This window comes from Dendrobates tinctorius, unplaced genomic scaffold, assembly GCF_039654945.1.
Source record: "Dendrobates tinctorius isolate UK_male_01 unplaced genomic scaffold, ASM3965494v1 ptg000046l, whole genome shotgun sequence".
NCBI lineage: Eukaryota > Metazoa > Chordata > Amphibia > Anura > Dendrobatidae > Dendrobates > Dendrobates tinctorius.
In genome coordinates, this window is record NW_027361714.1 from 1,843,919 (window position 1) to 1,916,007 (window position 72,089).

Below are 72,089 nucleotides of genomic sequence, written 5' to 3' on the forward strand. Positions count from 1 at the left end.
TTGTAAAAAACTATTGGTTGGCCCCTTCACACTAGATTTTGCTTCAGTTTTTTATTATGAAATCAGAAAATCTGGAGCAAAATGTGAGTATTTAATGTGAGATATGAACAGAGTCTTCTGATTAGGATTTTTTTTTGTGAATTTATCCCAAAACTCTGTCTGCTGCTTGTTACACTTTTTCTGTTATTTCCTCTACTAATACTTTCATTTTAAATTAGGAAATGGACACAGCCGTATGTTGATATTTGGAACAAGAGACAATCTCCATCTACTGGCACAAAGTAAACAGTGGTTTGCTGATGGCATGTTTTTCACTACACCAGCCTTGTTTAAGCAACTTTACACAATCCATGTAGTCCACAGCGGCCTTGTTGTTCCTGTAGTGTACACCTTGCTGACAGACAAGAGCCGTTCTACATACCAGAGGTTGCTGCAAGAGCTGAAGAACTTGCAGCCTGGACTGCAGCCAGACAACCTGATGTTGGATTTTGAACTAGCTGCAATACAGGCATTTGAAAGTGAATTCCCCAACCTTGTGAAGACTGGTTGCTTTTTCCACCTTTCACAGTCGGTTTGGCGTAAAGTTCAAAATGAAGGACTCAAGATGCAATACCAAGGTGACCATGAATTTGCCCGTTGGATACGCATGATACCTGCCCTGGCCTTTCTACCACCACAGAATGTTGTGCAATCATTTGAAGAATTGGTGGAAGATCCTGACTTTCCACAAGAAGCAATACCTATTGCCAACTATTTTGAAGACAGCTATATCGGTCGAATGAATCGCAGAGGACGTCAAGCACCTTTGTTTCCAGTTCAATTCTGGAATGTGTATGAACGAACATTGAATGATCAACAGCGAACAAATAATGATGTCGAAGGATGGCACCGTAGCTTTCGAGAAACATGTGGTACTCTTCTCCAAAATATATACCGGTTCATTAACTGTCTGAAACATCAGCAAGAGCTCCATAGTTTTGAAATTATTCAGATAATAGCAGGAAATCCCATCGCTGCAAGAAACAAAAAGTATGCTGCAATTTCAGCAAGGGTTAAACGTATCGTGCAAGATTTCGATAATAGAAGCTTGATGGATTATCTGAGAGGCATTGCCTACAGCTTTGATTTTTAGTTCATGGTCACATATTGTATGTTTTGAGAGCAGTGTTTTTAGCTGTAAAATAATTCAAGCATTATAACCTGCAATTTGTATTTTCTCTTTTTCTCTAATCCTTCCCCTCTATACCTTTTTATGTTTCTTGTTAAAACAGTTTTGATATATACAGTTAAAGCATAACTCTGCAAAAAACATGTTATGTTATAGTACCTGTGCCCATGATATTCATTTCCAAAGGAGACCTTCCAGCAGCTTCACTTCTGTGTGAAAAGTCTCATCCAAGTTAAAGTTCCATGTGCTGCAGGATTTCAGTGGTTGCTAAGGAGGTTGTTTCTCCTTAGTAGCAGTACTTGTGGATGGATTCTAGAGGGCGTGGCTGCACAGGAGCATGCAGCTAACAATATATTCCCTATGATGTATAAAGGGCTGCTGGTTTACAGCCCTCTGCAAAGCCCCCCTATGTGTTCCGTCCTGTAACGGCTTTACACAGGCAGGGGGGAGCCCTCCTCTTGTCCAGGACAGAGCACATGAGCGGAGGGTGAAGGGGAGCTTTGCAGAGGGCTGTGAACAAGCAGCCCTGAATGTATCATAGGGAGCCAGGAACCGTTCTGCTCCCAAGGGGGAACAACCTCCTTAGTAACCAATGAAATCCTACTATTTTCCTGTCTGTTTGTAAAATTACTCATCTAGAAAACAAAGTTTGAGAATAAAAAAACTAATTTGATCAGAATTGTATATCTTAGACTCATATGGTGCATTATTAGTGATAAGCAAACCTGCCAACGTTCAGTTCAGGCAGGTTTTTCCCGGATGCGAAAGATCCAGGAGCAAATTGCTAGAGGCAAAACATTCAGGGATGAACTGCTGGGGGCGAACTGACAGGGGGCGAAACATCCGGGGGTGAAACATCCGAGGGCGAACTGCTGGGGGCAAAACATCCGGGGGCGAACTGCTGGGGGCGAAACATCTGGGTACGAACTGCTGGGGGCGAACTGCTGGGGGCAAAACATCCGGGGGTGAACTGCTGGAGGCGAACTGCTGGGGGCGAAACATCCGGGGGCGAACTGCTGGGGGCGAAACATCCGGGGGCGAAACATCCGGGGGCGAAACATCCGGGGGCGAACTGCTGGGGGCGAAACATCCGGGGGCGAACTGCTGGGGGCGAAACATCCGGGTACGAACTGCTGGGGGCGAAACATCCGGGGGTGAACTGCTGGAGGCGAACTGCTGGGGGCGAAACATCCGGGGGCGAACTGCTGGGGGCGAAACATCCGGGGGTGAACTGCTGGGGGCGAACTGCTGGGGGCGAAACATCCGGGGGCGAACTGCTGGGGGCGAAACATCCGGGGGCGAACTGCTGGGGGTGAAACATCCGGGGGCGAAACTGCTGGGGGCGAAACATCCGGGGGCGAAACTGCTGGGGGCGAAACATCCGGGGGCGAACTGCTGGGGGCGAAACATCCGGGGGCGAACTGCTGGGGGCGAAACATCCGGGGGCGAAACATCCGGGGGCGAAACATCCGGGGGCGAACTGCTGGGTGCGAAACATCCGGGGGCGAACTGCTGGGGGCGAAACATCCGGGGGCGAAACATCCAGGGGCGAACTGCTGGGGGCGAAATGTGCGGGGGCGAACTGCTGGGGGCGAAATGTGCGGGGGCGAAATGTGCGGGGGCGAAACAACCTGGGGGCGAAATGCTGGGGGCGAAATGTTCGGGGGCGTAGTGTACCTGGGGGCGAACTGCTGGGGGCGAACTGCTGGGGGCGAAATGCTGGGGGCGAACTGCTGGGGGCGAAACTTCCAACTCCCCCGGAATCCGAGGCTGTGTGGATGCTAAAGGTCCCACAGCAGAAACTGGAGGAATAGAGGCTGCAGACCCTCTGTTCAAAACTGAGACTCGACATCAATGCAGCAACGTGTGAGCCAGAGAAAGAGGCTACAGCTGCCTGTCATGCGAGTGGCGTTCTAAGTAAGACAGAAAAAGGAACTTGAGTGGAGTTCACAACCGCAATTACTTCAGAATAGTGCTAGAAAAGGAGACCTCACAACCCACCTGTATAGAGAGATTCCCAAATTGCATCCAGGCTGACCAACTCCTGTACCATCTGTAATCTGAATCCTGGACTGTACCTACAAAGCACAGTAAAAGGTAAAGGAAACTGCACTCTGTTGTGCCCTTTGAATTCTTCCTGCATCACCTTCTCAGTACTGCTACATCTCTTGCTACCTACTACATCCCCATCTATTGCTCAACATCTTTCACCTGCCCTGGGACTCAGCTCTGCCTGTGGAGAGCTTTATGAACTCTGCTGCATTACCATCAGTCCCAGCGGATCTGCACTGCAGCGCTGGTCACTATTGACCAGATACCACGGGTGGCATCATGAACTCATTACAAAAACGCTTTATTTTCCATTCCCTTGTAAATAAACCCCTTTTATTGGACGCCCAGGGCTACGGACCGGGTCACAGCCACTGTGACACTGTCCCTTTAAGAAAGCGGTCCCCACTGCCCTGGTGGGCACTCCACAAGCATCCGGTTTTGGTCACACCAGACTTTGCAAGGCATTCGTGGTCCAGACCAATGCTTCAGAGGTTTGGTTGTGAGCCGTGCTGTCACAGGAAATCAATGGAGAAGAGTATCCCATCCTATACCTGAGCCGGAAATTCTCATCTTGCGAAAAGAACTGTGCTCTATCTCCACATGCAGAGTCCTGACAGGACCTGTGTGATGCTATAGTCATATGACCATCACATGGGTGTTGAATACCTGGCCATGAGAGTCAGTGTGGTGTTGTGTCATGGGAGAGGAGGTAGTCCCACGTAGCTCCAAGCAGGAGCTGAGGACAGTGTGTGGTGTCTTCAGGTTGAAAGCTGCAGAGAAAGGGCTCTGTTGAACTTTGTTTGTTTTGTTTTTCCATTAAGAAATGGAAGGCTCTGTTTTGTTTTCTGAATCTGACCTTGGTCTATGTGGACTTTAATAAACCAGCAGGTGTTTTACCACTAAAGTGTTCCTGTGTCTATCTGAGGAAGCAGCTAAGCGTGTCAACCCCTCACAATATATAGAATCATACGAAGCAGTAAAACTCTACTTTGAGCATGTCTTGTTGGCAGATAAGCTTACACAATTTGATCAAAATGTGTACTTGAACCACAAAAATATATGTAGAATAAATATAGTTATAATACAATTCATAATTGACATAATTGACATATTCTATGTTTGCTTGTCTTGGTGCTTGGAGTGTGTGCTTTGTTTGAATTTCAGCCAAAGCAACCAGCACCCTCACATTTACGTATTGTACAGTAGTTTGGACATATTGGCCTAATTTGTTTTATTTTCCAGTTACTGTTTCATAATCTGCATCTTAAAATTGTTGCCCCAACTGTAGAATAGGGCTCTGAAATGCCCCATCAAAATGCGGCAGTGGCCGCAAATGTATGACACTGCTCTATTTATTGTCTATGGGGCTGTCAGAGATAGTCAATCTTACAGTCATATAAACAAGGAATACAACAGTGACACGAATCTACAGCCACCACTGCATTCGAATAGGGCATTTCACAGCCCTATTTTCAGGATTGCTGTGGTTCTCAGCGATCAGATCCAAATCATTCAGCAAATTATTAGTTATCTGGTTGATTGGTGGTAACTCGCAGAGGTCGGTCAATCCCTTTAAATAATGATGGAATTCTACTGAGAGATCATTGGTTTTAGGTATTCTGATTGAAGCAAAAGTAAATTAAAAAATCACCAAGCTGTTTTACATTGAATTTGCATGCCCCATGGAGGTCTTAATGTTTTAAACATTATGGTGCTGTAGACTAATTATTTACCCTTCTGGATATTGTTACAGTAACATTATATCTGCATCTAACGTCTTTAGTACAGAGACATATACTGAATGGCCAAGTTTTCTTTGGAAATTAGACATGTGACCCCGGAGAGCAGCAAAAAAATCAAGTGTCAAGGGGATACGTTTTCTGTAGATCAGCTTCAGTGTGACTTCATATGACAATGGGAAAATCAAGCAATCTTTTTACCAAGAATTGTCAATGGTGCTAGACTTTCTCTTAAACATTCATAGAATTTAAATTACTGCCAACTTTGAGGGTTTTTCTCATGCCTCGATGTTGGGAATATTCGGAAAACGGTGAGAGGAAAAACATCCAAAGACAGTGAATCTTATTGAAGTAGACAGAATAGAATGCCAAGAATGATTCTGACAAAATGACAGCCAAGTAAATTGAAGCTGAATGTAATCCCGGTACTCTAACTAATTTGTCCAATAGCAGCAGGCAACCAGTTCATGCACTAAAGAGAAAGGCAAAACTTCAGTGGACAATCATTGAGTCATGTTAAAAAAAACATACCTGGTCAGATGAATCCAGATTTATTTTGCATCATGCTGGTAGGTGCATCAGAATTTGACCCAAGCAGTAAGATTTAATGAAAGTTATCCAACAGGTTTCAACAGTTCTTCATGGTGTAGATGATTTTTCTTAGTACACTCTGGATTCTCTTATATAGTACATATGGATGGATGTTTAAACTTTAGGGATTACCTAAGCATTGTGTGTGACCAAGTTCATTCCTTCATGGTAGTTATTTACTTTATGACAGAAGGACAGTGCACCATGCATATAGTCATAGATTGGTTCCAGAAACAAGATAGTGAGTTTTCCTTGCCTCCTATGCCTGCAGAGTCCCCAGATCTTAATCCTATAGATAAACCATCACTGTAATGAGGTAGACCCAGCTGTCCATAACATGTCAATACCTTAATCTAATTTTCAGCAATTGCAAGAAGCTATCCTGTCTACATGGGCCAATATTCCTGTTGAACAATTTTAATACATTGTGAAGTCTCTGCTACAATAAACTGCTTAGGTTCTGAAGGTCACAGAATGTGTGTTTGTAATAAAGTCACTAATCCATGTACTGTGTGATAGCGTGTTTAATATTAAGAGTACCATTATATCCTAGCTCAGAAACACTCAGTTTAACTCTTTGGCACATATGGATGTAACTGTACGCCTGCACTGGGATGTGAACCATACAATGTTAAGGGCATGTCACACTAAGAGATATCGCTAGCAATATCGCTATAACTAGTGACGTTATAGCGATATTGCTAGCGATATCGCTGTGTCTGATACTTACCTACGACCGGCTCCCCCGCTGGTTATCGCTGATCGCGCGAAAACGTTCAGGACTGTTTCTCGTCGTCAGCTTCCTGCGGCGCTTCCTGCTGTGAGGACGAGCGACGCGTGGAGCCGGGCGGGAGGACGCAGGATCGCCTGGTGTGACAGGTAAGTAGCGACCCCCGTCCCCAGCGATGTCGCTAGTGAGATCTGCCTATGTGGCAGCTCACTAGCGACCACTTAGCGATGTACCAGCGATCCTGACCGCGTCATATCGCTGGTCGGGATCGCTGGTACATTGCTAAGTGTGACAGTACCTTTAGAGTTGGAAGGGACCGCACACATAATCGTGGCCAACCTCCTTCTCAATGGAGCACAGTATTCACTAAACCATCTCAGACAGATGCTTGTCCAGCCTCTGTTTAAAGATTTCCATTGAAGGAGAAGTCACCACATCTCATGGCAGCCTGTTACACTCACTGATCACCCTAATTGTCAAAAAGAGTTTTTCTAATATCTAATTTGTATCTTCTCCCTTTCAGTTTAATTCCATTGCTTCTCATGTTTCCATGCGCAAATTAGAATAAGTATGATCCCTCTACAGTGTGACAGCCCTTCAGATAATTGTAGGCAGCTATTAAGTCTCCTCTTAGCCTTCTTTTTTTAAGCTAAACATTCCCAGATCCGTTAATTGTTCTTCGTAGGACATACTTTCTAGTCCACTCACCATCCTGGTAGCTCTGCTCTGACCTTGCTCCAGTTTTTCAATGTCTTTTTTAAAACGTGGTGCCCAGAACTGAACCCAGTATTCCAGATGAGGCCTGACCAAGGAGGAGTAGAGGGGCATAATTTCTTCACATGATCTAAATTCTATGCTTCTCTTAATACATCCTAGAACTGTGTTTACCTTTTTTGCTGCATCACACAGTTGACTCCTGTGCAGTCTGTAATCTATTAGTATACACAAGTTTTTTCACATGTGCTGTTGCTTAGTTCTATTCTGCCAATTCTGTAGATGTAATTTGATGTATGGAGTTATCTCGGGAACTGAGACCACTCTAATGCATCAGATGCCAGTAATGTTATACACCCAACATCTGTCGGTAGTAGCAGTTACCAGAACTAGCACCTCCTTTAAATGCAAGCTTGGTACTCCAGTAAGAGACCATAATTTAAAGTGTATTTTGCAATACTGACAAATTGAATTATATAGTACAAGTGATCAAAGGATTGCAGATTCAAGTTCCTTAGGGGGGGCTAAAATATAAAGTAGAAAATAAAAATGTTAATCACCTCCACTTTTGCCAGTTTAAAAATATAGAATAAAGGCAACAAAATATGAACATATCTGGTATGGCGAAGTCTGTAGAAGTCTGATATATCAAAATATAAAAGCAGCTACCATGGCATAAAGTGATAAAAATCAAAACACCAGAAGTGTCATTTTTCAGTCACAAGACCTTTTTGGAAAAATTTAATAAAAAGCTATCAAAAGGACCAGCTTGCCATGCAAAAAAATATGCCATCATACTATATTTTTTAACAAAGTTCAGAATTTTTTTTAATTATTAAAACAATTTAGTAGTTTAATAAGTGTGCCAGTTTGGTTTTCATAGTGGCTTAAAGAATATTGCCAGGTTACGTTTACTGCACAATGAATGTGGTAAAAGCAAAACTCAAAAAAAGTCAAAATTGCATTATTTTCACAGTTTCATCTCATTTGAAATGTTCTCCCGTTTATCATTACATAGTATGATAAAGTGAATAGTCTCAATCAAAACTACAACTCATCCCACAAAAAATAAGCCTTCATATAGCTATGCCGATTGAAAATAAAAAATAACATTTTTAACACTTGTAAGAAGAGGAGGAAAGAATTTACATGCAAGAGACCTTTCAAAGGCAAGTCCAGTTACCCCTTTACCTAGACAGCATGTTCCTATATTCCTGAGAGCAATGAAGTAATATGGAAATGAGGCTGTATATTTGAAACCTCTATTACTTCAGCTCTATTCCTAGCTCAGTGCCATCGTAAGTGGTAAGAGTGCGGAGGGCTGCGTACTTCCTCATACTGCATTCCCGTGCAGTCGGCAGGCACGTCAAAACGCTGCAGTGGACGCATCCGCATGCAACGCATATCCTTGCGTACACAATGTTAAAGATAGGTACACAGGACGCATGCAGAAGAAGTAGGCAGAGCTTAAGGGAAGATGTGCGGAAGTAGGCAGGGCTTAAGGGAGGAAGTGCGCAGTCCTCCGCACTCTTATCAAACGCAAGTGTGAACCCGGCCTTACTGTTGTGCGACTTCAGTTAAAGAAATCATCTGTCAAGCAGGAGATGGTGGTGCTGGACGGGGAATAGAGCTGGAGTGATAGAGGTTTTAGAACTACAGCCTAATTTGCATATCAGTTCAAAAGAGGATTTTTCAGTAATGAAGGAACGAACTGTCTAAGTAAAGGTATTGCTGGGTTTGTCTTTGTAAGAGCTACATGTGCATATAATTAGTTTGGGATGTGAAATACTGCTGTCAGGTTCCCTTTAAGTGCAGTACTGTAATAAGGTGCTACCATCGCAATTAGTCAGTTTGTGAAATTTCTTCCCTTGTAAATATTATGCAATAAAGTGTAAGTGTCATTTCTTAAAGAAATGTTTATGAACCACAACTCAGCTAAGAAGTGGTAGACTGTAAAGTTACAAAGGCTCTCCAAATGCTGTGGTGCATAGTGCATAAAATCACCCACACTCTGATGACTCAATATCTGTTGAGTTCCAAACCTCCTCTGGCATTAACATCAGCACAAAAACTGTGTGTTACAGCATCATGGCATGGATTTCCATAGCCAAGCAGGTGCCTTACATCACCAAGCATAATGCTAAAGGCCCCTTCTCACATAGCGAGATCGCTAGCGATATCGCTCAAGCGTCACTGATTTTGAGACGCAACATCGATCTCGTGAGTGATCTCGCTACATGTGACATGTAGCGGCGACCGGCCCCCCCGCTGGATATCACTGATTGTGCTCGAATGATCTGGTCCATTTTTTCATCGTTGGCGTCCCGCTGGCCAGCACTCATCTCTGTGTTTGAAGGTGTTAAAACTACGAGCGACCTCGTTAGCAATGCAGAACTCAGCGACGCAGGCATGACTTAGCTATGGTACCGGCCACGCCTCCTCTGCTCCGATTGGTGGTCACTACTGTGCTCCCAAAGTGAGTGATTGGGCGACCTAGTTATAAAAGGCAACGCTGTAGCGCCTCCTTCCATTCTTTGTTCCTGTGGATGGTATTAACCGGTTTATGTTGCTTCAGCATCCCTATGTGAATCGCTAGTGCGCTGTTATTTGTGGATTCATTTAATACATCAAAGGACTACTCTGTCTGCCAGGTATGTTTTTTTAAGGGTCTCATATTAAGATGTTAGACTGCACTCGGACCGAAAGTAGTGTTCCCTTTTTTAGTTGTGCATACCATTATATTAAATTATCATCTACATTGGGGCTGGTCATTCTTTTTCACTTTAAAGCTAAAGTTAACTTTAATGCTAAACAGAGATGCTCAGCTTGTATGTGCGTACATATGTTTTCGCATTAGCAGCCATTTTAGTGTTACTGCCACGCGCGACCCCACCATTGTACGTCATCAACCGTTTTCTTTTCATAATTTACATTTACAATGTACAGTTCTAATAATCATATAATAATTTTTTTGCAAATTGTCTAATCTTATGTTATTTTGCAGTTTTCATATCATGAATGACGCGGAGCGTGCTGTAGTGGCTGCTTGCTTTGCTGTTGGAGGGTGCTCGGCAACATGAAGAGGCACTGATGCAAGAGAGGTGTTCCAAAAGAAAGCGGCGCATGTGGACCAGGGAATGGCTGGCAATGAGGTCCGAATTCTCAACAATGCAACTAGTGAGAGAACTTCAGGAGAAGAATCCTCAGGATTTCAGGAACTATCTGCGGATGGCTGAGGAATCCTTCAAAGTTTTACTGGCCAGTGTTACGCCATTAATTGAATGGAAGAATACAGCAATGCGAGCTGCTGTCCCGGTAGATGAAAGATTAGCAGTCACGCTGAGATTCCTGGCCACTGGACGCTCACTCCAAGACTTGCAATTTTCTTCTGCCGTTTCAAGGTCACTGCTCAGCGCATTAATTCCTGAGTCATGCAATACCATTGTCCAAAGTCTACGGAGCTACATTCAGTTTCCAAAAAACCGAGGTGGAATGGAAACTATTGCCTCAGATTTTGAGCGGCTTTGGCAGTTCCCTAACTGTGGTGGGGCTTTGGATGGGAAACATGTGCGGATCACTCAACCGCTGAACAGCGGATACTATTATTTCAATTATAAGGGCTATTTCAGCGTCATCCTGATGGCCCTCGTTAACGCCAATTATGAGTTCATAAATGTTGATGTTAGCATGAATGGCAGGGTTTCTGATGGGGGAGTTTTAGAACACACACGTTTTGGAGAGCGAATAAACATCTGTGACCTGCACTTGCCTCCCAACTCAGAGACAACCGGCAACCTTAATTTTATTTTTGTCGGTGATGAAACCATCTCGCTTCATGCCAACCTTCTCAAACCGTTCCCCCAAAAAGGTGTTACAGAACAAACACGGATATTTAATTACCGTTTGTCAAGGGCACGACGGGTTGTTGAAAATGCCTTTGGCATAATGGCCAACCGCTTGAGAATTTTCCACACACCTATAAACCTGAAGCTGGAATCCATAGACTCTGTCATTATAGCCTGTTGCGTCCTGCACAATTTCCTGCGGCGGCGCGATGCTATTGCACATAGGAGGAAGTATGGCAGCAAGGCAGCGATCAACACCATGGGGGAGGTCGAAATGCGGTATCTGGTTCAGGAGATGGAGAGGCGGGATTATGGCTGTGAGCAAGTTCATCCGCATGCTATGCGCCACAAGCGGGCTGTGTTGCGGAGGATCCGTCGAGGCTTGTCCCGCCGCTTTGTAGTGGAGCGAACAACAATGCAAATCAGAAAACTGGCCGACCTGCGCTTCCACTCCAGAGACCGCCTCGCCAGCCTCCAAGAACAAGTCAGAAGGGATTGTGGTGAGTGTTGTTGATTGTCTTTAATGAAGAGTTATTTTCATATTAGATATGCATCATGAGAACGTACATTTTTATGCCATTTTTTGGGGGGCTGTAATCAGGTCAGGCTATACTGGTGGCGAAAAAAACCAAAAAAATGTAAAAAAAAAAATTTTTCTTGGGAACATGAACACACAGGACCACAATAAAACCTGCTCACCATTCTGTAACAATTTTTTTTAATTTTTTTTGTTATCGGGCACCTTTTTTTTTTTTCAACTTTTCCATGTGGACTCCAGCTGATAAAGTTCATTGTGACATTCAGCAACCCACATAACACAAAACAGTTGTGCACGCTTAATAAAAATTTGCCAAAGCCCAAGCGAAAAAGCCCAACTCAAGATGAAGTAGTATTGCGCTCAATAATATTTATGTTTTCACCAGGACCAACGGCTCCTGCAGCACCACCAGCCCCAGCAGAACAGCCAAGTCCTCCCTCAGGACCATCTCCTGAACCAGACCTCTCAAGGACCCCCTCGCCAGCTGCAACACCGCCACCTCAAATAGGCTTCTCAACATTTTCCCCAAGGGATGCCTTCTCTCCTGCGTCACTCCATGACGTTGGTGCAGACTCAACCTCCGGTAATTGAAGAACGTTATCTAAGTTTCCTACATGTTGGAAAAGATACTTAGTTGGGTGGAGGGCTGTCGTGTAATATTAAATTTTTTTTTTCCCAAGTCGGTGGTGCCATAGGATCCGGCCGGGCTGTAATCGCCTCATCTGAGGAGCCTGAGGTGCCACAAAACGGTAAGTGTTTGACCAATAACAAGTACCTTTTGTTCAATGTTACAACAGAATTTGGCTATGTGCACACGCTGCGGATTCACCTGCAGATTTTCCTGTGCGGATCTGCAGGTAAAGTGACCTGCTGTTTTCCTGCAGATTGGCCAGCGGTTTTCCCCTGCGGTTTGGCACCTGGACAATGGAATAGGTGGCAAACTGCATCGGAATCCGCAGAAAGAAATGACATGTCAATTCTTTCTGCGGATTCTAAACTGCAGCTTTTCCGCAGAGGAAAACCGCTGGCCAATCCGCAGATAAACCGCAGGTCAAATCCGCTGGTGAATCCGCAGCGTGTGCACATAGCCTACCATGGTACTGTACACTGTCTGCAGAACTGCTGCGGATCCGCAGAGGCCAAATCCGCAGCAGAATTCGCAGCATGTGCACATACCCTTACAATGGATTTACTATTACCATTCCCTCAACAGAAATCCCAACCTTACCGGACCTACTGGCAGCACACAGGAGGGCGATGGCTGCATTTAACACCTTTGGAGTGATGCTGGAGAGATTTGTGGTGGCCCAACCACAGGGTTGCATGCTATAATAATTTTTTTTTATTTTAGTTTATTTTTTGTATTCAGTTAATTTTTTCTTGTCTTTGTTTTATTATGTTTTATAAAAAACATATTGACAACAATATTATAAAAAAAAGGTTTTAAAACTATACAACCGCTGCTGTGTCACCTTTTTTTTAAAAGGTTTACAACTAAATTTAAAAAAAAAAAAAAACAGTAAAAAAATACAATATATAGATTTTAAGAAATTGTATATTAAAATTTAGATATTAATGTAATAAAACCACAACAATTTTATTAGGGCAACTTTTGTGACAGTTAAGCCCAAATGGCATCCTTGACATGACAAAACCCCAGCCCATTAACCCCGCCTTTGTAACCCTGCTAATAACTTTTCCCAGTCCCAGAATAAATGGAAACAGGCATCAAGTTTAATTTAAAAATGACAATTTTATTACAGTATTTAAGAGTAAGCCTCTTTTTTTTTTTGTTTTGACCAAGGACATCTGGATGGACCAGAACAGACAAGCTCAAGCTGGGTGCTGTGGTGCACACCTGTAATCCTAGCTACTATGGGAGGCTTGGGCTGTGGGATCACATGAGCTTGTCAGTTCTGGTCTATCCAGTGCTATGTGGATGAGGGGTCTTCTGTCCTCAGAATCACTATGGTGTCTTTGTGCCAGCTGCTTGGCGACATTAAGTTGATCGAGGAGGGGATGTCCTTGGTCAAAACATAAAAAGAGGCTTACACATGAATTTCAGAGCACTATAGAAAAATAAAGCACAGTATTTAAGAGTAACACCAAACCCCAAAAAAGGGCGTAAGTAATTAAACTAAAAAAAAAAACTATAATTGTGTATAATAACAGTCAGAATCATTAAGTAGTTGCCTTGCTGGATTAAAGAATTGGGAAGCCTGATACTGGGGGGGCCCATGGTTCATGTTTTGTGTAGGCTCAATCCCCCTCCTTGGTGTGCTCTTAACAGGCTCTTGCATAGGTGGCCATGAGTATTGGGAAACTGAATTGACCTCAAATACAGCTGACATGTCTGTCAGTTTACTGACTGCCACTTTATTTAAAGTCTCAAAAATAATCCTTTCCGCATGCAACCTTTGAGTTTGATCAAGTGTGCGAAGTCTGTCATCGACCATGTGTGCAAACCCACCAATGGGTGGTTTGTCCTGCTGGATCAAAATTTTCTCAGCCAAATCCACAAAATCAGGTAACGGTGGGGTGGTGGCCTTTCATTTGTGACTAGATGTGAGTCGCCGAGGTACAGTGGAAGGTACAGCTTGTTCACTTGCCTCCTCAGTACTGATTGGCGTCCTGTCCTCAGTACTGATTGGCATCCTAGGGATGTCCTGACTGCCACATGTTGTTGGTGACAGATCTTCACTGCGATCCTGCAAGAACAGAAAATGCATGTTAAAGCACAGAAAATAAACTTATTTTATTATGTGAGATAGAAATCTATAAATAGATCACATAAAAAATCATGTGAGGGCGGGACTAGCGCTACAGGATATGAAATGGCATTCACCTTTGTTAAAAAAAGGGTCGGACAAAACAATTAAAGGTGTATACTTATCTGTAGTGGAAAGGATAAGTTTTTGAACCTGGAAAATGAATCATGTACTCATTTCTATTCAACTATGCCATGTACATAGTAATGTTAAATGTAATATTGAGGGGCACAAATAATACACTTACATCGGCGACAGGGGAGTCAGGCTGTATCAATGTTTCTTCTTCCTCTGGCTGCGACATAGAACTATACATCGGTCGTGGTACTTCTTGGTTGCGGGTGAACTCCATCAAGTGGTAGTACCACAACTTTGGTACATAGACGTCTTCGGTACCGGCCCCAGACTTCGATGACTTTTCAACTTTGTTAAGTTCTTTTTTGTACACAGTCCGTAGGCCCTGAATTTTTTTCTTAATGACTGTCTCATCAACCGTGTCACTGGGATTATGTTGTTTGAATAGTACCACAAGTTTTTCATAAGCCTCTTTTTTCTTATACTTGTTGCTATAGTCCGCCAATTTGATCTTCCACAGGCATGGCATGGAGTGATACAACTCTATCAATTCGCGATTAAATTCTTGGCTATTGGATGACATCTGAAAAAAAAAAAAGGAAATCGTGAGAACGTTACATTGCAGGCCAGAGCTAGAAAAGTAAACGCTACAAAATAGCAACAATGGGGTTGGGCGCGCAAGGAAAACTAAAATGGCTGCCCAGGCCACTGCGTATGGACACAATGTACATACAAAATGTTGAATAGAGTTATCATTGCAGATATAGGATCGTAGAGCTAGAAAAGTAAACGCTACAGAATAGCAACAATGGGGGCGGGCACAGCAGGAAAACTAAAATGGCTGCCCAGGCCACTGCGTATGGACACAATGTACATACAAAATGTTGAATAGAGTTATCATTGCAGATATAGGATCGTAGAGCTAGAAAAGTAAACGCTACAGAATAGCAACAATGGGGGCGGGCACAGCAGGAAAACTAAAATGGCTGCCCAGGCCACCGCGTATGGACACAATGTACATACAAAATGTTGAATAGAGTTATCACTGCAGATATAGGATCGTAGAGCTAGAAAAGTAAACGCTACAAAATAGCAACAATGGGGGCGGGGCGGCAGGAAAACCAAAATGGCTGCGCAGGCCACTGCATATGGACACAATGTACAAACAAAATGTTAAATCTATAATAATAAATGCGCTAAGCAGCTTCCGTCCGGTTGTAATGTAGCTTCCGTCCAGTTGTAACTTGGTGACGTCACATTCACCACACACCTCTTGCCATGTTAACCCTCAACACACACTCCTCCTCAACACACACACTGTGACGGACTCAGCTCCTGCTGAGCCCATTTTTTGAGTGGACCCTCTGGGTCGTGGCACCCACCCACCGAGGGAGAGCTGACCTTGTGAGAATCCACCCCCTATACAGGGAGTGTCAGGGGCAAGACCAAGGGGGTGAGCCACCACGACTGTTGGGACCAGACGGCCGGCTCAGGGGACACTAGACGAGTGTCTGACGACAAGGACGAGCAGGAAGCAAGACGAGACTAGACGTAGGTGCAAGGTATCTTCATTAGAATAACACAAGATCACATACAGAGAAAACAAGCAAAACGTGCAAGGTGCGCGCGTGGGCACGCCAAGGTCCATAACATGGTACGTGCCAGATGGCACGCCTAGGCACAGGTAATGGCATCGGACTCCTGGCAAACCGACAGGGTCCAGGGATCAGGCTGCGGACGTCAGCTCCGGACATCAGGCCGTAGTGATCTGGTTCTGGACCTCTGGCAACGGTCGGCAGGTTCCGGGCATCCGGCAGGCAAACCAGGGTTCAGGCAAGGAGGCACGACAGATATCCAAGCAGGGTGCGTGTTTAGGGAACACGCCAAGGTCCAAGGCTAGGTGCGTGTGTAGGGGACACACCAGGGTTCAAGACTAGGTGCAAGGCAAGGTGCGTGTGTAGGGGACACGCCAGGGTTCAAAGCGAGGTGCGTGTGTAGGGGACACACCAAGGTTCGCAAACGAGACAGGGTGCGTGTGTAGCCACGCCAAAGCATAGAATAAGACAGAGTGCGTGTAGAGACACGCCAAGGCACAAGGTACAAGACAGAGTGCGTGTAGAGACACGCCAAGGTACAAGACAGAGTGCGTGTAGAGACACGCCAAGGCACAAGACAGAGTGCGTGTAGAGACACGCCAAGGCACAAGACAGAGTGCATGTAGAGACACGCCAAGGCACAAGACAGAGTGCATGTAGAGACACGCCAGGGTTCATAGCAGGGCTGCGTGCTAGGAGCTACGCAGGGACGAACCTCACTGGCCAATGCACACGGCTGTAACGCCAGCACGAGGCACGACTAAGGCACAGGAGGGGGCAAAGGAACCTTCGTGCTAGGAGCCACGCCAGGTTCAGGGCAGGGTGTGTGCTAGTAGCCACGCCAGGGTTCAAGGCAGGGTGCGTGCTAGGAGCCACGCCAGGGCACAAGGAAGGGCTGCGTGCTAGGAGCCACGCAGGGGGCACGCCACACTGGCCAGTACACACGGCTGTACACAAACACGTGGCACTTACCACGGCACAGGAGACGGCCAAGGGGAACCCACGCCGGTGTTCAATGCAAGGACAAGGCAGGGAACAAGGCAAGGAATACAGGCAGAAACAGAGCCAGGTCAGAGAGAGGACAGAGTCTAGCAGCGGAGCGTAGGCAGAAGCCCAGAGCCGGGCCAAGGGAAGACCTTGGGACTAGACAAAGAAACGAGCACTAAGGAGAGGAGAAATGGTGCGTGTGCCAGGGAGCACTACAGAGCAGCATAGGAGAAAGCGAGGCAGAGCAAGCAAAGACTGAGACCATAGGGAGGAACACAAAGCAAGGAATAGCAAGGCAGAGAACACAGGGAGGACTACAAGTCAAAGCATAGCAAAAGCAAGACATGGCAAAACAGGCGAGGCAGAGAAAAAAGGAAGGACTACAAGTCAAAGCATAGCTAAGGCGAGACATAGCAAAACAGACTAAGACAAAGAACAGCAGAAGGACTACAAGGCAAAGCAAGGCAAAGACAAACATGGCACGAGAGACAACACAAGACATGGCACAAGACAAGAGGCGGAATACGAGCACGGAGCGTGTGCAGAGACGCACTACAGAGCAAAGTGCAAGGGCACAGAATAGAGGGAGCAACCCCACAGACCCAGAGCCTTGCAGGGAAGCAACACAATAATCAGGCCCTGAGCATAGGAAGAGGCGGCCTGATATAGGGCATAGCACCTCCTCCTCCAGGTCAGGACCAGGGGAGCACTTCCGGGATTCTAGACATGACGAGATGATAGCAGAACCAGACAGTGCAGGATCCCAGGAAACGTCACACGATCAGGGTTTCAGACATGATGAGATGATCACCGAACCAACCAGTGCAGGATCCTAGGAAGAACACATGATCCGGGATTCTAGACATGACGAGATGATTGCAGAACCAGACAGTGCAGGATCCTAAGAAACATCACATGATCAAGGACTCCAGACATGACGAGAAGATCACAGAAGGCAGAGCAGAAACGCAGTGATCCTGCAGCTCAGACATGAGGTGAGTCTGCACACAGCTCTAGCGAACATGCAGGACAGCAGACAAGACATGCGCATGCACATCGCTCCAGGAGTTCTTGAGACAAACAGACATGGCAGACATGGCGGACGTGACAGTACCCCCCTCTTTAAGCCCCCTCTCACCGGGGCTGGAAAGAAGAAAAAAAAAAAAAAAAATTTTCTTCGGCAGAAACCAGAGTTTAGTACAAACCACTCCAACAATGTTGATCCGACATCTGAAACGGACACCTGCGCCGGTCAAGACACAGGAGCCGTGGACGAGACAAGGGAATCCAGTGGGGAGGACTGCAGGTAGACAAGCAAGTCTTCTTACTCTGGCTGCCATCATTTCCAAATGAGTCCAGAGGTCAAGGGCCGGGTCTGATTTACATCAGAAGAGTGGCCGGGGTACCGCCATATTCAGGAGAGTCCAGGAGACAGAGCAGATCAGATTCTATAACAGACGGGTCATCAGACGGGTAGCCGAGGTACCAGCAGAGTCCATGGCCTGATTAACTGTGACGGACTCAGCTCCTGCTGAGCCCATTTTTTGAGTGGACCCTCTGGGTCGTGGCACCCACCCACCGAGGGCGAGCTGACCTTGTGAGAATCCACCCCCTATACAGGGAGTGTCAGGGGCAAGACCAAGGGGGTGAGTCACCACGACTGTTGGGACCAGACGGCCGGCTCAGGGGACACTAGACGAGTGTCTGACGACAAGGACGAGCAGGAAGCAAGACGAGACTAGACGTAGGTGCAAGGTATCTTCATTAGAATAACACAAGATCACATACAGAGAAAACAAGCAAAACGTGCAAGGTGCGCGCGTGGGCACGCCAAGGTACATAACATGGTACGTGCCAGATGGCACGCCTAGGCACAGGTAATGGCATGATGGCATCGGACTCCGGACTGCTGGCAAACCGACAGGGTCCAGGGATCAGGCTGCGGACGTCAGCTCCGGACATCAGGCCGTAGTCATCTGGTTCCGGACCTCTGGCAACGGTCGGCAGGTTCCGGGCATCCGGCAGGCAAACCAGGGTTCAGGCAAGGAGGCACGACAGATATCCAAGCAGGGTGCGTGTTTAGGGAACACGCCAAGGTCCAAGGCTAGGTGCGTGTGTAGGGGACACACCAGGGTTCAAGACTAGGTGCAAGGCAAGTTGCGTGTGTAGGGGACACGCCAGGGTTCAAAGCGAGGTGCGTGTGTAGGGGACACACCAAGGTTCGCAAACGAGACAGGGTGCGTGTGTAGCCACGCCAAAGCATAGAATAAGACAGAGTGCGTGTAGAGACACGCCAAGGCACAAGGTACAAGACAGAGTGCGTGTAGAGACATGCCAAGGTACAAGACAGAGTGCGTGTAGAGACACGCCAAGGTACAAGACAGAGTGCGTGTAGAGACACGCCAAGGTACAAGACAGAGTGCGTGTAGAGACACGCCAAGGCACAAGACAGAGTGCGTGTAGAGACACGCCAAGGCACAAGACAGGGTGCGTGTAGAGACACGCCAGGGTTCAGAGCAGGGCTGCGTGCTAGGAGCTACGCAGGGACGAACCTCACTGGCCAATGCACACGGCTGTAACGCCAGCACGAGGCACGACTAAGGCACAGGAGGGGGCAAAGGAACCTTCGTGCTAGGAGCCACGCCAGGTTCAGGGCAGGGTGCGTGCTAGTAGCCACGCCAGGGTTCAAGGCAGGGTGCGTGCTAGGAGCCACGCCAGGGCACAAGGAAGGGCTGCGTGCTAGGAGCCATGCAGGGGGCACGCCACACTGGCCAGTACACACGGCTGTACACAAACACGTGGCACTTACCACGGCACAGGAGACGGCCAAGGGGAACCCACGCCGGTGTTCAATGCAAGGACAAGGCAGGGAACAAGGCAAGGAATACAGGCAGAAACAGAGCCAGGTCAGAGAGAGGACAGAGTCTAGCAGCGGAGCGTAGGCAGAAGCCCAGAGCCGGGCCAAGGGAAGACCTTGGGACTAGACAAAGAAACGAGCACTAAGGAGAGGAGAAATGGTGCGTGTGCCAGGGAGCACTACAGAGCACCATAGGAGAGAGCGAGGCAGAGCAAGCAAAGACTGAGACCATAGGGAGGAACACAAAGCAAGGAATAGCAAGGCAGAGAACACAGGGAGGACTACAAGTCAAAGCATAGCAAAAGCAAGACATGGCAAAACAGGCGAGGCAGAGAACAAAGGAAGGACTACAAGTCAAAGCATAGCTAAGGCGAGACATAGCAAAACAGACTAAGACAAAAAACAGCAGAAGGACTACAAGGCAAGGCAAAGACAAACATGGCACGAGAGACAACACAAGACATGGCACAAGACAAGAGGCGGAATACGAGCACGGAGCGTGTAGAGGGAGCAACCCCACAGACCCAGAGCCTTGCAGGGAAGCAACACAATAATCAGGCCCTGAGCATAGGAAGAGGCGGCCTGATATAGGGCATAGCACCTCCTCCTCCAGGTCAGGACCAGGGGAGCACTTCCGGGATTCTAGACATGACGAGATGATAGCAGAACCAGACAGTGCAGGATCCCAGGAAACGTCACACGATCAGGGTTTCAGACATGACGAGATGATCACCGAACCAACTAGTGCAGGATCCTAGGAAGAACACATGATCCGGGATTCTAGACATGACGAGATGATTGCAGAACCAGACAGTGCAGGATCCTAAGAAACATCACATGATCAAGGACTCCAGACATGATGAGAAGATCACAGAAGGCAGAGCAGAAACGCAGGGATCCTGCAGCTCAGACATGAGGTGAGTCTGCACACAGCTCTAGCGAACATGCAGGACAGCAGACAAAACATGCGCATGCACATCGCTCCAGGAGTTCTTGAGACAAACAGACATGGCAGACATGGCGGACGTGACACACACCTCCTCAACACACACTCCTCTCACCTTTCGCCATCTCCACTCACGTCCCCCCCTCTTTCACTCCACGTACGACCCTTTCTCTCACTCCGTCTCTCATACTCATGCCGTCATCACCGCTGCTCCACGATCCCCGACATCTTCTTCCGCCGGTGCCATCTTGGATCCCGATGTCGTCCACGCCGGCGACATGTTCTTGTGGCGATGCCATCTTGGATCGGCGAAATCTCGCGATACTCAAGATGGCGTCACCGCAAGAACATGTCGCCGGCGTGGACGACGTCGGGATCCAGGATGGCGTCGGCTAAATCTCGCGAGATTTCGCCGACGCCATCTTGGATCCCGTGGAATTTCGTCATTTACCTCACGCCGACTTGCTGTGTGGACGTGTTGACTTGCTCCTCTGCCTGTTCACTGCCGGTGTCTAATTACAGGACCAATTTGCCTCTACCACTTCTTAACTACTGCTGCCTTGCTCCTCTGCCTGTTCACTGCCGGTGTCTAATTACAGGGCCAATTTGCCTCTACCACTTCATAACTACTGCTGGGCAATTACAGGGCCAATTTGCCTCTACCACTCCATAACTACTGCTGGGCAATTACAGGGCCAATTTGCCTCTACCACTTCATAACTACTGCTGGGCAATTACAGGGCCAATTTGCCGCTACCACGTCATAACTACTGCTGGGCCATTACAGGGCCAATTTGCCTCTACCACTTCATAACTACTGCTGGGCAATTACAGGGCCAATTTGCCTCTACCACTTCGTAACTACTGCTGGGCAATTACAGGGCCAATTTGCCGCTACCACTTCATAACTACTGCTGGACAATTACAGGGCCAATTTGCCGCTACCACTTCATAACTACTGCTGGGCAATTACAGGGCCAATTTGCTGCTACCACTTCATATCTACTGCTGGGCAATTACAGGGCCAATTTGCCGTTACCACTTCATAACTACTGCTGGGCAATTGCAGGGCCAATTTGCCGCTACCACTTCATAACTACTGCTGGGCAATTACAGGGCCAATTTTCCGTTACCACTTCATAACTACTGTTGGGCAATTACAGGGCCAATTTGCCGCTACCACTTCATAACTACTGCTGGGCAATTACAGGGCCAATTTGCCGCTACCACTTCATAACTACTGTTGGGCAATTACAGGGCCAATTAGTATCTGTTTACGCTAAAATTCTCCAGGACGCCTTCTTCACTGCCAGATAACTGTCAAATAGACTCCTTTACCTGTGCCAACATGAGTCATAACAAAAAGTATGCCAATGCCAGTGAAAGGAAAGCAGCTTTAGCACTACGACAAAAACAACGCTGTGCTAATGAGACTCCTGAGGAAAAACACCATCGCCTTGACAAGATTAAGACTTATAAACGCCGTCGCCTCACACACAAATCTCCTAACTATAAATCCATTAGATTGGCTGAAGAAGCCTTTGCACGCTGTCACCGCCGACAACAGACGGCTTCTTCCTCATCATTATTATTAGACTCACAACAGGATGCTTCCACATCAGCATGTGGAACAAGTTACTACCACACTTCATCCTATATGCCGTTCACTGACATAACTATTCAGCAATCTGTTTCTGCCCTATCAATACCACCATTAGTCAATACCGACGCACAGTATGGCAATGCCAGTGAAAGGAAAGCCGCTTTAGCACTACGTCAAAAACAACGCCGTGCTAATGAGACTCCTGAGGAAAAACAACATCGCCTTGACAAGATTAAGGCTTATAAACGCCGTCGCCTCACACATGAATCCCCTAACTCTAAATCCATTAGATTGGCTGAAGAAGCCTCTGCACGCCATCACCGCCGACAACAGACGGCTTCTTCCTCATCATTATTAGTAGACTCACAACAGGATGCTTCCACATCAGCATGTGGAACAAGTTACTACCACACTTCATCCTATATGTGTCGTTCACTGACATAACTAATTAGCAATCTGTTTCTGCCCTATCAATACCACCATTAGTCAATACCGATGCACAGTTTCTTCACATACAAGCTGCAACAGTTAGCCAGCAGAAAGTGCAACCAAGACAAATATACGTTGGTCTCAAAACTAGGCGCACCCCCCCGGTTGGAGATGCACTTCTACTACAACCTCACATTTTCACTAATGATGAAAATAGTATTACTGAACACAGCTGTGGTGACATGACCCATGTATGTGAGCATTGCCAAGCTTTGCATTTTGTAGCAGAGATACCTTCTGATAACCACTTTACGCTCTGCTGTCAGAAGGGTAAAGTCCATGTACCCATACTACTGATGTCTTTACACGTTTGCTGAAAGGGCAAAGTGAATTTAGCAAAAATTTCATGGATAATATTCGAAGTATTAACAGTTCCTTTGCTTTTGCCTCCATGGGTGCAAATATTTCACCACCTCCTGGATATGGCCCATACTGTTTCCGCATACATGGGCAGATCTATCATACAACTGGAACACTACATCCCTCAGATGACCAACAACGCGCATTTGCCCAACTTTACATTCTCGATACCGCTACCTTAAGCGAACAACGCTTACGATGTAAAGAAAATCAAAAATGTTATCCTACATTGATGAACATTATTGCCCTTCAAATCCAAACTATTAATCCTTTTGTGGCAGCTTATCAAATGTTACGTGATGTGGAAGAACAAGAAAAAATTAAATCTCTACAAAACAGAACTGTCATGTCAAACATCACTATGGCTATTAAACAAGATCGTACTCAAGACCCTCGACACTACAATAATCCCACTGTCAGTGAAGTAGCAGTCGTGTTTCAAAATGACAATGGTGAGCCACCTTTCAATAGAGACATATTAATTCATTTAAAACCTGATCCTCACAACCCTTTAGCTTCAAAAACACAACAAATTAGCATTCTCCATAGCAATTTGGATGCCCTCCTCTATCCAATATTTTTCCCTTATGGAGACCAAGGTTGGCATGATGGACTCAAACAACAAGCCAAAAGTCCGAGGAGGATCACACAACTCCAATACTATTGCTATATTTGAATCTGTCAGAAATTACTTTAATCCACTCCTCAATGGTGGTAAGCTAACACAGCAATATTTAGTAGATGCTAATGTCAAAATCGAAGCTAATCGTCTACATTACATCCGCAACCACCAAAAAGATTTAAAAGTGGAGGATTACTGCCTCCTTCAAGAACATCTACTCAAAAAATCGGTTCAAAAGGGCATCCCTATTGGAAAAACCGTCATTTCACCATCTTCTTTTGAAGGCAGTCCAAGAAACATGCAGCAGCGTGTTTCAGGATGCTATGACTATTCTTACGAAGTATGGTCGACCAGATCTATTTATCACCATGACATGTAATCCTAAGTGGAGTGAGATTACTACACATTTAGAACCATGGCAGCGTGTTGAACACCGACCAGACTTGGTTGCACACGTCTTTAAAATTAAACTGGAATCCCTCTTAAAAGACATTAGCAGTGGATTACCGTATTTTTCGGACTATAAGACACACCAGACCATAAGACGCACCCCAATTTTCAGTAGGAAAATAGGGAAAAAAATAATAATGTGTCAAATGGGGGTCCGTCTTACAGTCCGAATTCAGCTTACCTGGGAAGGGATCCGGCACAGGTGGAGAAGTAGTCACAGGGGTCATTCAGTGGTCCAGGCTCGTGCGGTGGCGGCTCTGTGCTAGGGCAGGTTGGTTGTGCTGGGGCAGCTGCGCTGGGGTAGGGGCAGCTGTGCTGGGGCTGGGGAAGCTGTGCTGAGGCAGGGGCAGCTGTGCTGGGGCTGGGGCAGCTGCGCTGGGGCAGGGGCAGCAGTGCTGGGGCTGGGGCAGCTGCGCTGGGTCAGGGGCAGCTGTGCTGGGGCTGGGGCAGCTGTGCTGGGGCAGGGGCAGCTGTGCTGAGGCAGGGGCAGCTGTGCTGGGGCAGGAGCAGCAGTGCTGGGGCAGGGGCATCCGTGCTGGGGCTGGGGCAGCTGTGGTGGGGCAGGGGCAACAGGGCTGGGACAGCTCTGCTGAGGCAGGAGCAGCTTTGCTGAGGCAGGGGCAGCTGTGCTGGGGCAGAGGCAGCAGTGCTGGGGCAGGGGCAGCAGGGCTGGGGCTGGGGCAGCTGTGTTGGGGCAGGGGCAGCAGGGCTGGGGCAGCTGTGCTGAGGCAGGGGCAGCTGTGCTGGGGCTGGGGCAGGTGGGCTCTGCAGTGGTGGCGGCGCTCTGCGGTGCGGTGGTGGCAGCGGGCTGTGCTCCGGTGCAGGGGCCACAGCTCCGCCGCCATTTCTTTGCAGCCCGGAGGCCCCCGCAGTTCCCTTGCTGGCCGCCGCCATGTTGCAGGGGCCTCCGGGAGCCTGGACGCCGGAAAGATGGCTGCCGGTCCGGGGACGGCGCATGCGCTGGATCAGATCTCGTCCCGAGATCTCAGGGGACGAGATTCAAATCTCGTCAACAAGATCTCGTCTCCCGAGATCTCGGGACGAGATCTGAAGCTGCGCATGCGCCGTCCCCGGACCGGCGGCCATCTTTCCGGCGTCCATGCTCCCGGAGGCCACCGCAACTACGTTTGGAAACAAGGCACAGGGAACAAAGAAAACGAGGGGGTCTCACAGTTATTGGAAGAATGTATACTGTTAGTGTGAAAGACCAAGAACGCTATTATTTACGTTTGTTGTTATTGCATGTAAAAGCTGCTACCAGTTTTGACAGCATTAAAACCGTCAACGGAGTTATGCATGAAACCTTTAAGGATGCTGCGTTAGCACTCAGATTATTATTCGATGATAGCATCTGGAGACATACGAGATGCTTGCATTCTTAACATGCCCTCCCAACTTAGAGACATGTTTGCTTATATCTGTATTTTTGGCCCCCCCAGTAATCCACTTGAATTGTGGAATGAATTTAAGGACCATTTTTTACAAGACTACCGTCATACATACCACAGCAACACTGAAGAGTGTATCGATTGTGAAGGATATGCTATGAAAGATGTCCAAGATGTCCTCATAGTCCATGGAAAAACTTTTGCTGATTTCAATTTACCACGCCCAGCAAAAAATATTAAACACCTCCTTAAACAATATGATAAGGATTATGAGTTAAAAAAAAGCTGCAGAGATGAAATAAACTCTTAATCAGGAACAACTTTTTGCCTATGATGTCATTACTGAAGCTTTACAAAATAGCAGTTTAACACCAAAGTGCTTTTTTCTCGACGGACCTGGTGGCAGTGGAAAGACCTACCTATACCATCTACTTACACATCATTTAAGAGGACAAGGAGAAATTGTCTCACCTGCAGCAACTACAGGAATAGCATCTAACTTGATACAAGGAGGCCGAACAATCCACTCTCTCTATGGCATACCTATTCCGATCAACGAAACATCCGTTTCCAGGATTAAAAACAATACAAATGCAGGAAAACATTTACAGAGTACAAAACTTTTTATTATTGATGAGTGCACTATGGTCCAAAAACATGCATTGAATGTGATAGATAGACTTCTACGTGACATCATGACAACAAATGTTGCTGAAAAAAATAAAACACCGTTTGGAGGTAAAGTTATTGCTCTTGGAGGAGACTTCAGACAATGTCTTCCCGTCATCGCTCATGGAACAAGAATAGACATTGTAGATTCCTGCATTAAATATTCACAACATTGGCAACATTTTACCAGACTACCGCTAATCAACAACATGCGCTCCACTGATCCTGAATACAGCACTTGGTTGCTTAAACTTGGAAATGGTGAGCTGTCTAATGAACATAACCTTGGAGAGGATGTCATTGAAATTCCTCCAGACATGCTTTGCACTGGCTCTATAGTAACCGAGATCTTTGGAGACCATATTTGCATTGATGTTAATGACAAACAAAGCCTCAACACTGCTGCATCACATGCTATACTATGTCCAAAAAATGATGACGTAGATTTTCTGAACTGTAAAGTAATGGATCGCATTAGTGGTGATTATACTGTATATACAAGCGATGATTCTGTCGTGCTGATGAGGCAGAGGAATGTGAAAACTACCCAGTTGAATTTTTAAACTCTCTGACACCATCAGGAATGCCATCACATCTCTTAAAACTTAAAATTGGCACCATTGTGATGCTATTAAGAAACCTAAGCACCAAGAAAGGTCTCTGCAATGGCACTCGCCTCATTGTCATTGCCTTACTCCGCAACATCACACAGGCTAAAGTGATTACTGGCTCAGCTGAAGGAGACATTGTATTTATTCCACTCATCGATTTGTGTCCTTCAGAAACTGGGTTACCTTTTAAATTAAAACGTCGACAGTTTCCTCTAAAACCTGCTTTTGCTATGACCATTAACAAATCTCAAGGACAGACCCTCAATCGAGTAGGCATTTTTTTGCCCGAACCTGTATTTGCCCATGGACAATAGTATGTTTCATTCTCCCGAGTAAAGCAACGCAGCAACGTTAGGGTCAAAGTGGTGGATACACCACTTTAAGGACAATTGCTACCTAATAGCCCAAAAATCTTCACTAGAAATGACGTTTACAAAAATGTCTTATTTTAAACTATTTAAGTTGGTCCTGGAATGGATAGATATATAGATATATAAATGATAGTTACATTCTAAATAGAGATAGATAATAGACTTCTAAGACTTCTATACATAGCTTGATATATGTTATATATATAGATATTCTAAGCAGATAGATATATCATACACTAATTATCTCTTTCACATATATTTCATAGACATATTTAAATCCATAAAAACATACATAGGTATAGGTATATATAGATTAAAAAAAATAATAATAAAAATACAAAAACAAAAACAAAAAAGTTTAGGCACACATACGTAGATTTCAATTACATAGCTAACACATACCTACATAACTTAGGTAATAATAATTAATTTTTTATTTATTTATAGAGTACTATTATTTCAATAGCACTTTACATAAGTCAGTAATACTGTCCCTCTTGAGGCTCACTATGTAAATATCCTATCCACATAAAAACATAGGTGTGATACATTTACATATAATTCTCAATATTACTGTAACACACATTAAGTATAAAAGGGGAGATGTGTATCATCAAAATTCTTTCATTTGGTGATATAAACCCGGATGTCAAGGTCCAGCATCTTATTTGCTGCTGAGATATGTTATTTCCTCTTTTAACAGGGCCGGGTTTTTGTGAACAGCTAAAGAGATGGGCGGGATGGCTGTTCACCACATCTCCTTCTCAAGGTGTGCTACTCACAGTGCCGCACAACACATGGTCAACGCTACATCACTATCCTCCTGATGCGATAGCATCGGGCCTTAATCTAGTAGAGTTATAATTGCAGATATATGATCGCAGAGCTAGAAAAGTAATCGCTACAAAATAGCAACAATGGGGGCGGGCGCGGCAAGAAAAATAAAATGGCTGCCCAGGCCACTGCGTATACAAAGATACTAATTTGACACACCAAACAAAACCTACCTTAGATGGAGCCAAAAATTCAGAAGGTCTTGGATAATCCACTAGGGTCTTGGGAAATAGCGCTGCTGCGTCTTTAACAGGGTCGCTGAAGAAGGCCGAGTAGCAAAATCCACGAAAACAGCACTTGTGACTCAAACGGGAACGATGCTGGTATACAAATAAACCACAGCGCTTGAGAGCAATGAACTCAATGAACTCTCTTTTATGACACCGTCGACCAGTCGACCAATGAGAGTACAGCAGTGACCACCAATCATTGCTAGGGGGCGTTGAAAAGGAAACGCTGAAGCATGCCCACCGAGGTCTGAATCGGTACATTACAAGCAGTGTGACAAGGACCCAACGACCGACGAGGTCGTTATACAGATCGCTGATCGTTGTTGCGTCGTTGAGGAGATCTGACTGTTTGGAAGCTAACTAGCGACCATGTAGCGACGCACCAACGATCTTTGCCAGGTCGGATCGTTCTCAGGATCGCTGGTGTGTCGCTATGTGTAATGGGAAATTAACTGTCAAATGTAAAGCACACCATCACTAGATTCTTCTTTCTTCTCTGTCTAACAACAACCTATGTGAGATAAACTCACTATAATAAAACAACATAAGCTTCGGATAGTCACCATAAACAATATTATTAACCTACTCAAAGTGTATGAATAAACCAAAAAGAATCAAAGATTAAAAAACATATAATTTTATTGAATAACAATATTAAAAACATGAAATTAAGGGGAAACAGAAAAACAACATCAGAATATCATAGTACAGAGAAAAAATTTCATTATTGGAAAAACTGACCAAAAATCATGATTCAATTGTAGGAGGGGACTGTTACCAAGGTTCCTAGGGGGACTGTTTCCGGTGCACACAATTAGAGGACGGACCAAAGAGAGTTCCACAAGGGATGGGGTGGAGCAAGCATAAAAGGGACTGAGGATGCCAGCAGGGGGCACTCGGTCGAGCAGGAGAGGAGCAGGAAAGCTAGAGGGCGCCATAGAGCCAGAGCCAGAGCTAGAAAAAGAGAGCAGCAACAGGAGGGACCGGAGAGAGACTCACTGCAGATAGGAGAGAGACGGCACCAAGCCGTCCAGCAGAGAGACACCGACCACGCGACCGCACTCCTCGCGGCCGCCACTGCTCGACTCCGGCCCGCGGCTGCCGCCTGCCCGCTACTGCCGTGGCCGCCACCGCTCCACTCCAGCCTGCGGCCTGCCTGCTCCTGCCCACTGCTGCTGCTGCTCCACTCAAACCCGTGGCTGCAGCCTGCCCGCTGCCGCTCGCGACTGCCACAGCCCGATTCCAGCCCGCGGCTGCGGCCTACCCGCTGCCGCCTGCGGCAACCACAGCTTCCCTCCAGCCTGTGGCTGCAGCCTGCCTGCTGCCACCCGCGGCCACCACAGCTCAATTCAGGCTCACAGCTGCGGCTGCCCATCCCCAGCTTGTGGCTGCGGCCTACACACCCCAGTCCCCAGGCAATGCCATCCCGCCTCTGCTGGGAGGCGCAACGCAGAGGAACTCTTCAGAACTCTTCAGGGGCCTGCTGTGCCCCTGCTTCGCCTGGGTGTGGGAACGCCCTAAGTCTATGCCAGATTCTCGTTGGCTCGGCCCAGTGGCTGAAACGCCGAAGCAGCACTGACCACTACTTTGCCTGACATCAGAGAGGATAAGTGACACATTGTAGTTAATACCCTGGACCCGTAGTCAGCCATACCGCGGCCCTATAGTGACCGGTTAGTCGTGTTCATGTTACCAGTGTAATCTTGTTTTAATCCCTGAGAGTCTAACTGTTGTTAGCTTGTTGGTTACTCAAGATAGCCCCTATAGGTATAAATATATATAAAAAGTTACATCTTAAGTTCATCCCGTCTCCCATCTCGTCACTGCTTCCCGCGTACCTGTGATTACTACATTTGGCGTAGTCGGCAGAATGCAGTCTCCGAGCGTGAGCAGAGATACAGCAGACCAAGGAGGGGCCGTGGACTCGGGGGCAATGGTGGCCCCCGGTCCAGTATATCCTTGGGAGCCTGGTATTCCGTAATGTTGAGACCCCAAGGACAGCGCGACACCTTTGTTAGGGTCTTACAGATATTTGAGGAGACTCATGAGGACCCGACGAATTGTGGGGGAGCTGAGAACCCAGTTGTTCAGTTGTATGCAAGAGGAAGGGGAGACGGTTACCCAGTACATGAACATCCTTCAGGAATTATACACGGCCATCGAGCGGAAGGACGGCGTAGGTGTGGGACCCATCGACATCACCCTACACGACTTTTTAGTGACCGGACTCCAAGACCCTCTGACTTAGCAGGCATTATGGGAGCAAGTCTGGATAAACCCGCACATGGTTTTCTCTGAGGTGGGGAGTCAGGCGTGCGAGCGGGAGCAGGAACAGGGGCTGACAGTCCCCGTGGGGAAGGTCCAGAGCACTGAAGTCTCCGTGAATGCCATTGGAGAGCCCCAATGGGTGGAAGAAATGAAACGGGAGCTGAAGAACATCAGGGGCGAACTGTCCACGGTGAAGAAAAGGGCAGAGGCCTCGAGTGAATGGCCTGGTGCGGACCCGGGGCCCTGGGGTCCTCGCAATCCAAGGGGCGGTCCGTCCCCGTGGCCTCGGGAATGTTTTAAATTTGGAGAACCTGGCCACCTCGACCTAAAGTGCCCGTGGCGTGGGAGATACCCACCCCGGCGGCCATTAAACTAGAGGGCTCTGAGCTGGGGGGACGCCACTCGGAACCAGAAACCACGATGTAGGGTGGTGGAAGTCCCAAAGATCTGATTGCGAAGTGTCCAGTGATATGGGCAGAGTTCGAAGGCCGTGCCGTACGATGCCTAGTAGATACAGGGTTGCAAGTGACGACCATGCCAGAGACTTATTTCTGGCAGCACTTTCCTGAAGCAGTGAGACCCCATTGGGGGTCCGTGATAAAGTTGTTAGCCGCCAACCAGCTACCAGTCCCTGTCGTCGGAGTAGCCTGGATGCAAATTTCGTTATGCGGCAAACAACTCGGCCGCCGAGGAGTGATCCTGACCCAGGGAGATGCAAACGACAAACATCCGGTTACCCTGGGTATGCAAGAGTTCGGCAGCCTGCTCCTCAGGGAGCCCACACAAGAGACTCACACCCCAAGGACAGGTCTTCCAATAGTTGGTGCGGGGAGCGCGAGTCCTACAGGACTGCCAGGAGGGCGAGTTGCTAGGGAAAGTGATCGCACCGGCGGCCCCTTCACTCGTGCTGCTGCCAGGGCAGACAGTAGTGGCCTTGCCTATCTGGGCCCTGTGCCTCTGGAAGGAGTGGAGATGCAGGTGGAGCCGTGCTTCTCGGAGCACCTACCCCCTGGAGTCCTGGTGGCCCGCACCTTGGCCACTGTGCGGAAAGAGACCGTCCTGGTGCGTTGTGTCAACCTAGAAAACCAAGATATCGTCCTGAAACCGCAGGCCGAAATGGCAAAACTGGTGAGACCTCTAGAGGAGGTGCTTCCGACTTCGGCGTTCCAGTTAAGAGTGCAGGCGGGGGACCCATGGGCGGTAACTATATGATCCCTTCAGACCACCAGGTCCTCGGCCGAAGAAAAGGGCGAAACCATCCTGGAGAAAATGCGAGCAGAACTCTCTGGCCTTACCCCGGCCCAAATACTCCAGGTAGAAGCACTTCTGGGCCAGTACCAGGAGGTATTCGCCAACCATGAGGACGATTTCGGATGTACCACAGCCATCACGCACGGCATTCCCACTGCAGGAACGGCTCCTATCAGAGAACGATACTGACAGATTCCCCCACAACTATACCAGGAGGTAAAAACACTACTGGGCCAAATGCTGCGGAAAGGAGTTATCCAAGAAAGCCAGAGTCCTTGGGCAGTCCCCATCATGTTAGTCCGCAAGAAGGATGGCACCTTGCTGTTCTGTGTGGACTATCAAAAGTTGAACGCCTGTACCATCAAAGATTCGCACCTGCTGCCCCGGATAGAGGAGTCCCTATCTGCCCTGAGAAAGGCAACATACTTCTCGACCCTAGATCTGGCCAGTGGGTACTGGCAGGTGCCTATGTCAGAGGAAGACCGAGCCAAAACCGCGTTCATCCTACCCATGGGACTGTTTGAATTTAATCGCATGCCGTTCGGGTTGACCAACGCCCCTGGGACCTTCCAACGGCTAATGCAGCGGTGTCTGGGAGATTTAAACTTCGAGGCCACGTTGAAATACCTGGACGACATTATTATCTATGTCGCCACATTTGAGGACCACCTGCGGCGGTTGGGGCAGGTGTTCGGTCAGCTGCAAAAGTACGGGTTGAAGGTAAAACCCCAGAAATGCCACCTGTTCCATACGCAGATCGAATACCTAGAACATACCGTCTCCACTGCAGGCGTTAGACCGTCCATAGAAAAGGTTGCAGCAATACAGGGGTGGCCTACTCCCAAGACAGTAAAAGACGTACAAGCCTTTCTGGGGTTTGCCGGATATTACCGTCGCTTCGTAAAGAATTTCACTCGTCGAGCCCGAGCCCTGAAAGATCTGCTGAAGGGGGCCCCTGCTGGCGCAAATGGTTGGAAGATTCAGTGGCGTGAACGGCAGGAGGAGGCCTTCCGAGATCTCAAAACCGCACCGGTCCGAAATCACCGGTATTGGCTGCAAACCCTCCACCGAATCGTCCACACAAAACTTCAGGACCTGGAACACTCGGGGGGGACTCTCCGCCTTGATCAATCGACCTCCAGGCAGGAGATCTGGTACTCGTACGAGAACAGCGCCCCCAAAGCAAGTTGGAACCCCACTGGGAAGAGAGTACCTATCGGGTGTTGCACCGAGTAAGCCCTGATGGGCCAGTGTACGAAATACAATCTGAAAAAGACGGGGACCACCTACCCATACCGTACACCGCATATGTTACGACCCTGCACTTCCACGGACCCTGCACAACCCGAGGCCCCTCCTCAGGTCTCAGAACCTCCGCCAGCAGTATGGGATTAGGACGACGAGGAAGACCCTCCAGCAGTACAGACAGATACTTCAAGAAATAATATTCCAGTGGATCCGGTCGACCCACCACCTTCCACCACCCCAGAGAACTCCACCACAGTTGAACCACGATGCTCTGAATGGTCAACAGCTGGCAAACCCCCCCGAACACTACGAACAGGATCAGTTCATGTGGCAGAAAAAACCTTAATCTTGAGAAACCGGCCCAGGACCCTCCAAGCCCTAGCCCGAGGACTGGTGAGCATACAGGATAGAGGAGTGTAGGAGGAGGAGTCCCCGCTGTGTAGCCAGGCTGGAACCAAGGGAACTGTCACCAAGGTTCCTAGGGGGACAGTTTCCGGGGGACACAATTAGAGGATGGACCAGAGAGAGTTCCGGAAGGAATGGGGCGGAGCAAGCATAAAAGGGGCTGAGGATGCCAGCAGGGGGCATTCGACCGCCGCTGCCCATCCCCTGCTTGTGGCTGTGGCCTACACACCCCGATCCCCGGGCAACGCCGTCTCCCCTCCACCGGGAGGCGCAATGCAGAGGAACTCTTCAGGGGCCTGCTGTGCCCCCGCTTCGCCTGGGCGTAGGAACGTCCGAAGTCTACGCCAGATCCTCGTCGGCTCGGCCCAGTGGCTGAAACGCCGAAGCAGCACCGACCACCACTCTGCCGGACGTCAGAGAGGATAAGTGACACATTGTAGTTAATACCGCCGCCCTGTAGTGACCGGTCTTGACCGGGTAGACGTGTTCGTGTTACCAATGTAATCTTGTTTTGATCACTGCGAGCATAACTGTTGTTAGCTCGTTGGTTACTCAAGATGGCCCCTATAAGTATAAATATATATAAAAAGTTACATCTTAAGTTCATCCCGTCTCCGGTCTTGTCACTGCATCCCGCGTACCTGCGATTACTACACAATATCAAAAAAATCCCTTCCAAATAGTCTTTATAAGGTGCAAAAAGCTTAATAGACAACAAATTGTCCTGAAATAAAGTGCATAAAGAGCATGAAGAAAAGGATACAATAAATAAATAAATACCAATGGTTAATAACCTGTGGCTCCTGTAACTCCAACATAGCATGCTCAGCTGCTATGGGGCCCCTGAGCAGGCTGTGGGGCCTGGTGCCAGTAATGGGCCCCCCGACCATGATCGCAAGTTCAGCTGTATCGGCTAGATGCCGATACAGCTGACCGCATTGATGAGAGAAGGAGCGTCACGCTCCCTCTCCCATCATCCCCCTGTCAGCTTCTGATATCACCGATGCCGACACTGATGGGTTGTGATGATGTCATCACTTGGCGCTTGCGGTCCGTAGATGTGCAGGCGCTCAGAGCAGTGGAGGAACCAGAAAGAAAGGTAAGCATTGGATTTATTGTTTTATGGGACTGCATTATACTATAGAGGCTGCCTATGGGGGTACATTATATTAGAGTCTGCCTATGGGGGCTGCATTTTATTAGAGTCTTCCTATGGGGGCTGCTTTATATTACAGTCTGCCTATGGTGGGTTGCATTATATTAGAGTCTGCCTATGGGTTGTGCATTATATAACACAGAGCCTACCTATGGGGGCTGCATTTTATTACAGTCTGCCTATGGGGGGCTGCATGTTATTAGAGTCTGCCTATAGGGGGTGCATTTTATTAGAGTCTGCCTATGGAGGTGTATTATTTAACACAGTCTGCCTCTGGGGGGCTACATTTTATTAGAGTCTGCCTATGGGGGGCTGCATTTTATTAGAGTCTGCCTATGGGGGGGCTACATTTTATTAGAGTCTGCCTATGGGGTGCATTATATTAAAGTGCTTGAAAAAGGTCTTAGGACCGAAACGTCGCCACAGGAGGCAGAATAAAATGTATGGCTTTTTTTCACCACCGTCTGAGGTGCTGTCTTTTTAGCTATTGCTATGGACCTTGTTCCAGGATGGACTCCCTGGTTTTGACGTGCGCCTTTAAAAATCTGTCTTAAATACTTTGTCGCTTATAGGGTGCGGTTTAACTTTTTGTTTTTTGCATTATATTAGAGTCTGCCTATGGGGGCTGCATTATACTATATAGAGTCTGCCTATGGGGGCCTGCATTAGACTATAGAGTCCACCTATGGGGGGCTACATTATGCCATATAGAGTCTGCCTATGGGGGCTGCATTATACTATAGAGTATGCCAGTGAGGGGCTGCATTATACCATATAGAGTCTGCCTATGGGGGGTGCATTATACTATATAGAGTCTACCTATGAGGAGTGCATTATACTATAATGAGGACTATCAGGTGCATTATACAATATGGAGGTCTATGGGGAGTGGATTATACTATATTGAGGACTATCTGGTGCATTATACTATATGGAGGCTATCTAGGGGGCCATCATACAGTGTGGAGATTACAGTGATGAGGCCATCACACAGGGTTGGAGCCATCAAACAGTTTAGGGGATACTAAGAGGTCAGTATATATACAGAGAGGGGGCATTATACTGTATATAAGAGAGCATCATACTGTGTATAGGGGAGCTGTATAGGGGGAGACTCGGGACATTATTAAATGTAAAGTGGGCACTTATTGTTATAGGGGAACACAGGTTACTTTGACTGTCACAGGGGCACACAAGGCATTATTACCTTCTAGGGGACAAAATGTGGGCACTTTTTTCTAGGGCACTTGCACCCAGCATTACAATATTCTAGAGAGTTGCTTTAGAATTTAGAGGGTGCAGAGAACCAAACAGTAGGTGCAGTAATAGACAAACAAGAAGTATTCAGCTCACCCCTCTTCACTCCTGATCACACCTCCGACGCACGGAAACACCCTGACCCGGGTGTATAGTGCATGCACAACATAAAGAAGGATTTTTCCAGCGTCTCCAGGAGATAAAATAATAATTGCTTTATTGAGAATATAAAATCTTCATACCATCAGGTAAAAACGACATAAAGAGGCATATGGAGGCGAGCAATTTCCTACGCGTTTCACCCTGAAAGCCCTTGATTAAGCCCTTTCAGGGTGAAACGCGTAGGAAATTGCTCCCCTCCATACGCCTCTTTATGTCGTTTTTACCTGATGGTATGAAGATTTTATATTCTCAATAAAGCAATTATTATTTTATCTCCTGGAGACGCTGGAAAAATCCTTCTTTAGGTGCAGTAATAGGGACACATACATCAGCAGCCGCTCAGCATTGGGGTATCTGCCGGATGAGGAGGTTGTGCAGGTTGGGGATAGATGGGGACGGTGCTGAAAATATGAGAAGGGAAATGTGTCTGTGTTGGAATCTCTGCAGGCGAGAACTGGATGGAAAAAGTTTTCATGTTGTTCTGGGCCAGATGGAAAAGACGGAAAAATAGAGAATGATTCCATCAGAACATCAGCTGTAAGTCATCATCTGTAACTGTGCTGTAATCTCCACTGACCATATTATTATTATTATTATTATTATTATTATTATTTATATGTATCATTACACTGTGTTCCAAATTATTATGCAAATTGGATTTAAGTGTCATAAAGATGTAATTTTTTGTTTTTCAAATAAACTCATAGATGGTATTGTGTATCAGGGCTCTTTGGATCACTGAAATCAATCTCAAATGCCTGTGATAATTAGTTTACCAGGTGAGCCCAATTAAAGGAAAACTACTTAAGAATGATGTTCCACATTATAAGCAGGGCACAGGTTTCAAGGAATTTAGGAAAGAAAAAGGATCTCTCTGCTGCTGAAAAGCATCAAATAGTGCAATGCCTTGGTCAAGAGATGAAAACATTAGATATTTCCCAAAAATTTAAACGTGATCATTGTATTGTTAAGGGATTTGTGGTTGATTCTGAGCACAGACATGTTTGTGCTGATAAAGGCAGAATGAGGAAGGTTTCTGCCAGGCAAGTTCATCGGATTAAGAGAGCGGCTGCTAAAAAGCCATTACAAACCAGCAAGCAGATATTTAAAGCTGCTGGTGCCTCTGGAGTCCCTCGAACCTCAAGGTGTAGGATCCTTCAAAGGCTTGCTGTGGTGCATAAACCTACTATTCAGCCACCACTAAACAGTGTTCACAAGCAGAAATGGTAGCAGTGGGCCCAGACATACATGAAGACTAATTTTCAAACAGTCTTGTTTACTGATGAGTGTCGAGCAACCCTGAATGGTCCAGATGGATGGAGTAGTGGATGGTTGGTGGACGGCCACTATGTCCCAACAAGGCTGCGACATCAGCAAGGAGGTGGAAGAGTCATGTTTTGGGCCGGAATCATGGGGAAATAGCTGGTAGGGCTCTTTAAGGTTCCTGAAGGTGTGAAAATGACCTCTGCAAAGTATATCGAGTTTCTGACTGACAGCTGTTTTCCATGGTATAAGAAGCAGAAATGTGTCTTCAGGAGCAAAATCATTTTCATGCATGACAATTCACCATCTCATGCTGCAAAGAATACCTCTGAGTCATTGACTGCTATAGGCATAAAAGGAGATAAACTCATGGTGTGGCCACCATCTTCCCCTGACCTCAACCCTATAGAGAACCTTTGGAGTATCATCAAGCAAAAGATCTATGAGGGTGGGAGGCAGTTCACATCAAAACAGCAGCTCTGGGAGGCTATTCTGACTTCATGCAAAGAAATACAAGCAGAAACTCTCCAAAAACTTCAAAGTTCAATGGATGCAAGAATTATGAAGGTGATATCAAAGAAGGGTTCCTATGTTAACATATAACTTGGCCTGTTAGGATGTTTTGGAGTTAAATAGCTTTTTTGTTCAGTGAATGTGACCTCCTAATGCTGCAAATTCCACAAATGAGCATTTTCAGTTCTTTAAAACATATCAAATGTTTAGAAATTCTACTGTGCCTAATAATTTGGAACAGTGCAATTTGAGTTTTTATTCATTTTGGAGATTATACTGTTATCATTGGGAGGTTTCTTCAATAAAATTTGATGTATACTCTAACAGGTGATGACTTTTATTAGACTGACTGTCATTTGTACCGACTATTTAGGAAAATCATAGAAAAATATAATTTGCATAATAATTTGGAACACTGTAATTCAATGGTGCTGTAAATGAGAAGGGGGGTTACATACAAAGTTATAGATATCGTTAACAGTAAACAAGTTTCCACAACAAATTTACAATGACAGACTGGTACAGAGGGGAGAGGACCCTGTCCTTGCGGACTTACATTCTACGGGATAGCAGGGAAAAGACAGAAGGTCGGGGTGCAGCAGCTCTGGTGGTGATGAGGCGGCAGCTCAGGCGGTGGTGAGGCGGCAGAATGGTTATTGCAGTCTGTAAGCTTTCCTGAAAAGATGGGTGACCATATGTCAGTAATATCCATGTTGGTCTTTATATAGAGATTATTTTCAGTAACAGAGTATTCATCTGCTGAGCTTCTCCTACATCCACTATTAGGCTGTGTGCACACGTTGCTTTTTAGCGTTTTTGCAGCGTTTTTCCTCTGTGAAAACGCTAAGAAAACGCATTCCATGCAATCCTATGGGATTCTGCATTGCTGTGCTAATGCTGCGGATTTTACCGTTGCAGAGTCGCATAGCGGTAAAATCCGCAGCATGTTCATTCTTTGTGCCGAATCGCGGCGATTCCGCACCCATAGGATTGCATTGAAACGCTCACTTTACGCATGTGACTATGCCCACCATGCGTAAAGTGAGCACTTCATGTGCGGATGGTACTCAGGGTCTGGAGGAGAGGAGACTCTCTCCTCTCCTCCATGCCCTGGGTACCATAATCCTGTAAAAAATGGAATTAAAATAAAAAATTGGGATATACTTACCCTCTGATGGCCCCCAGAGTCTTTCCCGCCTCTCACCACGCTGCCGGCATCTTCTGGTCCCAGTGATGCTTTGCGCGATTCACCTGAGATAACGTCGCGTTCTCGCGAGCATGACGTCACAAAGGTCCTTCGTGCAAAGCATCACTGGGACCGGCAGATGCCGGGAGCGCCTCTGAGGAGATCGGGGGCCTTTGGAAGGTGAGAATAACCATTTTTTAAATTATTTTTAACATAATATCTTTTACTATTGATGCTGCATAGGCAGCATCAATAGTAAAAAGTTGATCACACTTGTCAAGCACTATGCTTGACAAGTGTGACCAACCTGTCAATCACCTTTCCAAGTGATGCTTCAAATCGCCTGGAAAGCGCAAGCATTCTGCAAGCTAAAACGCTTGCAAAACGCTTGTGTTTAGCGGGAAAACGCATGCAAATTCCACATGCATTATAGCCGCAGTGGGAGTTGCGGAAATGTTTCGGAAATTTCCACAGCATTTCCGAAAGTGTGCACATAGCCTTAGGGTGCGTCACCCAGTTGTAATCATGATTACCTGGTTAGGGGACCACTGAGAAGTTTTGCCCCCTCTGAACTAAAGCACTAGCTACGCCTCTGTAGGAAAGGGTTCTTTACAGTTAGAGCAGTCAGACTGGGGAAGTAGTAATAGCAAACACTATAACAGCTTTTAAAAAAGGGCTGGATGATTTCCTCAATACACATAACATTGTGGGTTACAGTTAATTTAGTGACAAAATGAACAATTGGTGGAGAAAGGTTGAACTTGATGGACCTAGGTCTTTTTTCAACCTATATAATGTAATATAATTATTGATGTCACGCAATATCAAAACAGCAGCCTCAGGAGAAACATCAATGTATGACATTACTTTCTCCATCACTATGAGGAGTAAGGTGGGGTAGATATGCACAGCTAATACTATAAATGTACAGCATACATTTGTGCACTGTAGACGCATGTACCTACCCTCAGCATCAAACAGCCTAGAGCAACCCCTGGAAGGTTATGGACCTATGCACACTGACAAATCTAGACTCAGTAGTATGGATAAAGTGATAGGTCTGTACTATTCAAGTTTAACTTAAAACAGAAGTATTCTCCTTAGTTAAAGGGAATATTTCAGCAGATTTTTGCGACCTCATCTGAGAGCAGCCTGATGTAGACAAAGAGACCCTGAATGCAACAATGTATAACCTAATTTACTTTGTGCAATCTACTATATAATCATCTAATTTTGTCTGTCTGTCTGTAACGGAAATCCCGCGGCGCTGATTGGTCGCGCCCAGCCGGCCGCGACCAATCAGCGAAAGGCGCAGTCAGGCCACAAATTGGTGCGGAATTCGAACAACGCACGCCACTGCTACCGTCGGGAGATCTGAGGCGCTAGCCGCTGATCTCCCGACGGTTGCCGCGGGTCATCTGACGCATGGAAGTCAGCGGCGGCGCAGCCGGGAGATGACCGGCGCAGCGCTCAATGTTCGGATGGTACCTAGGGTCCAGAGGAGAGGAGACTCTCCTCCAGGCCCTGGGTACTATAAACATGTAAAAAATAGAATTAAAATAAAAAATAGTGATATACTCACTTTATGACAGCCCCCGGACTCTTTCCCTCCTCTTACCACGCTCCCGACATCTTCCTGTCCCAGTAATGCTTTGCACGAAAGACAGCTGATGACGTCGCGCTCTCGTGAGAGTAACGTCATCTCCGGTCCTTCCTTTTTTAATTTTTTTTTTCTAGAATACCTGATGCGTTAGAATCGGGCCACCATCTAGTGATTTATAGGCATACTTTTATAAATGTATCACTTAGTTTGCTGGGTGCACATAGTTTATAGATAGTGAGGTGCTTATCACAGGAGGGGTCGGAAATGACTAACAAGCACACATAGCTGTAACTTATCTAGTCCAGGCAATGATAGTCACCAGGTGATAAAACCTTCATTCTAAGTAAGCTTGGCATGTGACAAATCTTTGAAATCTGTTTTTTATCCCCTACCTTATGTTGTCTTCAGATTACATAGCAAAAACACCTGCTGACAAACTCCCTTTAACGGAGTTGTCTATAAGAGACACAGGATGGCCGGTTGGCAGAGGCATATCTAGGGGGGACAGCTGGGGCATGCGCTCCAGGCACAGCCGGCAGGGTGGCGCGGTTGGGCCACCTAATGCAGCGATCCCCAGTGTCTCCCCTGGCAGTTGCATTTTGCCACACTCCGGACTGGGAGTCAGCTGTTCTCTGCGTCGACTGTCATGCTGACAGCCAGCCCGGAGAAGCTGCAGTGTGCCGGCTCCCAGTGTTCAATTGTACTCGCGTCTTACAGACGCGAGTACAATTGAAGCTATGACCGCCGGGTCAGAGCGACTCCAGCAATGTGATCAGATCATGTGACCACACTGCTGACATCACTCACCGGCGCTACAGAGGCACACATTGGTGGAAAGTGCTCCAGTGGAGCTGAAGACACCGAAGATTAAGTACGTGTAGGGAGATTTGTGTCATGATCTCAGGGCGGGTTTGACTCGCACACGTGGGGTTAATGTTTGGAACCAGTGCTGATGACTGGCATTTCTGGGGTTAAAGGTTGTGATCCCGATGCAGGCTTACCTGTACACCTGGGGCTATGATTGTGGCCTCTCCCTGGTTCTGGGGGAGGCTTCTTATAGCCTCAGGACGCTCCCATCCCTGTCAGTTATACTCTTGCCCTTGGCATTGTGTGGTGACCCCTGAGTGTGTTTGTGCTTGTGCTGTGTTCTGGTTACTTGATTCTCTGTGTATGACTCGGTCTGTTCTCTGGATATCGCTTTGGATTCTGCCTGGTACCTCCTATATCTGTTTGGTTTTGATCTCTGCTTGGCCCTGATTATCCGCCCTGTCTCATCCCTGGTACTGTACTGTGATCCTGTGTATGACCTTTGGCTTTGTCTGACCTCCCATCTGTTTATTCCTCCTGTACCTCGTTTAGCACTGCTTCTGTACTCAGGACACGCGCACTGGCTCTATGAGCAAGTGTAGTGCGGTGTCTCTGACATTATAACTGACCCTTTCAGTGTTTTTTTTTTTTTTTTTTTTTCCTGAAGGAAAAAAAAAAAAAAAGTGTGTGTGTTATCCTCATGGATCCCATACAAGCCTTGGCTGATCAGGTCAAGCACCTGACCCAAATGTTCCATAAGCTCAATGTGGAACAACGCACGATGGCCCAGACCCAGCAACAGTTGGTGGTTACTGTGCAGGGGGCTGTCGATGCAGGGGCTTCTGGTTCTGGGGGTAGGGATGTGTCATTAGCGTCCCCCGAATCTCCGGTCAAATTACCAGACCTTTTCTCAGGGGATAAAAAGGAGTTCAGGTCTTTCAGAGAAGGATGCAAGCTTTTTTTTTCTCTAAGGCCCCGCTCCTCCGGGGATGAGTTCCAGAGGGTGGGGGTCATTATTTCCCTACTTCGGGGGGCTCCGCAAGCATGGGCTTTCTCTCTGTCTTCCTCTGCTCCTGAACCTATGTCAGTGAACGCATTCTTTGAGGCCCTCGGGCACATTTATGATGAACCTGACCGAGTGCGATTGGCAGAGGACATGGTGATGAGTATCTGTCAGGGGAAACACACAGCTGAGTGGTTTTGTTCTGAGTTCCGCCGCTGGGCGGCAGAGGTCTCTTGGAGCGATGCCGCACTCCGAGGCCTCTTTCGCAGAGGCTTGTCCAAGCGGCTGCAGGATGCCTTGGCGTTACATCCCCCACCTAACTCTCTCGAGGACGCCATGACCCAGGCCGTCCGGATGGACCGCAGGCTGCGGTCCAGAGGGGTGATGCAGGTGGATACTCCATTATTCCCCAGTGGAAAAGAGACTGCCCCTGAGCCCATGGATGTAGGCGCCCTCTCCCTGAAGGATACGGAGAGGAAACGCCGGAAGGACAAGCAGTTATGCTTTTACTGCGGTAAAACGGGACATTGGAAAAGGGAGTGCCCGAATTGCCCGTCTTCAAACCCGGTCGGCGGGAAACGACTAGGTCTGGGTAGTCAACGGGGAGGCTGCTCAGACCCTCAGGTACCATTTTCCTCATTTTCTAAAGTAGTACTGCCTGTGGAACTGTTTGTGGATGGTAGTTCCTTTTTCCTCTACAGCCTTTGTGGACTGCGGATCATCTATTAATCTTATTGACTCCCAATTGGTCACACACTGCAAGATAGGGACAGTTAGGCTCAAGGTTCCGATCAAGGTGATGGCCATTGACTCATCTCCCCTCACTAAGGAGGGAATTCGCTTTATGTCTGATGTGTTTTCGCTCAGAGTGGGCGCTACTCATGTGGAAAACATAAGTTGTTTTGTGCTGGACAATCTACCTGCAGGGTTGGTGTTGGGCATGCCCTGGTTACAACACCATAACCCAGTTATTAACTGGAAAACGGGGGAGATTGTACAATGGGGGTTTAATGATTTTGAGTTATATGATAAAGCCGCACTGCTGGTTGAACCTGTTAAATATGTGTCTGTATCATCTGTCGAGCTGGAAGGTATTCCGGAATGCCTGAAGGACTTCGAAGATGTATTCTCCAAAAGCGAGGCCGAGACGTTACCGCCACATAGACCCTTTGACTGCGCTATTGAGCTGGTCCCGGGGGCTAAATTACCCAAAGCCCGTCTGTTTAATTTGTCCGGTCCTGAGCGCTTGGCTATGAAGGAGTACATTACTGAAAGTCTGCGCAAAGGACACATACGTCCTTCAGTCTCACCTGTGGCGGCAGGTTTCTTTTTTGTAAAGAAAAAAGATGGCGGGTTACGTCCCTGTCTCGACTTCCGGGAGCTTAGTCAAATTACTGTACGGAATACGTACCCCCTTCCGTTGATTCCCGATTTATGTAACCAACTATCAGGGGCAAAGTGGTTTTCTAAACTGGACCTTCGGGGGGCATATAATTTGATAAGGGTCCGAGAGGGGGATGAATGGAAAACCGCATTCCTCACGACCGAGGGACTATTTGAAAATTTAGTCATGCCGTTTGGTCTTACCAACGCCCCTGCCATATTTCAGAATTTCATCAACGTGGTATTCTCGGATCTCATTGGTCGTTTTGTCATTATCTACTTAGATGATATTTTGATATATTCCCCCGACAAGTATTCTCATTTGGAACATGTACGAACTGTGCTCCAAATGCTGAGAGAAAATCATTTGTATGCCAAATTGGAAAAATGTGTATTCTGTGTACAAGAGTTGTCCTTTTTGGGGTTAATTGTATCCGGTGAGGGTTTTTCGCATGGACCCCAAGAAGGTGCAGGCCATTGCGGATTGGGTGCAACCCCGAGATCTTAAGGGTCTTCAGCGCTTCTTGGGGTTCGCCAATTATTACTGCAAATTTATCCGGGGGTTTTCGCAAGTGGTCAAACCTCTCACGGATCTAACATGCAAAGGTGCGGATGTGAGAAATTGGTCCTCGCTCGCAAAAGCGGCCTTTGCGACGCTGAAAAAATGTTTTATGTCTGCTCCTGTGTTAGTGCAGCCAGATCCGTCCAAACCATTTGTCGTGGAAGTGGACGCCTCTGAGGTGGGGGTGGGGGTGGTGTTTTCCCAAGGGCCTGCCACTCTAACCAACCTCAGGCCATGTGCTTTCTTTTCCAAGAAGTTCTCTGCTGCGGAAAGAAATTACGACGTAGGCAATAGAGAGCTTCTTGCGGTCAAATTGGCGTTTGAAGAATGGAGGCACTTTTTGGAGGGGGCCAGTCACCCGGTTACGGTGATCACGGATCACAAAAATTTGTAGTACATTGAGTCTGCTAAAAGACTAACGCCCAGACAAGCCCGTTGGTCAATTTTTTTCCCGTTTTCAGTTTACAATTACATTTTGTCCAGGGTCTAAGAATGTCAAGGCTGACGCCTTATCACGCAGTTTTCAGCCGGTGTCGCCCCCTGAGCCACTGTCCTCCATTCTTCACCCTGGGGTTGTGATAGCAGAGGTCTCATCTGAATTGGAACAGGAGATTCAGGGGGCCCAGTTGCAGGCCTCGGCGGCCAAGCCGGAGGGGAAGTTGTTTGTTCCAGAGCAACTTCGCCTGAAACTCTTGCAGGAGTTCCATGAATCCAAGCTGAGTGCTCACCCTGGTATTTCAGCCACACGTCTGGCGGTGGCTAGGATCTTTTGGTGGCCTACCCTTGGTTCGGACATAAAAAAATTCATTGCTGGTTGTGGGGTCTGCGCTCATTCTAAAAGCTCTCATAGCCGGCCGGCAGGGGAGCTGATACCCTTGGTAGTGCCCGAAAGGCCATGGACTCAGTTGTCCATGGATTTTGTTACCAATCTCCCTCCATCTAAGGGTAATACAGTGGTATGGGTAGTGGTGGACAGGTTTTCTAAGCAGGCTCATTTCGTACCCCTGTCCGCACTACCGTCAGCTGAGACGTTGTCCAGGTTGTTTGTGCAGCATGTGATCCGGTTGCATGGGGTACCCCTGAATGTGGTGTCTGATCGTGGTGTGCAGTTTGTGGCTAAGTTTTGGCGTGCTTTCTGCAAAAAATTAGGTATGTCTCTGTCCTTTTCGTCTGCATACCATCCTGAGAGCAATGGGCAGACGGAGCGCACTAACCAGTCTCTGGAACAGATCCTCAGGTGTCTAACCTCTGCTAGACAGAGTGACTGGTGCGATGCACTGTCGTTAGCTGAATTTGCCTTCAATAGTCGGGTGAGTCAATCCACTGGTAGGTCCCCTTTCTTGATTAACTATGGGTTCAGTCCTCATTTCGGTGAGTTTTCTCGTCTGGATTCGGGGTGCCCCGGGGCTGAGGACTCTGTTCAGCGGTTAAAAAATACATGGGCAGAAGTCCAGCGGCGTATATCCAGGTCTCAAGGCAGGTATAAGTTTTTCGCGGACAGGAAATGAACACCTGGTCCCATGTTTCGGGTGGGAGAGAAAGTTTGGCTCTCCACGCGAAACATTAAGTTAAAGATTCCATCAGCCAAGTTAGGACCCAAATTCATTGGCCCGTACAAGATTGTGGAAAAAATCAATCCAGTGGCGTATAGGCTGTGCCTTCCACCCTCTTTCAAGATCCCTAACGTCTTCCACAAATCTCTACTGAAACCTTTTGAAGCAGTCCGGGGAGACTCCGAGTCTGCTGCTTCTCCTGTTTTGGTCGAGGGGCAGGTGGAGTACGAGGTTGGTCATATCGTAGATTCCAGGTTGGTACGGCGGTCGGTACAGTACCTGGTTCATTGGAAGGGGTATGGACCGGAGGATAGGTCCTGGGTACCGGCCCTGTTGATGCATGCTGATCGCCTGGTACGGGCTTTCCATGCTAAGTACCCGGGCAAGCCTGGGGGTCCAGAGGCCCCCCGTTGAGAGGGGGTACTGTCATGATCTCAGTGCGGGTTTGACTCGCACATGTGGGGTTAATGTTTGGAACCAGTGCTGATGACTGGCATTTCTGGGGTTAAAGGTTGTGATCCCGATGCAGGCTTACCTGCACACCTGGGGCTATGATTGTGGCCTCTCCCTGGTTCTGGGGGAGGCTTCTTATAGCCTCAGGACGCTCCCATCCCTGTCAGTTATACTCTTGCCCTTGGCATTGTGTGGTGACCCCTGAGTGTGTTTGTGCTGTGTTCTGGTTACTTGATTCTCTGTGTATGACTCGGTCTGTTCTCTGGATATCGCTTTGGATTCTGCCTGGTACCTCCTATGTCTGTTTGGTTTTGATCTCTGCTTGGCCCTGATTATCCGCTCTGTCTCATCCCTGGTACTGTACTGTGATCCTGTGTATGACCTTTGGCTTTGTCTGACCTCCCGTCTGTTTATTCCTCCTGTACCTCGTTTAGCACTGCTTCTGTACTCAGGACACGCGCACTGGCTCTATGAGCAAGTGTAGTGCGGTGTCTCTGACAATTTGGATTGGGGATGCGGGGCTTTATTGTGTGTGGGGACAGGGGAGATTTGGAGTGGGGATGAGAGTATTTAATGTGTGTAGGGAGATTTGGAGCGGGGACAGGGGAGATTTGGAGTGTGGATGGGAGTGTTTAATGTGTGTGGGGAGATTTGGAGTGGGGATGGAGGATTTAATATGTGGAGGAGATTTGAGAACATAAAATGAGGAGGAAAGGGGGAGACGCAGGGCATGTATTAGGAAACAGTATGGGGGCAAGTATGAGGAAAAAGTACAGGGGAATGGGGGGCATGTACGAGGAAACAGTATAGTGAGTGGGGATAAGTGCAGACAGTATGGGGAGCGAACGGGGGAATATATGCAGTATGAGTAGCGATGTGAAAAATCTATGGACAGAATGCAGGGAATGAGGGTGTGCAGACACAGTATGTGGCGTTGGGGGTATGTATGAGCAGGCAGTATAGAAAGTGAGGGGGTAAATATATGAGGAAACAGTATGGTGAACAGGGGGATGTGAGAGGAGACAGTAAGAGGAGGGAGGAGATAGTGTGAGGAGAAAGTATGGGGGGAGAAAAGTGAGTCGGCACAGAATAGAAACTGAGTAGTGGGGGCATAGCATGGGGGGACAGTGTAAGGGCATAGCCAGGAGGGGACAATATACAAAGGAGAGGGAGTGTGATGAGAGAGTACAGTATAAAGACTGGGCCCTATAGGGGGGGCACAGTATGAGGGGACAATGTGAAGAGGTGGCCAGTATGGAAAGGAGAGATCAATGTAAAGAGCATGTACCGTAAGAGGGACAGGGTGGGGTCATATTTTGTGCAGACAGTATAGTGAGGGGCAATTTTTTTATTCAGGAGCATTATAATGACACTTCAATCTCTAAGGGCATCATGTGGAGATTTTCTGCAAAAGAGCGGAGAAGATGGAAGTCTGCAGAGATGAGCTGTGGATGAGAAAACTCATCATGGGGTCTGGACCAGATGAAGAAAAGAAGGAGAACAACTCCAGAGACGATGACATCTATAAGGTACCTGGATGTTAATGTTATTTGTGATACTGGCTAATACTCATACTTATATTTATGTTAGAAGCATTAAAGGGGTTATCTAGGTTTGTGATGAATCTGCAGTCATTCTTTGTGACTGCAGACTTCTGAATTCCCATAGTGCTCACTGCAAGCTGTCAGGATTCTCTGGTGCTGGTGATTTACATACTGTACATGCAGTCACACGCTGACTAGACATGTGTGGCCTCACTCAATGAAAATGAACTGAGAGTCCGAGCACATCTAGTCGGAATGTGGCCAGAAGTCTATAAATCACATGGTTGTGCTGATGTAAGGGGGTGGCATTGCTATGGACAGTAGAGATAAACTGCCATTTTAAGAGACAGAACCCCCTTGGCTAGAGGAATGGGACAATCGGCTCTCCCTGCAATAACACTGGCTTTGGTTTGCTCCTCCAGCTATGGAGAGGGGAGGGGCTGTTTTTCCAGTGAGTGTTCTGAACTGGGAGTCTGCAGGAAGCTGGTGTGCTGTTAGGAGAAAAACGTGCAGCTTGTAACTTACTGAACTTGTGGGCTTTTGTATACTCTTCTGGGGATAACGAAGGTGTCTTTCCTGTGTTGCTGCAAGGAGCCACGAAGATATACAAGGAAGGAATTCAGAGGAGACAATTCACCGTTTCTAGGAGCAGGTTCGGAATCGTCACACAAGGACAAGACCACGTTGCACAGAGCTTCCAGGGAGGACATTGCATCATCTTACAGAGAACTGCAGGGGACCCCCAGGAAGGAACTGAGACACCAACTTTACTGTGAGTGTTAACCCCGTGTGCGCATATGTTTAGGGCTTAGAATAGGCTGCAATAGACAGAGCATGGTAGCCGTGCGGCCGGAGTAGCAGTGGCCAGATAAGCTAAAGTTAGAGTAGCAGCACACTGTACTGTATTGTATTGTTTTGCCTTCTGAAAAATACACTGATCTGTAATAGTTGGTGTTCCCTGCCATTTGTACAGCCGACCTAGAGAATATCACTTTTGTAAATTGTTTTATGTCTTGCATACCCCTGTTTACACTTTCCTAACACTGCATTCCTTGCCTGTAAATAAATTAATCCTTTGTTGTTTGCACCTCATATTGTGTACCGTAGTCTCCCTGCCTTGTGGTGGTCCTCCGGCCATCGCTTCACTGACATGACCGTGTACTCTTGCCACCGGTACAGGAGAATCCTAAAAGGGGATAAGAGGTAAGCATATGTAACAGATGGCCAGGGTTGCAGTCGTGGCTGAGGACTTCTGCTCCATCACACCCTGGCCTCCCCTCACATAAACATAGTGTCCATTAGTCAGCATACCTGTAACTTCAGGTCCAACATCATCAGGATCTCTTCTGCGCCACTGAAGGCTGTTTGCAAACGGTTTCACATGAATTGAGACACTGTCCATTTCAACTTGAAGCTGAACAACTTTACTGTTTTCATTTCTCAGCACATCCAAGTATTTCACAGCATTACTCACATGTTCAATATTACACATCTCTTCCTCTTTCCCTGTACTTCTCTCACTGTCACACAGCACGAACTCAGGTCGGACCATCTCAAATGGTTCCTCAGCATCCTCCCTGTTTAGCTCTGCCATGGTTAGACACGCCTCTGTCTGTTTCACCCCAGGCATCAGATCATCTGTTCCCAAAGTCAGTTGCCACATGGCAAGTGACCTGCCCTTCTGTACTGTCATAGCTGGCCTTCAGTACATTACGGGGACTGACCGCCTATAACGGTAATGCAGCGTCCTGTCTGCTTTCACTCACTGCGGTTTGGTGATTCTCTCAGCTGTTTCGCCCGGGATCTGAGGGCATCAGCCCATGTGATAAGCTGCCACATCATGGAGTCTCTTGCATCCCTGTACTCTCCTGGCCTTTCCTTCTGCTTCTGCATTACACTGCTGTAACCCACTGTAGTTCTGACTTGCTGCTTTCCTGGTCTGTTACTGCAGATGGCTTGGCTCCTCTCTGTCACGATCCAGGTTGGATCTGACAGATTAAATGCACAAACTAACCCTTTTTTTCCTTTGGCTGTGTGCCAAAGGTGTTTTTGCCCCCGGTGGCCATTAGGGTCATTGCACTTTGGTGATACGTTCCTCATTTGCAAGCAAGCCTGGGTAAAGAATGGAGCTGAAGGAGAGTCACGAGTAGCCCAGTCAGAGTGCTGGAGTAGCAGCTATGGTGTCTGCAAGGAGGGCTGGCATGGATTGGTGGAGTGTCAGCTATGGTGTCTGCAAGGAGGGCTGGCATTGCTTGGTGGAGTGGCAGCTATAGTGTAGAGCTGCACTCAGGATGCTAGACTCGGTTGCTGAAAGCTGGACTCAAAATGTTGGACTCTGGCAGAAAAGCTGGACTAATTTGCTGGACTCTGTTTTGGGACAGCTGCACGCAAGTGTGAACTCTGTTTGCTCCAAGGCTGCACTATGGTGCTGAGAAGATCCGTTTCTGGACAGTGCACCCAGATGTTGGACACGGTGGAGGAAAAGATGCACGCAGGTGGTGGGCTCTGTTGCTGGGAGCGTAAGCAGCAGAGCAAAGCTAAGTGGTGTTCCCCTGTTTTGTCACTTTTCTTTATGTGTGTTTAGTGCAGTGGTGGGATTAGTTTCCGCACCGACCAATTCCCTAGTGAGGGTATAGGTGAAGGGCGAGCTAGGGATATTAGGTATCCTGATCGGCGCCCGGTGTGGAACCGGCCTAGGGAACGTTAGGAGTTAGAGACACTGACTCAGGGGAGTGCATAAGGTCTCCACTTCCCCGTTCCCTATCGCAGGGCCACCATTGTTATTGTTACCCAGGTTTTCCCTATTCCCTTGTCTTATTGTATTAGTTACCGGCCTGCGGGCCGCGTCACATAGGACAATTACATGTGCCGCGTCCTGTTGTATCAGTTACTGGCCTGCTGGCCGTGTCACTCAGGACAGGGCACGTGACACACTCTTATCATAATGTTGCGTGGTCACTGCTACGATTCAGGATGCTTAAGTCCATGCTATAATCCTGGGCACTTAGGCCCAGACAGACAGTTTGGGCACCCAGGCCTGTCTGAACACTATGTGGAAATTCTCCCTCTCTTAGCTGCAGCTGACCCCTCCTACATTAACTATTTACTATGTGAAGCTCCTATGCTAATTTCCTACCATACTATGTACAATGCTAAACCTATAATTATAATGTACCTCATCTTCTTAGCCATAAACGGGTACTACACTGACCTTACTTACCAAACAGTTACAATAGTAAATATGTACATAGCAGCAACAGTAAATACATACAACATGGGACATTTTACAGTATCACAAATCAGCAATAAAACATTACGTCAAACAGAGCATACGGTCCCAGGACTAGTAAGAAAGCAAGGACGTCACATAATATATTCCCTTACACATATTTCTTGAAACCTAGCATAAGCATTGTCATAAACATTAATAAACTTGTATGTTGGTATGATCACTATGCCTATGACTACAGAAATCTTTAACAGCATCTGCTGCAGTAGTATATATGCACAGTGAACATGCAATCAGTAATGAAAAGCTGCTTGGAGGAAACATGATCTTTCCACATTTACATTCATCCTCCATGGGATGGCAAATCTTCAAACAAAGACAGCATCCCATAACAGTAAGTTGTCTCCCTGCGCAAATTATTCAAAACTCACAACTTCTGATCCACATTAGTAAGGATTCATGAGCTCCTCTGCACAGACTGTTCTCATTGATGCCAAGTCGCTGCTTGGCAGCTACAGATATATAAAATAAATGAGCCTCTTCTACGCATCTGCAATATCCTACTCCCATAAATGGCTAGATCAGGATGGTCACGTACCGTTCTCTGTATAACTCTCTGTCCTTGTAATTGATAATGTATGGTATATTAATATAGTGTGTTGAAAATACTCTGGCGGTGAAGCTCTAGCTGATACTCTATGGGCAGGGCCGGTTTTAAACAAAGTGGGGCCCAGATGCTCACATATTGCACCTTTGTCATGCTCACGCCCTGACCGGTAGGTGTGAGCCAGGGGGTTGTGGCCCCACTGTGCCACAAACCAGACTACCCTGGAAGGGGCGTGACTAGGACAGCTGCCTCGGTTTTCACTGGCGTCTCTGATGGTGAGGTCAGGCTTGTGCGGCAGGCAGCTGCCAGGTGCCACTCCAGGGTGGTGTCTGGCTGTGGCTGCTGATCCCACTTGGGAGATGGTGGCACCACTGAGACACTGGCAGACAGGCACGGCTGAGACCCAGGGCAGGCTGGCACGGCTGAGACCCAGGGCAGGCTGGCACGGCTGAGACCCAGGGCAGGCTGGCACGGCTGAGACCCAGGGCAGGCTGGCACGGCTGAGACCCAGGGCAGGCTGGCAGGGCTGAGACACAGGGCAAGCTGGCACGGCTGAGACACAGGGCAAGCAGGTATGGCTGAGAAACAGGTCAGGCAGGTGTGTATGAGAGAACAGGTAGAGACCTGTTCACACAGGGGGTGCTGGTACTGGAACAGACAGGAGGGAGTGGAGTATGACGGAACAGGTTTGGACCTGTTCGCAGAGGAGGAGCAGGTACGAGTACAGACAGGAAAGAGTGGAGAATGACGAAACAGGTTTGGACCTGTTCACACAGAAGGAGAAGATTTTAATACCTATATTTGTTTTACCAACTATACTTAATAATAAAAATTGTAATTTTTGGACTCTATGGTTGGTTTGTGTTCTTTTCCCCCTTTCTCAGTATATGTCCGACTGTCCGTGAAATATTACTTAGGTCTGGCTTCTTGGTAGGAGGGATTCTTTATTTCTCACTGCAGATCACACTACTCTTGCCAAGTATCCTACTACCTCTCCTCCTTGTAGCATTCCTTTGTTGTCCTTGTTCATAGCACACAGTATAGTGCAGCCCCCACATGGTATAATGCAGCCCCCCCACACAGTATATAGTATAGTGCAGTCCCCCCCGCTGCTCTGGCTTCTGCAGAGTGTGCTCCACCGCTGGCACAGCATGGCTCATGATGAAGTGACGTCACTGTGTGCACGCTGAGTCAGAAGTAGAGGGGGAGTGATGGGAGAGTGAACATCATCTGATGCTCACTCCTCCATCACTGCTTTCGACTGTATGGGCATCTGTATCAATAAGTTGAATGCACAATACAGGGGTGGCACTGGGTTCCACTTACGAGCCCCATAGCAGCCACGTGGTGTGCTGCTCTTAGCGGTATGCCACTGCCTGGGGGACTCTGGAGGAATGGAGGCCCTAGGCAGCTGCCTGGTCTGCCTGCCCCTAATGCAAGACCTGTTTATGCGCATGTTCAATAGCAAACAAATATGTCAGTTTTCAAATTTATTAAGGAATAAAACAATATTCCCCGTGATCTTGACCCGCTGCATACTTGAGGAACCCCAAAACTCTGTTATTACTGCACAATCATTTTTCAAAGCCATCAAAGATTTTCCTAGCATACAGTAAACACATTGCTAATCCCTTTTCAACGCAGGAAGTTGGTCCTCCACTTCACTGACCTGCTCTTCCATCCCATATAGTTCATATAGTATAATGCACTCCCCATGGTCCTTGATAGAGTATAATGCATCCCCCTCAGAGTAAATTGCAGCCCCCCTCAGAGTATAATGCAGCTCCCTCAGAGTATAAATCAGTCCCCCTGATAGAGTATACTACAGCCCCCTCAAAGTAAAATGCAGCCCCCTTCAGAGTGTAATGCAGCCCCACTCAGAGTATAATGCAGTCACCTCAAAGCATAATGCAGCCCCACACACAGTATAATGCAGCCCCCCCACACACAGTATAATGCAGCCACCACACACAGTATAATACAGCCCCCCATTCACAGTATAATGCAGCTCCCCCACTCACAGTATAATGCATCCCCCACACATAGTATAGTGCAGCCACTACACACAGTATAATGCAGCCCCACGCAAGCAGTAGTGCAGTGCCCCATACACAGTATAGTGCAGCCGACCACACAGTATAGTGAAGCCCACCACAAACACACACAAATATATACACACACAGTATAATGCATACACATATATACACACACAATACTTACCTCTACCCGTCCTTCTGCTCTGGCTTCTGCAGTGCTTCTCATCGGCTCCACTGCTAGCAAAGCATGGCGCACAAAGAAGTGACATCATTGCTCATCCGTGGAGTCACAAACAGAGGGGGAGTGATGGGAGAGAGCATCATCTGATGCTCTCTCCTCCATCACTGCTTTCAACTGGATCGGCATCTATGATGCCGATAAGTTAAATGTGAAATGCGGGGTCGGCACCAGACCTCATAGCACACACTGGCTGGGGGCCCCTGGAGGAATGGAGGCCCTAGGCAGCTGCCTGGTATGTCTGCCCCTAACACCAACCCTGTCTATGGGCGTGTTCGATAACAAACAAATATGTCAGTTTTCAAATTTATTAAGGAATTAAAAAAATATTCCCTGTGATCTTGGCCTTCTCCATACTTGAGGAGCCCAAAAACTCTTTATTACTGCGCAATCATTTTTCAAAGCCATCAAAGTTTTTTTTCCTAGAATAAACACATTATAAATTACTTTTTTAAGATCCCTTTTCAATGAAGGCAGTTGGTCTTCCACCCTACCCACCGTAGTAAGGCGGTAAATAACTTTTCTAAGGTCTTGCAGGATCACGGAGACATCCATTTTAGGTTGTGTGCCCACGTAGCGTTTTTTAAGCGTTTTTGATGCGTTTTTTGGGGTCAAACCGCATCAGAAACGTTTAAGAGAAGCATCCCATTCATTTAAATGCATTTTGGCTTTTTTGTGCCAATGGATGCGTTTTTACCGCTAAGGAAATGCTTAGCGGTAAAAAACGCAGCATGTTCATTAATCTCCGCTTATGTCCGAGTTTTTGGCTATTTCCTATAGTCCAAAAGATGCGCGGAAAAAAACGCATAAAAAACGCGCGTTTTTTGCACAAAAAACGCGCAAAAATTGCAGCAAAAACGCGCGTTTTCTGGGAAGGAGAACCCGTTTCCTGAGCGTTTAAAAAACGCTACGTGGGCACATAGCCTTAATATTTCTCATTCTAGTTAATGTGTGACAGCTATAAAGATATCTCTTATAGGGGGATCACCTTCAGGATGCATTGCTAAGCTTAGAGCTGCACTCTGGGTAATTCAGTATGGGTCGATAGAGGTGTACAAGCAACTTTGACAGATAGCAGTATGATGCCGGAGAAAATCAGGAGATTAAACATATTCCATACAAGTGTCCACTCACATCTCAAGTCAGGCTTCCCCCCACCCCAAATCAGGGCTTATTTTAAAATTAATTCTAATGAAGATTGCTAAATTGTGCTTGAACAGAGAAGAAAGAAAGAAATGTAAGATTTAATTAAGAAATAACCCCATTAGGGAAATAATGGAAAAATGCTAATGAACGTACATTTACTGAGACAATCATATCTATTATAATGTCACTTTATTCTTTACACTTTCATGCTTAGTCTGCATAAGGTCATGGCAAGACTAAAATGCTGACAGACCAAAAGAAGACATTTTGCCATCAGAATCTCTTAGTACTACAACATTTGGGTTTGGCTTGTAATTTTTAAAGCAACCCTATTTCTAGGATGACAGAGGCAATTCATCAAAGTCTACATTACAACATCTAGCATGACTCAAAAAATGCCAAAAAATGGCATAAATGATGAAGAGAAATACAAATTTTAGTACTATACCTAAACTTAGTGAAACAAAAACTCTTTTTACGATGGGCACACATTTACCGGTACTAAAAATGTAGAGATGCACAATAGAAAAAAAAATATCCAAGAGACCAATAATAAGCTGTTTCCAGTGAAGCATACAGTTCCAGCATGTGAGAATAGCAGATAATCATTACGACAGTTGCGTTTATTTGACCTGAAACTCGTGTTTAATGTGAGCGTATCTTCCAAATCAGAAATGAAATGTGTACTCTTCTATCTCCTGTCACGTCTCCTTGGTTTATTTTCAGAAAGCTTTTGCCAATTTCTTGTGGCAAATGGCTCATTCTAGTCAATAACAGGGATGAGCAGAGAAGGCGCTCTGTGTACTTACATTTCAGTGCACCTGCTCGGCTCAACAAGCTCCATTCACACGAATTCCGCCATCTCTCTTGTATTTAGATTCTTCCAGAGTCTCAGTTTCTATTACACCCTTGTCATCAGTCCTATCAATTGATTTTTAATGTGGTTTGACTGACAGGTTTAAAATATTGATGTGCTAGTGTCATTATAGCAGATCTTAGAGACTCCACTCTCTTTATCTTTATTTTTGCTATAAATATGCCCCGTGTAGATGAATTTCTGGTTGGAGAGACTGGCAAAGCAGTTTTCCTTCGAGCTGCCAATTTCTCTATGAAGACTGTTAATGAATAAACATAATTGTGTATTTATTTACACAAGATAGATGCTTAATATAGTGTAAGGAAGACTACGTGTTAATGGAAATCACTTTCATCTCACATACAAAGTTTTTAATTTTCAATTCTAATTTCTTTTTTTTACATTTTTTTCCAGGCTATGTATGTAATAGGCTAATGAAATTCTTCCTTGCTTTCCTGAGTATCTTTAAATGAAAACTCATAAAAGCTAATTACATTATAAGCTGACTATAACTGCATCAGGTTGGCTCTGCCTGCCCAATTTATGCCTATTTCTCCCCTCATAATTACCTTAGTTTTGAGATTTTATGTGTATTTATACTTCTTGCTTTTTGCGTAAATTGCTGTGACAAGGGATGTTATAATCGTGATTTGGAGAGTTCTATAAAAGCTGCTATGAAAATAGCTTCTTGAATCACTGTTTCTTTTTATCAAGTTCTGATTAAATTGATCATATTTTGATCTCATGACATAACTGTTTAGACTACATTCACATTGCCTTTGGAGGCTCTGAATAGCAATTCCCGCATGCAACGCTATTCTTGTCATCGGAACTCTGAATTGCAATCTATGCAGTCTGCCAGACACTATTAACATGTACAATATAGCTGACATGGCATTGTAGTTTATGTGAAAAAGGTTGTCCACTCCTGACAATGCTTTCTTAACAGCTAAAGTTTCCCACATGAAGTGAACCCATTTACTTACCTCCCGGACTGGCACTGATCCTGCCATGATGGCGCTCTGTCCCCACATGACTTTATTATCATGAATGCAGCCTTCAGTATTCCGTCAGAGTTGACATCCACTCTTACGGAGTAATAGAGACTTCAGCCAATCATCATCTTGAATGTTACGTGACTGTCTGATGACATTTCGCTGACATAATAATAATAATCTTTATTTTTAGATAGCGCTAACTTATTCCGCAGCGCTTTACAGTTTGCACACATTATCATCACTGTCCCTGATGGGGCTCACAATCTAAATTCCCTATCAGTATGTCTTTTGAGTGTGGGAGGAAACCGGAGTACCCGGAGGAAACCCACGCAACCACGGGGAGAACATACAAATTCCTTGCAGATGTTGTCCTTGGTGGGATTCGAACCCAGGACTCCAGCGCTGCAAGGTCACCGTGCTGCCCATCTCAAAAACAAAGCAAGCTTAGGAGGTAGGCACTGGTATGTGTTTTTTATTACATATGGGACACTTTAGTTGTTAAAGTGAATCTGTCACCAGCCTTTACTACCCCACCTGAGAGAAAGCATGATGTAGAGGCAGAGACCCTGGTACTAGTGATGTATCATTTACTGGATTGCTTATTGTCATTTTGATAAAATCCGCAGCAGATCTACCAGTTCTCTTTAAGAATGTAATTGTATCTCATACTTCTGCACATATACATAACTATTAATATCTAAAACTAAAATACAATGATTATCTTCTTGAAGGAAGCCAAATCATATAAAGCTTTCACTCTAGTGTAAATTCAGGCCATCAGGAATAAAGACATTAAAAAAAATTGTTGATGATAGATAAGGTAAAACATAAGCCATCATTTATCAGGGAAATGATCCATTTTGTTTATCTTTTTTACTCAATTTCAAAAATGGATTTCTCTTCAATTGTAATCTGTCACCACATTTGAGCTATCTAACCAATTAATATGAACATACAGGTTATAGAATGCTGAAAACGGTCCAACCTATATGCCTCATGGATGCATTATGTAAATGAGTTCTTCCAGCCAATGGGGAGGACCTTGCCTGGAAGATAACTCTGCCTCCTCTCTTGATTGTCCTATCGTTCTCCTCCCACGTCGTCACTCTGCTCCTGTGACGTCAGGTGCTGGAAATCCAGCGCCGGCACATTCTTTCTGCACACTGGAGCGACTGGGAGTGAAAGTTACAGTGTCCCATGGGCTCCTGCATAGAAGCTACTTGGATCCAATGCACATGGAAGGAAGGAACACCGAACAGGAGCAATGGCAGTTGGAATGCGCAGGTGCGTGATTGCTGTCTGCACACCTGACGTCACAGGGACAGAGTGACGATATGGTGACAGTTTCCCTTTAAATCGATCTCACTGGAAAGCCATAAAATTGGAAGACATTTCCCGTGTTATTTTAATCAAATTAATTTTGCACATGCTGAATTACTGACCGAAAATAACTGACCAATGTGCTTAGTAAAATATAAGTGGCAACCAGCACATACTGTATACATAATGAATGCAGGAGAACAATCAGTAGATCAACCAGATCAATTTTATTTTTGTCGCACGGATTTAGGTTCAGGCATTGCTTGTTGTCTACTACAGTTTGAATAGTGTCTTGCAGACCGTGTTGCCAAGAAGCATGTTCTCTGTCTCTATCATCATCATAAAAGCTGCCGCTGATTCCTAGTACAAACAAGTAGAGTTGAGCGAAACGGGTCGAAAAAATTCAAAAGTCGCCGACTTTTGGCAAAGTCGGGTTTCATGAAACGAAACCCGACCCTAGGATGAGGTCGGCCACGAGGTCAGCGACTTACGCGCCAAAGTCGCGTTTCAAAAGTTTGTTTTGCGCTCTTTTTCAGCCAATCAGGATCCACGGACACTGTGGGCAACGTGATGACATAGGCACGAGTCACCACCATCTTTCAGAAAGGCATGCAAGTGATTGGCTTGCTTTGGTGGGCGTCACAGGGGGTATAAAAGGGCGTGCACGCCGACCGCCATCTTACTTCTGCCGATCTTAATATAGGGAGAGGTTGCTGCTGATTCTGTAGGGAGAGCGTTAGGCAGGGAAGAAGACAAAAAAACTGCTTCTGCTGCTAGCGATTTGGCCTGCACAACACACCAGTCACTGTGTGTGCAGTGCAAGGGGAGGCTATATAGTGGTGTATCAGTGGTGTTGGTTGTTGGGCTGCCTTCTAAGGCTTCCTGACAGGCTGGCATTGCTGTTTACCCACTGCTCCGCAAACTGCTTTTTTAAAAGCAATCCAATCTCCCTTATCCTCTAGTCACTTTTGTCACAGCTGTGCCATCGAGCCTGTCACATAGCGCTCAGATATTCATTGGGCCTCACACAATCCAAAAGTGTCCAGTGTCCAAAAGTGTGTGCAGAGATTCAAAATCTCCCTTATCCTCTAGTCACTTTTGTCACAGCAGTGCCATCGAGCCTGTCACATAGCGCTCAGATATCAGTGGGCCTCACACAATCCAAAAGTGTCCAGTGTCCAAAAGTGTGTGCAGAAATTCAAAATCTCCCTTATCCTCTAGTCACTTTTGTCACAGCTGTGCCATCGAGCCTGTCACATAGCGCTCAGATATCAGTGGGCCTCACACAATCCAAAAGTGTCCAGTGTCCAAAAGTGTGTGCAGATTTTCAAAATCTCCCTTATCCTCTAGTCACTTTTGTCACAGCAGTGCCATCGAGCCTGTCACATAGCGCTCAGATATCAGTGGGCCTCACACAATCCAAAAGTGTCCAGTGTCCAAAAGTGTGTGCAGATATTCAAAATCTCCCTTATCCTCTAGTCACTTTTGTCACAGCGGTGCCATCGAGCCTGTCACATAGCGCTCAGATATCAGTGGGCCTCACACAATCCAAAAGTGTCCAGTGTCCAAAAGTGTGTGCAGAAATTCAAAATCTCCCTTATCCTCTAGTCACTTTTGTCACAGCTGTGCCATCGAGCCTGTCACATAGCGCTCAGATATCCGTGGGCCTCACACAATCCAAAAGTGTCCAGTGTCCAAAAGTGTGTGCAGATATTCAAAATCTCCCTTATCCTCTAGTCACTTTTGTCACAGCAGTGCCATCGAGCCTGTCACATAGCGCTCAGATATCAGTGGGCCTCACACAATCCAAAAGTGTCCAGTGTCCAAAAGTGTGTGCAGATATTCAAAATCTCCCTTATCCTCTAGTCACTTTTGTCACAGCAGTGCCATCGAGCCTGTCACATAGCGCTCAGATATCAGTGGGCCTCACACAATCCAAAAGTGTCCACTGTCCACAAGTGTGTGCAGAAATTCAAAATCTCCCCTGCCCTATAGACACCTTGTACCTTGTTTTACATTACTATATAGTTTGTTGGATTTTGTCTACATTTCTACCAAAAATGAGGAAGGCTGGTGGAAGAGGCCGTGGAATTGGGCGGGGGTTGGCAGCTGGTAATGATGGTGTTGGTGGTGGATCTGATGGTAGTGGCAAGAGCAAAATAGGACCGAATGCAGGAGGTGCTGACCCTGCATCATCGTCTGGCTACATAAGGCCTCGAACGCTTAGTTTTCTAGGAGTTGGCAAACCGCTTTTAAAGCCAGAGCATCAGGAAAAAGTTTTGGCTTACATTGCTGACTCAGCCTCCAGCTCTATCGCCTCCTCTTCTTCAGTTGTAAAAAGTAAAAGCACTGAGTCGTCATTGGAGGCTCATGTTCATGAACCACACCTTTCCTTGTGTCCTTCACCCCAACCAAGATTGAAGGATGACGCAGGCCATACTACTGATTACTCCATGGAGCTGTTTTCACATACCATGCCTGGATTATCAAGTCAAATGGTGAATTACCCAGGCCAAGATGAATCTGACATGGAGTGCACTGATGCACAGCCGCTGATGGATGATTCTGCTGGTACATTCACTCAGAGCACTACATTGTCCTCGCAGTGTACAGAGCCAGATTCTGACCCTGATGAGACTCAGGTGCCCCTTCCCGCACACTATACCACCATACACGGTGACACAGAGGAAGGTGCACATGACATAGAAGAGGAGGTGATGGATGACCCAGTTGTTGACCCAGATTGGCATCCATTGGGGGAAGAGGGTGCTGCTTCCAATAGCTCAGATGAGGAGCATCCACAGCAGACATCGACATCGCAACAGCTGTTATCTGGCAGGCCCGGAGCACTCCAAAGACAGGTTCCAAACATCAAAAGAGTTGCTGGACAGCTTGTCCAGAGGGTCAAAAGATCACAGCGTGCTAGGCCGCAAAATGTCTGCCAAAGTAGGAAGAGTGCAGTGTGGCACTTTTTTGAACAAACTCCTCATGATCAGGCCAAGGTTATCTGTAAGAAGTGCGCAAAGACCTATAGCCGAGGGAAAAATCTGAAAAATTTGAATACCAGTTGCATGCTTAGACATTTAACCAGCATGCACTTGCAAGCGTGGACACAACACCAAACCTCAAGTGCCACATGTGCAACTGATCACAACGAAGGTAGTCAGCAACGCTACATTGTTTCCCCCACTGTAAGCCCACCGGTTAGCACAGCAGCAAATGTTGAGGTGTCGTTGCAAGACCACAGCAGTCAGGGAATCCCACTGTTATATCAACGAAATACTGATTCTAGGCCATCAGAAAGAACACCAACTCCATCACCATCATCAACCCTCTCTCAGTCCGCCCTGTCCACCGCTACTTCCACCATATGCAGCTCTCAAGTCCAGCTCACCCTCCCAGACACTATGAGTAGGTCAAGACAGTACTCAGTCTCTCATCCGCGTACACTGGGTTTGAACGCCCACACTGCCAAACTAATCTCGTTTGAGATGATGCCCTTTCGGTTGGTGGAAAGCACAGCTTTCCGCGAACTCATGGCCTATGCAGTACCACGCTATGACCTACCCAGTCGCCACTTCTTCTCTCGCAAAGCCATCCCAGCCCTCCACCATCATGTGAAAGACCGCATTGTCCATGCACTCAAGCAGTCAGTGAGTGGAAAGGTGCACCTCACTACTGATGCATGGTCCAGTCGGCATGGCCAGGGCCGTTACGTGTCCATCACTGCGCACTGGGTTAATGTGGCGGATGCAGGGTCCACAGGGGACAGCGGTGGTGGGACAGTGCTGCCTAGCCCATGGTATAGGAAACAGTTGGCTGTAGGCGTTCCACCCTCCTCCTCCTCCTCCTCCTCCAGAAGCGAAAGCTCGTCCACAGAGCGCAGTCGTACGAGCACTCCATCTGCAGCTGCCACTGTTGCACACGATGTGTCCCCCTATCGAGCAGCTAGTGGAAAGCGTCAGCAGGCTGTGTTGCAGATGATGTGTTTGGGCGACAGACATACCGCCGAGGTGCTGGCCGAGTACTTGAAGCGACTAACTGAGTCATGGCTGGGCAGTGTACATCTTGAGGCAGGCAAGGTAGTTAGTGATAACGGCCGTAATTTTGTGGCAGCCATAGCCCTTTCAAAACTCAGCCACATACCTTGCTTGGCTCACACCTTGAACCTGGTGGTGCAGTGCTTCCTCAAAAATTATCCGTAGTTAACAGCCCTGCTCCAGAAGGTGCGAACACTGTGCGCGCACATCCGCCGGTCGCCTGTACATTCCGTTCGTATGCAGAAGCTGCAGCGATTGCTCCACCTTCCCAACCACCGCCTCATTATCGACATTGCAACAAGGTGGAACTCCACCCTGCACATGGTGGAGCGGCTGTGCGAGCAGAGGCAGGCCATAATGCATTTGTGGGAGGATACACGGCCAGGCACTTTGAGAGCAGACATGGAGTTGACAGGTGTGCAGTGGTCGAAGCTGAAAGACCTCTGTAAAGTCCTTCAGTGTTTTGAAGAATGCACACGGCTGGTAAGCGCAGACGACGCCATCCTAAGCATGAGCATCCCACTTATGCGTCTGCTCATGCAAACTTTGACGCACCTTAAGGAGCAGGCGTCTGCAGCCAATGTTGATGAGGAGGAAGAGGAGGAGGGAATCCTTGATGACATTCAGCCATTGTCTGCTCAGGGACCTCTCCTGGATGAGGTGGAGGAAGAAGAGGAGGAGGAGGAGGATGATGGGGATGATTACTTAGGGGAGGAGGATGCATCTCGTGGGGCAAGTGAAAATGTTGGCGTGGCAAGGTCTGGTACAGGGTTTGTGCGTGACTGGAGGGATGTGGATTTGCCAGAAAGTGCTCCTCCACCCAGCACTCGCAGTGCATCATTGACACCGGGAACATTGGCCCACATGTCAGATTATGCCTTGCAGATCCTAAAAAGGGACCCCCGCATTGCCAAAATGATGAACGATGACGACTACTGGTTGGCCAGCATCCTGGATCCACGCTATAAAGGCAAATTACAAAACATCATGCCACAGGAGAACCTTGACCTAATATTGGCAAATAAACAAGCAACTCTGGTAAATCGGTTGCTTGAGGCATTCCCAGCACACAGCAGCGGTGATGGTTCTCACACGAGCTGTACGGGCCGGGGGCAGCTTGGCAGAGGTGTTCGTGGTGCACACAGCAGAAGTGGCGTTGGAGACAGGGGTTTCATGACAATGTTGTGGACTGATTTTTCAAATACCGCTCACACAACTGGTAATACTGCATCGATGGAAAGTGACAGGAGACAGCAGTTGTCAACTATGGTAACAAACTACTTTTCCTCCCATATCGATGTTCTCCCACACAGGTCATTCCCCTTTGACTATTGGGCCGTTAAACTGGACACCTGGCCTGAATTGGCCCAATATGCCTTACAGGAGCTCGCTTGCCCAGCTGCAAGTGTGCTATCGGAAAGAGTCTTCAGTGCAGCTGGATCAATCCTGACAGAAAAAAGGACCCGTCTGTCAACCCAAAATGTGGATGATCTAACCTTCATTAAAATGAACCACGCATGGGTTTCCAAGGATTTTGTCCCACCTTCCCCTGATGACACATAGGGTGACAGAAAAATGGCTTGCTTTGGTCCACCTCTTCCTGGTACTTCACCTATTTCACCTTTTGCATCAGCTGAATGTCCAACATCAACATATGCCACTTTCTAAAACTCCCTAACTGTGCTGCCTCCCCCCCCATGGCCGGGGTCACCACCTACCGCACGACACCGTGCGAGTGCCGTTGCCCTGGACAGGTGGGTAGGCCGACTCTTGGGCGCGGGCACTGGCACAGGGTCCCTCATAGTGCAATCAAGTGTCTCTGATGGTGGTGGTGCACACCCGCCGTCAGACACACCGCTGTACTATGAGGGGCCCAGTGCCAGTACCGACGCCCACGAGTGGGCCCCCCTTGCTTGGGCAGGGCCCCAGCATTTGCAATCTTTACCTCTCCCTGCTCCTCCGCTGTGTAATCTGGGCCGTCAAATCCATACTGTGGCTGACACCGTCTGAGCCTGCCTCCTGAGACATATATTTTGAATGTGTACGCTATGCATACATGTTATCCAGGGATACGGTACCCTTTCTAACCTTTGCGCAATCATGTGCAATCCATACTGGGCCTAACACCATCTGAGCCTGCCTCCTGAGACATATATTTTGAATGTGTACGCTATCCATACATGTTATCTGGGGATACGGTACCCTTTCTAACCTTTGTGCAATCACGTGCAATCCATACTGGGCCTAACACCGTCTGAGCCTGCCTCATGCTGTATAGACATATATTTTGAATGTGTACGCTATCCATACATGTTATCCGGGGATACGGTACCCTTTCTAACCTTTGTGCAATCACGTGCAATCCATACTGGGCCTAACACCATCTGAGCCTGCCTCCTGAGACATATATTTTGAATGTGTACGCTATCCATACATGTTATCCAGGGATACGGTACCCTTTCTAACCTTTGTGCAATCACGTGCAATCCATACTGGGCCTAACACCGTCTGAGCCTGCCTCATGCTGTATAGACATATATTTTGAATGTGTACGCTATCCATACATGTTATCCAGGGATACGGTACCCTTTCTAACCTTTGTGCAATCACGTGCTATCCATACTGGGCCTAACACCGTCTGAGCCTGCCTCATGCTGTATAGACATATATTTTGAATGTGTACGCTATCCATACATGTTATCCGGGGATACGGTACCCTTTCTAACCTTTGTGCAATCATGTGCAATCCATACTGGGCCTAACACCGTCTGAGCCTGCCTCCTGAGACATATATTTTGAATGTGTACGCTATCCATACATGTTATCTGGGGATACGGTACCCTTTCTCACCTTTGTGCAATCACGTGTACTCCATACTGGGCGTGAGAACGGCTGGCGAGCTGTTAAGCAAGCTACAGCACCTGTCCAGACAAGTACAGGGATTCCCTAGTGAGGAGACTTATTTGATTGTTTTCAATGTTGGGACAGCAATTTTGGGGGAGCACTATACTCTGGAGAATGATAGATGGGGCCCACCATACACTGGAACATTCCAAAGGTGGACATCAGACACTGGAGCAGCATTTACAGGGCCCATTATACACTAGAGCATTAGAAATGGGGCCCATTATGTTTGGAGCATTATTTGGGCCCATAAGACAGTGGAGCTTCATCCATGGGGACCAACATATACTGTAGCATTATGTGGAGCTCATCATATACTGTTTCAAACATTATATGGGACCAATGATTCTGTATGGAGAAATAGATGGGCCTCGTCATGAGATGTAAAAAGTGAGGTATTTTTCATTGTACTATACCGCTATTTCTCTGACGTATCGGAGCATGATGAGTTGTGGTATGTGTTAAAGGGGCGCTCTTTCGCCCAGGGCACATGAAAACCTGGAGCCAGCCCTCCCCCCCCACAGTTTGTAGCCAAATAACCCCCATTTTTCAGTGCGTAACTTGTATTATGAAGTTAATTAAGGTTGACAAGCTTAAGAAAGAAGAATTGATGCTTTTGGCATTCAAATGGGCACTGTAGGTGTGTTTCCTGTCCTCCTCTCACTGCCGACTTTTATTCCCCATTGACTTACATTGGGTTTCGTGTTTCGGGACGACCCCGACTTTTCCCTATAATCGGACGATCTTGCTCGACCCGACTTTTGGAAAAGTCGGGTTTCACGAAACGAAACGCGACCCTAAAAAACCAAAAGTCGCTCAACTCTACAAACAAGTCAATAAATACTCTATTTTGTGTGCTATAGTAAAGCTTCGTAACAGTCATGAGACATTTTCCAATTAGAAATCATGGGATCCACTGGTTTGTATAATGTTCTAGTCTTAGACTAAATATGTAGTATGCAGTTTGCATTTTTCAAGGCTAGAATATTCGGTACTGTTCTCAATCACTCAACGACAGTACAGAGAAATTACAACACTGACAAGAAATGGCTGCGTGCAGGTGGCTGGACATAAAACAGAATTAGTGCGTAGCATAAATGAACGTAGGATTTATTATTTTATTCACCCGCCGTAAGAATTTCAATTAGTTTTAAGAGCCTTTTTGTATATAAATGAATATATTGAAACCTGTATTTATCAGCTGACATTGAAAATCTCTTCATATACATTTCACTGAAGTCCTCATGATTACTTTAGGTTACAAAGGGCCAAGGGCGGAACTGTGTCAAAGAACATATGCACTGTATATGCAAAAAGTCTGTTACATTTATTCTGTCACTTTAGAAGAATAGTTACGGACATTAGTTTTTATCATAAAACATACAAATATCAAAGAGTTGGACTAGCTGGTAGGGGAAACCTGCAGTGGGCTCACAATAATAAAATCTAGCCACAACAAGGAGATTCAGCGTGGATAATCACAAGGGAAAAAAAATCACCTGATGATGTAATATTTTGGGTAATTCCACAAGAAATTTATTACTTCTTGATGTTATGATCCCGTGTATAAAATGGAGCAGCAGATTTTTCGGTCCGGTTTGTGTTATACAAACAAGCTCTGTGTAGGTTATTGGGTGGGCCCTAACTTGGCTCAATGTCACCTAGTCCTGCATTGATGTACCATAATTTAGTCAGTGTATTTTGTGTTTGGAAATTTATAAAGCATCTTGTAAACTCTAAACTGATATAAGCACCATTTGCGATAAAAATGTAAGAATGTTATTTCTTCTTCAAATTATGACAATTTCCTCATTTTCTAAGATCTTCTCTGAGACACTGCGAAAAAGTGCAAGTGTGAACCCAACCTAAATTATTTAAAAACATATTGACAGAAGGGTATACCTAAACAATGCAAATATTTGATTCTTATTGAGAAATATTTAACTAGAAGCAAAATTTTCAATTATAAAATAGGAGGCCTAAGCCCTATTTCATTCTGCAATTTTTCATTAACGGGGTTTTCCCACGAACAAGGTTAATTTTAATCAATAGATCTTTGAGTAATAATAACTTCCACAATTGACTGTGTTTATAAAAAGTGTTCCTGTGCTGAGATAATCTTATAAATGTGCCCCTGCTGTGTGCTGTGTAATGGCTATGTCTGACCGTACAGGGACATGGTGTGCACGTAACACAGATCCTGGGCAGGGAGGAGGCAAAAGAGAGTATACAGACATACAGTATACAGGAACTTTTTTTTAGACACATCCAATTGTGGAAATTATTATTTTTCCAAGATCTATAAATTAAAAAATACTTTGTTGTGGGAAAATCCCTTTATGCTCTCTGGGATCCCTTTTTTGTTTTTACTGTTTTTACAAATTTGTGCAAACCAGTTGGTCATTAGCAGAAATGTATAGCTACTGGAGTAATTGTCTCTATGTTTTTGTCAAGGAACATTCATTGAAGTGAATAGAGAGCCATGTATGTAAATCTCCCAGTGGCCCAAGAAGGGGTCAGGGGAACCTCCCATTGTACAAAAGCCTATCATACATTTATGGCTAAGATGGAAAAACCCCCTTTAACAACATTTTACACATAAGAGATATCACATAACAAACAATAAAATTGCAGTCACTTTCCAGGTTGATTTTCTCTCCTGCTCCAAAGGTACATTTAACTTCATCGACCAATGAAATTACATTGTTTTTTTTGCCACCGTGACTAAGGAATCTCATCTCGTAACAAGCTTACTCATTTAAATTGGAGCTAATAGGAAAGAAAGACTTCTCCCGTTATAACAGTTTTTAGATAGTTTCCAGTCCTTGGATTTGGGTGGGCACTTGCAATAAAGATAATGAAAAACAATAGGTGTAAATGTGCCTAAAGAAACTATGTTGCATTGGAAATGGGTGCATGGTACTCCTGTGAATATTGTGTCAGACAGGGGTACCCAGTTCGTTTCGAAATTTTGGAGGGCATTCTGTAAACGGATTGGAATTGAAGTGTCCTTCTCCTCTGCCTATCACCCTGAAACCAATGGTCAAACTGAGCGCACCAACCAAGCGCTTGAACAGTATCTCCGTTGTTATGTCTCTGAGCATCAGTCCGATTGGGTGGAACACCTGCCGTTAGCATAGTTTGCCATGAATAATCAGTACCAGGAGTCCATCAAGACTTCCCCTTTTTACTGTAATCATGGACTGCACCCACGCTTTGGTACATTCTCTTCTAAGATGTCAGAGCACCCTGGGGTAGAAAGATCCATACATCAGTTAAAAACTATCTGGCCAGAAGTAAACGTAAACTTAAAAGGGGCGCAGGCTAGACTAGCTTCTTCTGCTTATAGACGGCGCTCAAGGGCCCGCACCTGGGAGTTGGAGACAAAGTCTGGCTTTCTACCAGGAATATTAAGCTTAAAGTGCCGTCTGCCAAACTGGGTCCCAGGTTTATTGGTCCATATGAAATTATTGAGGTGGTTAACCCAGTAGTCTTTCTTCTGAAACTCCCTCAATCATTTAAACTGCCTAATGTATTCCATAAGTCCCTCCTCCAGTTTTTGGTCAGGGGTGCCTTGGAATACGAAGTCCAAAGAATCCTTGACTCCCGTTTAGTGAGAGGATCTGTGCAGTATCTGGTGCACTGGAAGGGCTACGGTCCAGAGGAAAGGTCCTGCGTGCCTGCCAGTAACGTTCATGCCATGGGTTTGATCAGGAAGTTTCATCTCCTTCATCCCAACAAACCGGGTTTTGAGGGTCCAGAGGCCCCTCTTAGAAGGGGGGTTATTGTCACATTGCCATCGGACTCGGGGGCTGGTGTTCCTGCCTCAGCCACTGGGAGGCGCCGGACTGTCACATCGCCGTTGGACTCGGGGGCTGGTGTTCCTGCCTCGGCCACTGGGAGGTGCCGGACTGTCACGTTGCCGTCGGACTTGGGGGCTGGTGTTCCTGCCTCGGCTGCTGGGAGGTGCCGGACTTCTTCGACTGGTGGTGCCGGTGATAGGAGGGCTATGTCCTCATGTGGTCCCGCTCCTTTGACGTATGCCTCTGTCGTTGGGCATCGCCATGTTTCTCGCATCGCCGTGTTTCTCCTGTGGGTGATGGTGGTGACAGAGAAATGGCCCCTGCACAGGCGTCTGGTGGGCGCAAGCTTCTCTCTTCTGTCAGAGGTGAAGGGGTTGGTGCATCGCCATCTGGCCTGGTTCTGGGGGCGGTCCAGATTAGGTCATCAGACTGTGAGCCTGTGAGGGATAGCCGTATCCTTCAAATACTTTGGAGCCTGTCCTGCAGGCCGCCAGATATAGTCTTGGTTTCACCAGTGTGCTAGTGTTTAATTGCTATTTTGACTCTGACCTTTGCCTGGATTTCTGACCCTTCTACAGCCTGCCGATTTTGTACCTCTGCTGCTCTCCTGGTTTTTGACTCTGACCTTGGCCTGGATTTCTGACCCTTCTTCAGCCTGCTGATTTTGTACCTCCGGTTTTGACTTGGACTCCTGACTACGCTTTCGGTCCCGTTTATTAATCCCTTCCTGGCGACCGTCCTGCTCCAGTCCGCTGCTCTCATGGGCAGCTACCCTTTGAGCTCCGCTGTAATTCCAGATCCCTGTATAGGGGTAAAGGGTCTCGGGGTTTCTCGAGGTGCTGTCTTACTTGCAGCTCGCACCAGACGTACGTCACAGGAATAGGAGGAGAAGTTTTGCTGCTGAGGCAAGGGCTGTACCCCATATATACTTCCTATTTTGAAGTTACCATGAAAGCATTGTTAGCCTGGCTTCGGGGAGGAAATTAACTTTATTTCTTCTGCCAGCCTCTGGCTTTCAGTCATAGAGACATGTCAGGCATAGCTTCAATCACTATTCAGTATTTGAGGAACCAGGGTGAGGGGCTGTTGTTTTCCTACACCCTGGCACCCCACAAGAAAATAATGTCCTGTCTGTTGTGCTGTTCGTGTATAGTGCACAACACTTACTTTTGGGGTGAAGATCTCCTTGGGTTCCACGGTCCTGGTTCCAGATGCCACCACACATTGACTGACAGACTCTGAGTCCATTTTTAGCATATTAACTTTACTCAACAAGCTCAGTTCAGTCACAGATACTTCACAGTAATTTTCACTAGTCACAATTCCTTCCACCTGTGGTGCCCCTTGCTCTCCTGGCAATCCTTGTTCCTTGAAGCATACCAACCGGTACCGCATCTTCCCAATTTTCTGATCTAGTTCTTCCTTGGGGATCCCCTCCCGTTTTCCCCTCCGAGGGTGAAATGAAAAATGGCTCTTCCATATCTTTTCCAGACCGTATCTTGCGGATGTTCTGGGATATCCCACTGAACTCAGTTGCTGCCATTTTCATGCTGCTCCCGTATCCTCGTATCAGTGTGACTTTCAGTCCTATGGCCCTGAACTGTTGCTCGCTCTGAACATATTTCTTGAACAATCTTACTGATCTCCATTCAAGTCAGTAACTAACCCTAAAACAAAGTGTCCCGACTATACCTATTCCTACCCCTCCCAACTGGGAAATCCCTCATAACCTTAACTGCTCCTTTTCTGATCATATCAAATTTCCTGCACTACAGTGCCCCCCCCACTGTAATAAACCCAATTTAAACCATTCTCACTACTCTAACTAAATCCTACTCTTGTACTCTAGTTTCATAACTCTGTCCCTAGTCTTATAAAAATACACAACTATACATTACACATATGTCATCACATAATAAACCCTGTTACGTACCCATTTTATCAGGAAGAGATACTGGGTATGAATTGAACCCCACACACCCTTATGTAAAGCGGTTAAGTAAGATGCTCAATGTTGCATTTATTACTCATTGCTAAATGGTACTGCTACATGTTCACATGTATTACCACACATATGGAATGGTACTGCTACACCTTTCTGGGTATTACCATTGTTTGTCTTTATGTTTTATTGCTATTGTTGCTTTTATTTTCACATAGTTGCGATAATGTTTACTGCATTGCAAGGTTTACCATTTTCAGAATAGGGAAAGCGTAGTGCTCCCTTTGGACACTAGAGAGGGCACTGTAGTATATAGAGCTCTTAGTAGGATAGGGATAAGTGTAGGAGGGGCTGCTGGGAGTTAAGGTTAGATGAGAAGGAAGTTAGTTCAGACGGGGCAAGGGTGCCCAAAGTGTCCACATTGGCTATAGGCCCAGGATCGCTCGGTAGCCAACGTTAAGCAGCGACAGCCCAAGTTATCCACGGTTATTGGACATCAGTTTATTGGACCAAAGCAATAGAGAAGATGTGGCGACTCGTAGCCTGGGCGGATGCTCTTAGGGCGGGAGCCGGATGGAGTGAGGAAAATAATGATGCTGTAGCTTCGTAGGGAATGGCACAGATGGGTCGGATGCTTTTCCAGAGGCAGCCAAACCATGTGACAGATGATTTCAAGTCTGGGGCGAAACAGGCAGATGGAATTGTCATCATGGCAAGGATAGGCCAGGAAGAAGCTGGAAAGCAGTCTTAGATGGTCTGGTCTGGGCATGTGTGGTATAGAAGTGTCAGCAAAGTAGAGAAAGCTGAGGAAGCAAGTTAAGACGAATGTGTTATCTATGATGTGCCAACTGTGGATATATTGTGTGAAGTTATCAGTAAAAAAACATTCAAGTGAACATGGACTGTGTCTCAATTACTGGGAGTCGCCTCAAAGAGGGGCCATCGCCGCTTGGGAAGCACCCAGCGGGACCCGAACCTGGAGACACAGGTACACCGTAGACTGAATTGTATTTTTCTGTGAGAGAAGGCCTGGACACTGATGCTTTAGTATCTCTGGCCTTGACTGTAGTCCTGGCCGACCCTTACAAGTACATAGTGAGTGGCATCTGTGACCATGACCC